Source organism: Lepidochelys kempii, chromosome 28, assembly GCF_965140285.1.
Source record: "Lepidochelys kempii isolate rLepKem1 chromosome 28, rLepKem1.hap1, whole genome shotgun sequence".
NCBI lineage: Eukaryota > Metazoa > Chordata > Testudines > Cheloniidae > Lepidochelys > Lepidochelys kempii.
This window is the reverse complement of record NC_136407.1, coordinates 8,024,411-8,095,599: the sequence shown is the minus strand read 5'-3', so window position 1 is coordinate 8,095,599 and position 71,189 is coordinate 8,024,411. Positions and strand designations below refer to the sequence as shown.

General features: G+C 47.9%; 2 protein-coding genes across 5 annotated transcripts; one reads left to right on the top strand and one right to left on the bottom strand.

Moving 5' to 3' along the window:
- The first annotated feature begins 17,800 nt into the window (after window positions 1-17,800).
- Window positions 17,801-32,310, top strand: LOC140904250 (uncharacterized). The gene is made up of 2 exons (XM_073326728.1): window positions 17,801-17,992; window positions 30,577-32,310. The coding sequence occupies exon 2, from the start codon at window positions 30,972-30,974 to the stop codon at window positions 31,761-31,763; it is 792 nt and encodes a 263-aa protein (XP_073182829.1). The 5' UTR covers window positions 17,801-17,992; window positions 30,577-30,971; the 3' UTR covers window positions 31,764-32,310.
- Window positions 32,311-39,822: 7,512 nt separating this feature from the next.
- On the bottom strand, window positions 39,823-64,866 carry LOC140904155 (uncharacterized). Of its 4 annotated transcripts, XR_013635111.1 has the most exons (4): window positions 54,118-54,238; window positions 46,394-46,507; window positions 44,616-46,023; window positions 39,823-42,832 (listed from the first exon to the last, which is right to left on the bottom strand). XR_013635111.1 is itself a non-coding variant. In XM_078850946.1 (3 exons), the coding sequence occupies exons 2-3, from the start codon at window positions 54,149-54,151 to the stop codon at window positions 44,723-44,725; spliced, it is 1,335 nt and encodes a 444-aa protein (XP_078707072.1). In that variant the 5' UTR covers window positions 54,152-54,244; window positions 64,753-64,866; the 3' UTR covers window positions 39,823-44,722. The 4 variants fall into 4 exon arrangements, 3 of the variants coding, with proteins under 3 accessions (XP_078707072.1, XP_078707070.1, XP_078707071.1); XM_078850946.1 differs by lacking the exon at window positions 46,394-46,507 and adding an exon at window positions 64,753-64,866 and having other exon boundaries at window positions 39,823-46,023; window positions 54,118-54,244; XM_078850944.1 differs by having other exon boundaries at window positions 39,823-46,023.
- Between the last annotated feature and the right edge of the window lie 6,323 nt (window positions 64,867-71,189).

Here is a 71,189-nt window from a genome sequence, read left to right as displayed (position 1 = left end):
TCTCTCCCACCCCCCCACCCCCGAGCCCAGCTGCAGGGTGCTCCCCCGTCCAGACACCTGCACCCCCCTCAGCCCATACACAAACACCCCCAACCCCAGAGCCCAGGGATCTAGAGGGAGAAACAGCCTGATGTTGGGTCCCAGGCTTGTATGGAGTTTCCTGCATGCTGCTTTCTTCCTTCAGAGCATTCTGAGACCTGCAGCTGCCAGGAACCCCCCGGCAGCGTCTTCTATTTGTGAGCTCAGTTCTGCCAGGCCAAGTGGCCCCTAGTGGGGGCCAGTAACTCTGCAGCCCATTTTGGTGGGGCAAAAAAGAAAATTCTGCATGCACAGCATTTCTGCGCAAATTCTGCATTGCACAGTGGCGCAGAATTCCCCCAGGAGTATATAATGCAACACCTCTTCCCTTTCTACCCTGCTGGTCCTTCCTGAACAACCTAGATTCGTCTGCAACAATATTCCAGTCATAAGACTTGTCCCACTAAGACTCTGGGATGCTAATTAAGTCATAATTTAGCTTATGTACTAATACTTCCAGTTCTTCCTCCTTCTTCCCCATACTCCTTGCATTTGTGTGTAGACATCCAAGATGTTGAGCAGCTTTCCCTTTGGTTGTTCCTTTGACCTTATTGTAAATTTTCCTCTCCATGAAGGGGCTTGTCTGAAAATTTAACAAGTGGGTGATAGAGGCTGGCATCACGAGCTGATCAGAAGTGTGAGATCGCACCTCAGTACTGAAAGAGAGATCATATGTAAGGTAGTAATAAGCCAGAAAGGGCCTTGACACTGAAGATAAGTGTTTTATGTTTGATATGATAGGAATGGTGGAGATAGTGGAGGGATTAAAAGAGATGGCTGTGAAATGGTTTTCAAGGGTCTTGGATGACTCTAGCCTTTATGCAGGGTCTCTTGGGTCTGCTCCGTTTAGGCTGTCAGCACTACACCAGGGAGCGAGCCTTTCAGCCTAGGTCCCCAAACTTGCAAGAGTGATGCTCAAGCTAGCACATTAAAAACAGCTGTGTAGACATTGCAGCTCAAGTGGAGCTCAGGCTCCTAAGCCCATCCCTGGTTTGAGAGACCTAGCTCTAGCCCAGGGGTCTCAAACATGTGGCCCGCAGGGCTATTTCCTGCAGCCCGCCAAGCAGCCTGGCCCCAGTACACGCCACTGCCACCCTGGAGCCCGCACCCCTCCTGCACCCCAACTCCCTGCCCTGAGCTCCCTGCCACACTGACCCCCTGCTGCACCCCAACCCCCTGTCCTGAGTCCCCTGCCACACCTCTCCTGCACCCCCTGGGGGGCAGGGAGGGGGCAGAATTGGGGTTGGGACTTCAGGGCAGAGGTTGGAATGGGGGCAGGGAAGGGGTGGGAAGAGGTGGGGGCAGGGCGGTGCCTCATGGAAGGGGTGGAGTGGGGGTGGGGCCGGAGGCAGTAAGGGTGGGGGTGTCAGTGATGTGGCCCTCGGACCAATGCACTCATCCTCATGTGGCCCTCGTGGTCATATGAGTTTGAGACCTCTGCTCTAGCCCAACCTCCAAACACCTAGACGGTTATATATAGCCCTCCAGAGTGAGTCTGTGGACCTAGGCTAGGAGGATCTCTCCCAGAGACAATGTAGACATATACATAACATGTTACTTCCTAGCCTTTGCTTTCTGCAAGGGTGACCCCCAGGTCTCCACTCCTCGGAGATAGGCACGTCTGGAGGCAGCACCCTTTGTGTCATGATGGCACTTCAGTGAGTTCAAATGATTTCAGACCCCTCATAAACATCACTTCTTTTGGGGTGCTGCAGCCAGTAGGTATTTGCAGCAACACAAGACAGCCTTTTCATAACAAGACCACACGGCTTAAGCAACTGCAATACAGATCCCTTGGTTAGTCCGGTAAAGCAATACTGAACTCTACATTCATTTTGGCAAAGTCATCTGCCCAGCTTTTCCAAAGCCTCCTCCATTTCATCTCTCTCTCTCCCCGTGTCTCAGTCTTTTTGTCCTGGATAGCAGCAAAGTTAAAGCCCAGTTGGTTTGAACCCTAGTTCCTACATCCCAAAATATACTGCAGTTGTGTTCTTGTGTTCTGTTTTCCTTAGACCCAGTCATTACACCTTCATGTCCAATCTTTGAGACTTCCTCTGTTCAGTGTGCCTCATTCATATATCAACAGTTCTTGAAAGTGTTACTTTAATAGCAATTACATCCACATCCCAGAAGAGGAATTAATTTCTTCACACCCAGTGGCTAGCAAAATAAATTGAGAGGGAAGCAGATCCATGTATATTTTTCATTAAAAGAAACTACTAAATAAATCCCCCATTCTCCAGAGAGAGACAAGGTCAAAGAAAAAGACTAGGACAATGAATCATAAAAATCACAGAAACACAGGGGTAAAAGGACCTCAAAATGTCAGCTAATCTATCCTGCAGCCCTAATGCAGGACCAAGTATATATAGAACATTAGACAAATATATGTCAGCAACCTGTTTGCAAAAACCTCCAGTGACTGGGATTCCACAACCTCTCTTGGTAACCTATTCCAGGATTTATTTATCCTCACAAGTTGGAAAGTTTCTTCTAATAGACAACCTAAACATCCCTTGCTGTAGATCAAGCCAATTACTACTTCTCCTACCCCAGTGCACATGGAGAACAATTGATCACCATCCTCTGCAAAGCAGCCTTTAACATATCTGAAGACGCTTATCAGGTCTCTCCCAATCTTCTTTTCTCAAGACTAAACACCACCAATTCTTTCAAACTTTCCTCAGAGGTCACATTTGAGGATAGTGAGCCAGCTTTGTGGATGTTTACTTCTGAATGGATATGAGCAGCACATGATTGCGTACATTAAGGAGGAGAGAAGAATGTTGCAATAAATTGAGACAGGAGAATATGAGAGCTTGGACAAAAGTTTTAGCTGTGTGGATGGGTAGGAAGGCTGTACCTTAGGGACATTATGCAGTAAGAAAATGCAAGATGTAGAAATAAGGTGCATGTGAGGACCTAGAGAGAGGCCTGTGTTGCGGCATATGCGCAGCGTACAGACATGAGAGACAGAATGCAGAAAAGGATGGTGGTGGTCTCTGCAGTGATACAGAAAGGAGGCTGGGGGATGGCTCAGGGGAAATATTAAGACGTGTGTTTTAGCCATTTAAGCTTTTGAGCTTGAGCTGATGACTAGACATCTATGAAGAAATATCAGAGAGACAGGCTGAGATTTCAGTTTGGAGAGAAAGAGACAGGTCTGGAGCAGATAATTAGATCTGTGAGTTATCAGCATAGAGACGGTAGCTGAATAACAGACTTAAAAGTGGCAATTCTTCAACAAAAAAAACTTCAAAAACAAACTCCAATGTGAAACTGCAGAACTGGAATTAATATGCAAACTGGACACCATCACATTAGGCCTGAATAAAGCCTGGGAGTGGTTGGGTCATTACAAAACCTAAATCTAATTTCCCCCATACTAATTTCCCCCTACTGTTCCTCACACCTTCTTGTCAACTGTTTGAAATGGGCCACTCTAATTACCACTACAAAAGTTATTTTTCCTCCCTTGGTATCCTACTGTTAATTGAATTGTCTTGTTAGACTGACCTCACACTTGGTAAGGCAACTCCCATCTTTTCATGTATTTATACCTGCTCCTATATTTTCCACTCCATGCATCTGATGAAGTGGGCTCTAGCCCACGAAAGCTCATGCCCAAATAAATTTGTTAGTCTCTAAGGTGCCACAAGGACTCCTTGTTGCTTTTGCTGACACAGACTAACACGGCTACCACTCAAAGCTGAATTTGTGTTTGTGAATGAAATTAACCAATGTAAGGTACAGAGGAAGAAGAGAAGTGAACCAAGGACAGAGCTTGTGTAAGCCCCGCAGAAAGCTGGAGTGGGGATCAGGATTGTCCAAGGACACACTGAAACAGAGCTCAAAGAAGTAGGAGAAGTGGGAGAGGATAAGGGAAGATCAGATTTCAAGAGGAGGAGCATGGTCGATGGATGAAAGGCAGCTGACAGGTCGAGGATCAGAATGAAGTAGTGGTTCTGAGCTTTGCCTAGGGAGAGGCCAGTAGAAACTTTTGCAAAAACAGTCCCAGTGCCCTGCTCAAAATCTCTCACTCTCTGAAACGGTCCCTTCCCACCCCACCAGGCCCTTCCTGCTTTCTAGAGCAACCACTCTCCAAGCCCTTTACTCCCCATGTCCCTCGGCTCCAAGTGTTCCCCACTCCCAGCTACTCATCACCTACTCAACTTTCCTTCAACAGCACCACCATTGCTGGGCCCTCCACCCCCTTTTCCCCATTCCTAGACCCCACTCTCCCAGCTCACACCATTACCAGTTCCCAGGAGCAACTCTCGCTGACTCCCTCCAGCCTCCTCCTTCTACTGTACCCAATCATCCCTGATTCCCTCTAATCCTAGTCCTCCACACACTCCTCCCCTCTGTTCCCTCTGATCTCAGGCCTCCCTGCCTTGTGGCACCTCACAAACACCAGTTCCCCATCATCTTCTCCCTTCCTCCTGCTCTCCCTTGTCTTAAAGCCTGAATGAGACCCTCAAACTGTCTCATGTCCACAGATGGGTGCACCTGATTGCCATGTCCTCCATGCATTTGGAAAGTTATCCTAGCAGACCACCAGCTCCACTGTATTTAGGGTTCAGCATTACTTTCTGTTTAAAAGCCAGCTATTCTAGTTTCTCTGCAGTTTACATGCTTACTCACATTGTCCTGAAATATACTGCTCACCATGTGGGTGCAGGGCAGGATTAGTGCTCTAAAGAGGGGGTTAATACCATCTTGCCCTTGCAACTTATTAATGTTTAAATTATCAATTTGTTCCAAAATGTCCTCTATCAACACCTTAATCTGGAACTTTTCCTCAGATTTGCCAGCTACAAAGAATGGCTCAGGTATAGAAAAGTCCCTCACATCCTCTGTAGTGAAGACTGATGCAAAGGATTCAGTTAGGGAATCAAGGGCATTGCAGAGCAACTGAGTGCTCATTTAGCATCCCAAGCACCCAGTAGCCCCACTGATTGTCTGGCAGGGTTCCTGATTCTGATGTACTTAGGATGGGCAGGAATGCTGTCCCTAACCTCTGTTTGCCAGAAGCTAGCAATGAGTGGCAGGGGATGGATCACTTGATGATTACTTGTTCTGTTAATTCCCTCTGGGGCACCTGATACTAGCCACTGTTGGAAGACAGGATACTGGGCTAGATGGACCTTTGGTCTGACCCAGTAGAGCCATTCTTATGATCATATGAAAAATTTACAACACACAGTGTTAGGGCTCTGACTCAAATGCATGATGTGAAAGACAGCATGCAGTGAAATATAGTAAAAAAAAATTAAATGAATCAAACTGTTCCACAGAATCTCTATTGATAAAAATTCCACGCTTGAATAATAACGGTATAGCAATAAGAATATACTACTGAACACCTTACCAGGATGATCTTGGTGATTATGGAATGCTCAGGGAGATTAGAGAGATTATAAAAATGGAAAAGTCAGTAATATATGGTCAGTGGAAATCCCCAAATGTTTACTGGGTACATGTCACCTCAGGATGGGATGCAGAGATAAAGTTTTTATTCACCGTTAATGACATCTTATTGGAGCAGCTAGTTCTGGAATCCACAAGGGGAGAGGCAAGTCTAGATTTACCCCTAAATGGCACACAGGATCTGGTTCAAGAGGTGAATACAGCTTAACCACTTTGTAATATAGAGCATAATGTAATTAAATTTAATATGCCTGTGAGGGGTAGAAGCCCACCACAGATGTATTTAAGAGCATGTTCTTGTCACAAGGTTTGTCAGCAGTCTGGTGGCATACATGCTAGTGGTCTCCAATGCTCAGGGTGGGTAAGTGAAGGCAATTACTCAGAAGGAATCCTCAGTGCAAGGGTAAAGAGGTGGTAACATTATGAAAGTCTGAGATGGATTGTGTGTAGTAGGCTCAATATCTAAGTGCAGGCCAGGTGTAGGTACCTTCTGTTCCCTACATGAAACCTAACCCCAAGTTTTGCCTTAGCAAAGAGAAGGTGTTAGACTTTGTGCTGTACTGGTCCTGTGCTCTGTTCCCAAACTGCTCTGTAGCGGGGAGGGTAGAGTGTCATTTGCCTGTTGAGGTGTTGCTGAAACAGGGCAGAGATGAGGTTGCATTGTGGGGTGTTGTGAAACTAAACTCTTCACTTCCCCTTCGAATAACCAAGGGGACAGGAATCCTTACCCAGTGAGGTCACATTCTCATAGTTCTCCTGCATGACATCTCTGTACAGAGCTCTCTGAGCGGGGTCCAGCAAAGCCCACTCTTCCTTGGTGAAATACACAACCACCTCCTCGAAGGTCACCGGCCCCTGAAAGAGAAAGAGCCCCCACTCAGTACCTGCTGCCTCTGACAATCCCACAATTCACAGGAGAGGAGCGCCAATTACATGGAAGCTCTGGGAGGCAGGCAGACAGCATTATCCCATACCTGCCCCATCGGAACAGGCAGGAAGCATTAGGGTGAGCGGAGAAAAAGAGAGCCCTTCACCCCTCTGAGCAGAGAGAGGGGGCAGGGGTCTTCACATTCATCACTCACGTACTAGCCAGAGGCTCATACAGGAGATAAGGCTCCCAGCAGAGTCCAGGGATAACACCATGGTGGGAATTGCAACACCCTCCCCATTGATAGCAGCTAGATGGGGGTGTCTTCCCTAGGCCTCCCTGAAGTGCTAAGTTCCCTCTAAGGTGAACGGCCGCACAGCTGCCTATTAAGCCCCGTGCAGGGACTCAGGGCTGCGGCAGGGAAAGGCACCCCTCCCTGTCGGCCCCGGTGCGGACCTGCTCCAGACTTGCCACGGTTGGGGAAAAGGCACCCCTCCCCCGGCCCCAAGCACAGACCTGCCCTGGACTTGCTGCTGCTGTGGGAGAGGAGCCTCTCCCTGAGGCACCTCTCCCCCTGCCCCAAGCTGCTGAGGTGAGAGAGGGCTGGGGGGAGTCCTCTCTCCCCACCGCAACCCCGGGGCAGCCTGTACCCCCAAACCCCTCATCCCCAGCCCCACCCCAGAGCCCACATAGTCCCACATCACCTCCATATTGGGGCACATAACAAAATTCATTCCGCACATGGACATAAAAAATTAGAGGAACACTGCTGATGGGTGCCCCTTTATATCTCACAGCAGCCTCTGGCTAGTAGGTTCAGGCTCTAGTATTGGACTCTGCTAAGTTTTCCCAGCCCACTCCAGGGGGGTTGTTTCCTGTTCCACAAATTAGGAAATTCCTACCCACAAACCCCAGGGGTCTGTTCCTAGCAAATCCCAGAACATTTTTCACACCTTGCCCCTCTCCCTTTCTCCAGCCTGTGTAATTCCTGACCCCTCCCACCTTCAGACCAACTCCCCTCCCCCACCCCCCCAAGTGCCCACCTCCTATGTATTTACTGCCCTTCTCGCTCTCTAACAGGAACCACTAGCAACTCCCTGATAAATCCTACCTCAACTGGCTCCACTGCAGCCATTTCCCTTCCCTGGAAGGATCTGGAGCAAAACAGGGATGTTACACTGCAGCCTGTTAGAGCAAAAAAGGGCAATTGCGGACATGTTAGAACAGGAAATAATTTCACATCAAAATTACCCCCCAGGCTCTTTCCGGGCACACTAGTGTTCTAGACTGTTGCGCAAATAACAGAGAAATTCAAAATACATTTTACTTACCCAGACCTCTGTTAGAAAAGGAATTGAAAAAAACCTGTAAGTTCTTGGAATGTACTAGGGACACCTGTTTGTTTCAGAGGATTGAAGTAGTAGTAACTGGAGGACAGCCTTTTAGACTTGATTCTGGCTAACAAGAAGGAATTAGTTAGGAAACTGAAGGTGGAAAGCAATATGGGTAAATGTGATCATGAAATGATGATTTCAAGATTCTGTGAGAAGGAAGGCATGAGAGTAACAGAATAAGGACAATGGACTTCAAAAAGGCAGACTTCAACAAACCCGGAGATCTGGTAGATGAGGTCCCATGGAATGAAATCTGAGCTGAAAATAAGAGTTCAGGAGAGATGGCGATTTCTCAGAGACAATATTAAAGGAGCAACAGCAAACTATCATAATGTGAAGGAAAGATAGGGCTATTTTGCCCACTTACTATTCTTTCTGTCAGGAGCTCTTTAATGATCAGAAAATAAAAAGGAATCCTACAAAAAGTGCTATCATGGACAAATTGCTATGGATGAGTACAAAAGAATAGCACAAGCATGTGGGGGGAAAAATCAGAAAGATTAACTCACAAAATGAGTTAGGCCTAGCAAGTTATAGAAATGGCACCAAGATAAGGGTTCTATAAATATATTGGGAGCAAGAAACGGGTGAAGGAATATGTAGGTACTCTACTTACCAGGGACGGAGAGTTCGTAACAGATGATATCAAGAAGACTTAAGGTGTTTAATGCCTTTTTATATTCACTAAAAAAGTTTAATTATGACCAGATACTAAAACAATTATTCTTAATCAAGAGTGGGAGGAACAGAAACCACAATGGGGAACTAACAGGCTAAAATATATTTAGATAAGTTAGATGTATTAAAGTCAGCAGGGCCTAATGAAGCTCATCCCAGGGTACTTGAGGAATTAGCTGAAGCAATCTTGGAACAGTTACCAATTATCTTTGACAACTCCTGGAGGATGGTGAGGTCCCACAGGACAGGAGAAGGGCAAACATAAAACCGGTCTTTAAAAAGGGGAACAATGAAGACCTGGGGGAATAAAAACCAGTCAAGCCTTAGATAACTGGAAAGAAAATTTTATTAAAACAATCAATTTATAAGTACCTAGAGAACAGTAAAGTGAAAAGTAATAGGCAGCATGGATTATCAAATACAAATCATGCCAAACCAATCTGATTTCCTGCTTTCACAGGGGTAATGCTTTTATGGATACGGGGGACACTGTAGACATCATGTATCTCTATTTTAGTAAGGCTTTTGACCCAGGCCACCATGGCATTCTCATAGGCAAACTAGGGAAATGTAGTGTACATGAAAGTACTATGAGTGCACAATTTCTTGAAAGGCTGCACTTAGAGAATACGTATTAATGGCTTGCTGTCAAACTGGGAGCATTTACCTAATGGGGTCCCACAGGAGCCAGTCCTGGAACTGGTACTATTTAATATTTTTATGAATGGCAAAGATAATGGAGTGGAGGGTATGCTTATAAAATTTGTAGATAACACCAAGCTGGGAAGAGTTGAAAGCACGTAGAAGAACTAGAATTTAAAATGACCTTTATAAATTAGAGAATTTATCTGAAAGAACAAGATGAAATTCAATGAAGAAAACTGCAAAGTACTACATTTTAAGCAAGGAAAATCCAATGCACAACTACAAAATGGAAACTAACTGGCTAGTACTACTGAAAAGGGTCTGGAGGTTATAGTGGATCACAAACTGAATCTGAGTCAGCCATGTGACAAAGTTGTGAAAAAGGCTAGTTAAGCACTGGAGTAGTTACCAAGGAAGGTTGTGGAATCGCCATCACTGGAGGTTTATAAGGACAGGTTGGACAAATGCCTCAGTGTAGGGGGCTGGACTAGATAACCTCTCAAGGTTCATTCCAGTCCTACATTTCCATAATTCTATTCTGAGGAAAAGTTTGGTCACTTTATTACAGCACTGATTCATCCCCTTCCATCAGCACTAAGCCACCAGGACATTTTAAAACTGTCCCAGTAACAAAGTCTGAGAAGCAATTGCAAGACAAGAGCAGAACAAAAGGAGTGACTTTGGGGGATTCCCCTCCCAACATTGTCCCCAGGGGAGCACACTCCCACAGCTAGTTGTATAGGAAATTGTTTTTTTTCCTCTCCCTGCACCTCACCTTGTCACAGGAAAGTGAATCTGCCCAGGGATGCTGCAATAAGTGTGAGTGGGCAGGTCAGAGATCTGGGAATCTCTCCCCAGTTACTTCCCCCCCCTACCCCTTTCAGTCTCTCTCTTTTTTTCCCCTTATGTCTTCCTTCCCCTGTCCCTCCCCCTCTGGCTGAGGGGCAGCCATTTCTAGGTGTTTGGTCTCCTATGACTGGATCAGCTCCTACAATTGCTAAGGGGAGGAAATACGTGGGATGAAGGGGAGGGCTGTTTGTGCACAAACATTTTCCCTGAAGTCTCTATTAATTACCTGGAGTTTCTGGCTCAGCTGTTGGTGTTGGCAAAGTCTAGGGCTGCCTTATGGGCTAATTACAGCTGGAGAAAGTCCTCACCTTGTCTGGGCACAGAGAAGACTTTACTTAAGGTCACACCCTAGCCTTGATTCCGCCAGGGGAACAGCAGCTGCTCAGTCTTGATTCCCAGATTGGAATGGAGGCAGTAGTGTCTGACCCAGGAAGCTCAACTCCAATATCCTGAGCAGAGAGACTGAGCAGTTTCCCCACCTTTAGTGATAACTGAAATACCCACTCCACAGGGAGGCATCCTGATCTCATTTGCCCACGTGTTAATCTGGCCCTCAAACTCCTGCCAGGGAGCGGGGTCTGGAAAATTAGAGAGAAAATGGGGCAAAATCTGAAAAGGAGACTAGAGAAACTGTCAATAATTGCTTGCTGCCTTTACACCTGAAAGGAGAGGTCCTTTCTCTGACTCCTGTCCATGGGGCGCATGGTAGGAAGGTGACCCATAGAAGCTGACTTGAGGCTGACGCAAGGTAAGCAAAGCCGAACCAGCCTCCTAGGGTACTGGCTTGGAAGTCGGTACGGCGGGTGGGCCTGGCCTCCCCGACATCAGTGGTTCTCAACCAGGGGTACAGGTACCCCTGGGGGTACAGGTACCCCTGGGGGTACACAGAGGTCTTCCAGAGGGTACATCAACTCATCTAGATATTTCCCTAGTTTTACAACAGGCAACATAAAAAGCACCAGTGACGTCAGTCCAAACTAAATTTTGCACAGTACGACATGTGTGCGCCGCCCTGTATACCACACACTGAAACGTAAGTACAATATTTACATTCCAGTGGGTTTATTTTATAATTATGTAACCCTTCTGCCAGGCCAAGTTGATAGCAGCAAGGGCCGGATTCAGTACACAGGGGTTCCCTCTCATCAAAGCAAATGCAAAAACTGGCTCGAGCCCTCACCCAGTGACCCGGGAAAATCTTACACACCCCCTGGGCGCCTCAAAGAGGCAATACTTCCCCTCTCGCAAGCACAGAGTTTTGGTGTAGTAGAGAATCTTTAATAACATGAGGTAAACAACATCAGCATTAAATTGGGGAAACACCACAACTAGTGTTCATTAACCAAACCATGAGCAAAGACCCACCCCAGCAAATTGGGCCACATCCTTTCCCTCGGGTTCTTGAGTCCCAGAACCCAAACGTCTCTTGAGTCCAGCAATCCACAAATCACCCAAAGTTCAAAAAGTCCAGCCCCAGAGTTCAAACTTCATCTGCAGAGTGTTACTCCCCAGTCTGGCTAAAATGTGCCTGTGTGTGGGGGAAAGAGGTAAGGGACACCTTACGTGTCCTGAAGCTGACTGCCCCACAGGGCTCTGCTCCGCTCCGCTGTCTCACGAACGGCTCCGCTCCACCACGACTGGCTCCGCTCTGCACAGCTTGCCGTCCCACGAACAGCTCTGCTCAGCTCGCCGTCTCATGAACGGCTCCACTCTGCACAGCTCACCTCGCCGTCTCACAAACACTCCGCCAGCCTATCCACGAACAGCACTACTGCACTCTAGTTCTGCCGGCTCCCCACTACTTGACACAGTGCTCAGTGATTTCAGCTCATAGTAGTGGGAGCCTTAATGCTGGTGCACCATGAGGCCAAAGTGAATTCAGCACAGTACCTGTAGCAAGACTCTTAATAGACCCAAAATTAGCTCTGACATTCTACAGTGGAGAGAGACAGAGGTGCAACTGGTGTTTCAGGCCCTCACAAAGAGGCCCACACCACCAGGTACAAATACCTGTCTCAATCCCCCCCCGCTCAATTCACAGAGTTTTGGAACCCATGTCCCTTGCCTAGCAAGTGCTACTTAATTGATGGTGAGTCCCTCCATCATAACAAAAGCCCAAGTACAGTTCCAAGCACAGTTCCCATAATCAGGGTAATAACAATTTATTCTTCCCGCCCCAATAACAGAGACACTGGGGATCCCACAGCAGCCAAAGTGACCATTTGGGCAGTTATGGCCTCATTCTAGGCAGGGTGGGTGTGCCTATGCAAATGAGATCAGCCCCTGAAGTTCTTTTCCACAACTTGCCACACCTCACCACCAGATGCCAGGGTGGAGCTCATCCTGACTCTGCTGACAATTATAGGGTCCACATGAGCAAGTCAGCCATGCCCAGTCCCGGGGGCTGCAACACGTGGGCATGTCTGTATCTGACACCTGGGGGACAGGAGACGCAGCCAACGCCTGGAAGGGGACAGTCACCTGCAAAGGGAGCCCCAGCCCCCAGCTACCCATCCCTGGCTCGGCCCCTCAGCCAGGAGACCCCGCCCCCAGCACGATCATAGAATCATAGAATCTCAGGGTTGGAAGGGACCCCTGAAGGTCATCTAGTCCAACCCCCGGCTCGAAGCAGGACCAATTCCCAGTTAAATCATCCCAGCCAGGGCTTTGTCAAGCCTGACCTTAAAAACCTCTAAGGAAGGAGATTCTACCACCTCCCTAGGTAACGCATTCCAGTGTTTCACCACCCTCTTAGTGAAAAAGTTTTTCCTAATATCCAATTTAAACCTCCCCCACTGCAACTTGAGACCATTACTCCTCGTTCTGTCATCTGCTACCATTGAGAACAGTCTAGAGCCATCCTCTTTGGAACCCCCTTTCAGGTAGTTGAAAGCAGCTATCAAATCCCCCCTCATTCTTCTCTTCTGCAGACTAAACAATCCCAGCTCCCTCAGCCTCTCCTCATAAGTCATGTGTTCCAGTCCCCTCATCATTTTTGTTGCCCTTCCCTGGACTCTCTCCAATTTATCCACATCCTTCTTATAGTGTGGGGCCCAAAACTGGACACAGTACTCCAGATGAGGCCTCCCCAATGTCGAATAGAGGGGGACGATCACGTCCCTCGATCTGCTCGCTATGCCCCTACTTATACATCCCAAAATGCCATTGGCCTTCTTGGCAACAAGGGCACACTGCTGACTCATATCCAGCTTCTCGTCCACTGTCACCCCTAGGTCCTTTTCCGCAGAACTGCTGCCGAGCCATTCGGTCCCTAGTCTGTAGCTGAGCATTACCTTACGATCCCTGGCCCCCGACTGCCACGAGCCGGGCGGGGCCGGTCGCTATCTCTGGAGCCCGGCCCTGGCCGCGGGGGGAGCCGGGGGGGGAGGGGGCGTTCCTAGGGCGCTGCCCGGACCCCGGGGAGCAGCAGGGCGGGGCCCGGAGACCCCGGGGCTGAGGCTCCCCACGGAGCGCAGCGGCCCCGCCCCCGGGACACCAGAGTTCGCGTTAGAAGCGGGAAGGCGCCGGGGGGCTCTGGGCGGGGCCACTGCTCCGGGAGGGGGCGGGTCTGAGAGGCGCCGGCTGGGGGAGGGGCACAGGGCCGGGGGCCGGGGGGGTGTCTCGGGGGGAGGGTCAGGCTGACCCCGGGGCCCTCCCTTACCTGGGCTCCAGAGAGCGGAAGTGCCGCGGGACAGGCTGAGAGCAGGAGTTCCGGATTGTCCTCGGAGCGGAAGTGAGGTTTGGTTGCCCCGGCAACCGCCACGCATCCCGCAGGAAGCGGAAGTGGCCTATCCCGGTGCGCACTGGGAAGCGTAGTTCTCTCGCGCGCCCTCACGCTCGGCTTTCGATTGGCGGAGGGGGCGTGGGCACCTCCCCGCTCCCTGATTGGAGGAGAGGGCGGGGTCAGCGCGGAGCGGGCCCGCCAAAGACTCCGCGTCAAGGCTGCGGGAGTCGTAGGGAGGTGGCGGCCCTGAGGGCCCCGTTCCCGGGCGGGGCCTGGGCAGCGGGGGGCTCGGGGGCGGCGCCGCCGCCGGGGGTTATGCCTTCTCATCGCACCCTGTCAGTTGCTTTGACCTGGGCTCCGGGGGTGGGGCCACACGCTGCAGGTGGCCATTTGGGCCCAGGCTGGAGACCCTCACCCCGCGTGGGGGCTCGGAGCCTGGGTCTAGCCCGTAGGTCTCCACTGTCACGGAATCATAGAACATCAGGGTGGGAAGGGACCTCAGCAGGTCATCTAGTCCAACCCCCTGCTTGAAGCAGGACCAATCCCCAATTTTTGCCCCAGAGCCCTAAATGGCCCCCTCAGGGATTGAACTCACAACCCTGGGTTTAGCAGGCCAATGCTCAAACCACCATGTTGCAGCCCCAGCCCCACAGGCCTGAGCCAGCTGCCCCGGGCCTTGAGACAGGTGCCCTGGGTGGTCTCATCGCAGTGTAGAATTAATGTGAGGGTATAGTCACACTGCAGTGAAACACCCACGCCTGGCTTTGGCAATGGGGCTATAATGTTGCCGTGTAGGCATCTCGCCTCAGGATTGATACTGGGCTCCGGGACCCCACAGGGTGGGGAGGGAGTTTAGCAGGTGTAAATGGTAAAAGCGCAGTGAAGTATTACCCTAAACCTCACGGCATTTCTCCATTGGTCTGTCTCCTTTGTGGCAGGGACAATAACATGTCCTGCTGCATTCGTTATTTAGAAAGGTGGTTTATGATTTTCATTCTCAAACATGGTGCACAAAACAGGACTGAAACCTCAGTGTAAATGAAAGAGCTGCCCACAGATTCTTGCAGCCACAATGTGCCGTTTGAGAGCTGAGATGTGCCCCTGTCCCACAGTGATGGGGTTGTCTGCTAGGGGACTGGAACACTAGCCTATCCACGTACAATTCCCACACTTTCAGCACCTTTATTATTTGTGCCTGGCAGTATAATTTAAGCCCTCCCACACCTAACTCCCTCCCAGCCCCCACCTGGGCCCAACAAGCTTCACTTGGGGCCAGGTCTATGCTACAAAATTAGGTTGGTATAATTACAGATTGTACAGGGGTGTAAGAAATCCACCCCCTTGAGCAATGCAGTTACACCAACCTAACCCCTGGGGTAGACAGCGCTCTGTCAACAGGAGGGCTTCTAACGTCAACATAGCTTGAGATGGTGGAGGGGAGAAGCCCTCACATCAACGTAGATAGAGTCTCCACTGAAGCGCTAGGATGGTGCAGCTGCACTGGTGCAGTGCTTATGTGTGGACCTGCACTTTGTGAGATGGAGGTAATGCGTGTGGGGCTGTCACTGAACTGAAGGAGAAAATGGTTGTTGGGGAGAGATGGGAGAAGGATAAAAGAGGCCAGTAAGGATTGCGCCACATTAGCAGCGCAGCCCATTGCTTTAAATACTCAGGCACCTTGCTGATGGGTTTGCTGTTACTTAATTGTTTCCGTGGTCTCTGCTGCCCATTACATTTTCCCCAGCTCCTTGGCTGGCTGAGGAGGGGAGGGTTTGGCTTTTTATAAAACTGTCTCTGTGTTACCCCTCAGACAGAGACAAACACCTACAAGATCTCTATCAAGCATTCTTACAACTACAATACCCACCTGCAGAAGTGAAGAAACAGATTGATAGAGCCAGAAGAGTTCCCAGAAGTCACCTACTACAGGACAGGCCTAACAAAGAAAATAACAGAACGCCACTAGCCGTCACCTTCAGCCCCCAACTAAAACCCCTCCAACATATTATTAAGGATCTACAACCTATCCTGAAGGATGACCCAACACTCTCATAAATCTTGGGAGACAGGCCAGTCCTTGCCTACAGACAGCCCCCCAACCTGAAGCAAATACTCACCAGCAACCACACACCACACAGCAGAACCACTAACCCAGGAACCTATCCTTGCAACAAAGCCCGTTGCCAACGGTGCCCACATATCTATTCAGGGGACACCATCGCAGGGCCTAATAACATCAGCCACACTATCAGAGGCTCGTTCACCTGCACATCCACCAATGTGATATATGCCATCATGTGCCAGCAATGCCCCTCTGCCATGTACATTGGTCAAACTGGACAGTCTCTACGCAAAAGAATAAATGGACACAGATCAGATGTCAAGAATTATAACATTCATAAACCAGTCGGAGAACACTTCAATCTCTCTGGTCACGCAATTACAGACATGAAGGTTGCTATCTTACAACAAAAAAACTTCAAATCCAGACTCCAGCGAGAAACTGCTGAATTGGAATTCATTTGCAAATTGGATACTATTAATTTAGGCTTAAATAGAGACTGGGAGTGGCTAAGTCATTATGCAAGGTAGCCTATTTCCCCTTGTTTTTTCCTTACCCCCCCCCCCAGACGTTCTGGTTAAACTTGGATTTATGCTGGAAATGGCCCACCTTGATTATCATACACATTGTAAGGAGAGTGGTCAGTTTGGATGAGCTATTGCCAGCAGGAGAGTGAGTTTGTGTGTGTGGGGGAGGGGGGTGAGAAAACCTGGATTTGTGCTGGAAATGGCCCACCTTGATTATCATACACATTGTAAAGAGAGTGGTCACTTTGGATGGGCTATTACCAGCAGGAGAGTGAGTTTGTGTGGGGGGGGGCGGAGGGTGAGAAAACCTGGATTTGTGCTGGAAATGGCCCAACTTGATTATCATACACATTGTAAGGAGAGTGATCACTTTAGATAAGCTATTACCAGCAGGAGAGTGGGGTGGGAGGAGGTATTGTTTCATGGTCTCTGTGTATATAATGTCTTCTGCAGTTTCCACAGTATGCATCCGATGAAGTGAGCTGTAGCTCACGAAAGCTTATGCTCAAATAAATTGGTTAGTCTCTAAGGTGCCACAAGTACTCCTTTTCTTTTTGCGAATACAGACTAACACGGCTGTTACTCTGAAACTAGGCAGAGAAGGTAACTAGGCAGAGTTCATGTAAATACAGTCTGGTCCTGAAGCCTTCCCCCAACCCCTGGCTCATCACTAGCTCTCAGGGGAAAGTTCATTCAGACCTAGCTTACAAATCATAATTTTAAATTATAAGGTTGGTCAACATTACGAAAACCAATGCACCAACATTGTCAGAAAAAACAACAGCTGTGTGAGGAAGCTAGTCTTCGTTCATACTTTTCAAACATGTTATATGTTTTCAGGTACAAGTATTTTATCATACACTGTATATGCTTTTAAAGTGTGTATTAATGTTTCAATTTCAATTCAAATTTCCAACCAATCACTAAATTGGCAACACTGCATGTAACTAGTTGACCACTTGGGGGGGGGGTTGGAGAAATTCAGGGGTGGAGAGGTGTAGGGAAGTCTCTGTTTCGCTGAATTAAGTCTCCTGCAGCCCCTCCATAGGTCACATCAGACAGAGTACCTGCAGTGACCAGGCATTGGGATGTCTGGGCCTTTAAGAACCTAGCCCTGGGAGGCCCATGCTGAGAGGTGCTGTCTGGGGGAGGGGAAATAAAAAAATCCCCTTGCCCTATTTTTGCAAACACAAGTGTCTCAGGCCCCTGGGGTAACCGTTATCCCCTCTGCCCCTGCCTGGGCCAGGGTTTTACCCTCTGGCAGCACCTCACCCCTGGGCTTAACCCCTGCTCCTCCACCCCCATCCCTGATTGAGTCCCTCTCCTAACCCTGCCTCCAGCTACTTGACCCCCCCGACCAGTCAATTTCCGCCCCCTGCTCCGATTTGCCCCCTTGGCCCCTTTTTAACCCCTGTAAAAAACTGACTCCAGACTCTGATGCCAAGGAAGGGCAGGGTCAAGGGCAGTGCCTTCAGCAGTTGACACTGCGCATGCTCAGTGCGGGCTGGGGCTCGCACTGCAGCCCGCGCGGGTGTTTGCAGGAGACCCGGGAAGGGGCTGGAGCAGCTGGGGGCGGAGGCAGGAAAATCCTGCGGCAGCTCCGGGCTGGGCAATGCAAGGCGCTGCTCCCCCCATGGGGTTTGTGCTGGGGGGTCATTAACCCCCCCCTGCCCGGCCGGGGGGGACGTTCCCCAGCTGGGACCAGCCCCCTGGGCAGCCCCGGGCCGCAGCCTGCAGGTAATTAACCAAGGGCCGGGGGGGGGAGACGCCTCTGCACAAGGGGGCCCCGGTCCCCCCGCCCCTGGGAACCGGCCCCCGGGTTGTTCCCGCACCTGGGGCGGGCCCCGAGCTGTGTTCACACCAGTGACCCTGCTGCCCCCCCCTGCCCCTGGCTCCAGATGGGGCAAGAGACCGGGCCCCAGTGGGGTTCCCCTTCGTGTGTCTGCGGCTGCAGGGGCCGGGAAGGGAGGGATGAAAAATGAGCCAGAGATGGAGGGAGGGGACAGACCGTGTGAACTGGGGGCAATTGAACTGTCTCTGGGCAGGTAGGAGATTGCAGGGGGGAGGGGAGTAAGGGCCTCCTGTCTGATTTTGCTGCTTTGCTCTCAAATATTGATAAAAAATGACCAAATGGGGTCTAAAATCCATGTTGTTTTGCCCACCTTTCTCTCCTCCTGAGATTTTATCCTGTCTTCTGTTCCATTCTCAAATATCAATTTAAAATCTCCTCAGTTTTGGGGTGTTTTCCCACCCATTTTATCGGCAGCAGTTTGTCCTTGTGTAGGTGACCAATTGTTGCCCTGAGTCATTCCCCAGATGGGGATCCGGTCAGTGGGTGCGTCGTGGGAGAGCTGAGACACGGCCGTCTCTGGGGTGGGGACGGGGCGGCCGCTCTCTGCCAGCAACAGGGCCTGGCAGGGGCAGAGCAGTGAAAGGCAGGAGCAAGTGTCACCAGCGGAGTGACCAGTCCCAGCTCTTGTCTTCCAATCTGCCCAGTGCAAGACCCACAAGCCACCAGCTGCCAGTCACCTGCCCATTTCCTGCTGCTGCCCCCTCCCCGGCAGCCTTCCCGATCCGTATTCCACCCGCTGAGGCCCCCCCTCGACATCCTTTAAAAACTTGGGGCAGGGGTCTTGGGCATAGGCATAGTTTGACTTCTCTTTGGGGTGGGGCAGGGGCCAGCACGGCTTGAGCCACCTCCGCATGGCAGGGTCCAGGGAGGGAGCGCCACCTCCACCCCTTGACTCACCTCAGCAGGCTACGCAGCCTGTCTGGGTTGGAGTGGGTCAGTGAGTACTCTCCCCCTCAGGTACTTGTTCGCATGCTCCGTGGTTGGGTTTAGCATGCAGGTGCCTGTGAGACAGAGGAAGTCAGACCAGATGATCTGGGGGCACCTTCTGGCTTTAAACTCTATGACTATGAACAGAAGTATCCCAAATCCCATGACGAATGGTCTCTGTGACGGACTTCCCCAGGGTGTAACTTGGAACTGGGATACTGCTGAGCCCTCTGACATACCCATCTGGGCCCCTTCTCACACTGTGAGGCTGAGACAAACTGCAGACTACTCACGCAGACCTTTACACAGGCAGGGACACACCCAGTTGCAATTACATGAAGGCTTCTCCTCAGCCACTCATGAACGAATGATAGAGAGGCTCCAGCCAGCTCTCCCCAGCTCCCTAGCCTAGGACGTTTCTCAAATGCAGACATCTGGGGCTTTTCCTGCAGCCATGACAACCTCAGGAACCTGGCCGGGTGGCCCCAAGCTCTGACCGCAGGGCAGCGGGTACTGACCGCCCCCTGGCTCTGGCCATGCGGCTCTGGCCATGCCGCTGTGGGGCTTCAGCCTCTGACCCCTGGTTCCAGCTGTGCGGCAGCAGGTGCTGGCTTCCACGTCCAGTCCCAGGCTCTGGCTGCGCAGTGGCAAATGCTGGCCACAGGCACCGATGGCCCCCGGCCACAGGCACAGATGGCCCCCGGCCACAGCTGCATGGCCATGGGCTCCAACCACAGGGCTTTGGGCGCCAACCCCTGGCTCTGGCTATGGAGCTTCCTTTGGCCTCTGGCACCCAGTTTTGGCCGTGCGGTGGCGGGTGCTGGCCTCGGTCTCTGGCCACGTGGCCCCACCCCCTGGTGCTGATCTCCTGCCCCAGCTGCATGGCAGCAAGCACCAACCCACAGCTCAGTTCCCGGGCTCCAGCCATGCGGTGGCGGGAGCTGGCCTTGGGTGCTGACCCCTGGCCCTGTCTGTGCAGCAGCGAGGCTCCAGCCTCACACCCCTGGACTCTGGTACCCAGCTCTGGGCACTGGCCGTGCGGTTGCAGGCACTGGCCCCGGGCTCTGACCCACAACACAGGCTCCGATTGCTGGCTCCAGCCACCCTGTTTCTGTCCCTGTCCCTGGGTCCAGGCTCTGGCTGCTGACACCAACCCCTGGTCCTGGCCACATGGCAGCAGACACCAGGCCCTGGCTCTGGCCATGCAATAGTGGGGCTCATCACCCACCCCCATCGCCTCTGGCTGCCACTGCCTCTCAGGGCCCCGTATCTACTGCATGCCCCCCACCCCGCCCCGGACCCTGCTGCTTTCCTGGCCTCACATCCATCCCACCATCACCTCTGGCCCCCTGCTGTCTCTCCTTCGTGTTCCCCCCTCACACCCCCCCTTCCAGGGCTTAATGGGTTCTGGGGCTGCCTGAGAAAAGTGATATTAACAAACATGCAAATATCACTTTTAACAGCAGACTTACTAGCTATCTGTGAAAAGTGATACTTGTATGTTTGTTAATATCACTTATCCCTTTTCATAGCCTCCCAGGTAACTAAAGGGTGCTGTAATATTAACAGATATCACTTTTCACAGCAAGCCCAAGGACCTATTTGAGTCCTGGATGGGGGTGCTGAAGGGGGAGGCAGCAAGTGAGCTGTAACTCACGAAAGCTTATGCTCAAATAAATTGGTTAGTCTCTAAGGTGCCACAAGTCCTCCTTTTCTTTTTGCGGATACAGACTAACACGGCTGCTACTCTGAAACCTGTCTTATGAAAGGAGACTCAAGGAGCTTGGCTTATTTAGCCTAACCAAAAGAAGGCTGAGAGGAGATATGATTGCTCTCTATAAATATATCAAAGGGATAAATACCAGGGAGGGAGAGGAATTGTTTAAGCTCAGTACCAATGTGGACACAAGAACAAATGGATATAAACTGGCCACCAGGAAGTTTAGACTTGAAATTAGCTAAAGGTTTCTAACTATCAGAGGAGTGAAGTTCTGGAACAGCGTTCCAAGGGGAGCAGTGGGGGCAAAAGACATATCTGGCTTCAAGACTAAGCTTGATAAGTTTATGGAGGGGATGGCATGATGGGATAACCTAATTTTGGTAATTAATTGATCTTTGACTATTAGTGGTAAATATGTCCAATGGCCTGTGATGGGATGTTAGGTGGGGTGGGATCTGAGTTACTACAGAGAATTCTTTCCTGGGTGTCTGGCTAGTGAGTCTTGCCCACATGCTCAGGGTTTAGCTGATCGCCATATTTGGGGTAGGGAAGGAATTTTCCTCCAGGGCAGATTGGCAGAGGCCCTGGGGGCTTTTCTCAAGACTGAACATGTCCAGTTTTTTAACTTTTCCTCATAGCTTAGGTTTTTTGAGCCTTTTATCACTTTTGTTGCTCTCCTCTGGACTCTCTCCAATTTGACCACATATTTTTGAAGTGTGGCACCCCGAACTGGACACAGTGCTCCAGCTGAGGCCTCACCAGTGCTAAATCAAATGGGACAGTTCTCTCTTATGCCTTACATACAACACTCATATTATACACTGCAGGATGATATTAGCTTTCTTTGCAACTGGATCATATATTTGACTCAGATTCAATTTGTGATTTTCTGCAACCGCAGAGCCTTTTCAGCAGAACTATGGGCAGTTACTTCCCATTGTGTACTTGTGCATTTGAGTTTGTCTTCCTAAGTGTAGTACACACAAACAGAAACCCTCCTCTCTGACACACTTTAATATCAGAATTTGTTTAGGTAATAAAGCTCCAATTTTCACAGGCCAAGAATGAAACCCAGGTTTCCTGCATGGCAGGTGCAAATTCTACCATTGAACCATCTTAGTGAAATGAAAATCTATCATTTCTACTCCTTCCCCGCATCCACTAGGTCAGTAAGACTGTCAAAGAAGGAAGTTAGTTGGTTTGGCACTATTTGTTCTTGAAAAATCCATGCTGACTATAACTTCTACCCCTATTTTCCTGTAGGTGCTTAGCAACTGATAGTTTAAGAATTTGTTTCAATATCTTTTCAGATATCAAATGTAGGCTGAGTGGTTTATAAATCCCCAGGTCCTTTTTGTTCCTCTGTTTAAAGATAGGTTTCAGAGTGGTAGCTGTGTTAGTCTGTATCAGCAAAAACAATGAGGAGTCCTTGTGGCACCTTTGAGACTAACAAATTTATTTGGGCATAAGCTTTCGACTCCTCATTGTTTTTGTTGAAAGATAGGTACTATGTTTGCCAGTGGGAGCCATGATTGGCTGAACCTGCGGACGCGGCAGGTAAACAAACCGGTCCGGCCCACCAGGCACTTTCCCTGAACAAGCGGCGGACCGGCTTTGAGAACCACTGCTCTAGGCCACTGGTGTTGCTGAAACCACTGCCTATCATAGTGACCAACGTTGTTTCCTTTTACTCCTCCCCGTGTCTGTCTGTATCCAGGAGTCGGTTGTCTTAGTTTTATGGTGTCAGCTCTTCGGGGCAGGGACTGTGCTTTTGTCCTCGGTTTGTAGATTGTGCAGCACATTGGGATCCCAGTCCATGACTGGGGTTACTAAATGCAACAGTGATTGAAATAATAAATAATGGGCAGGATGTGGTCAGCAGTCAGGCAATGTAGTAAAAATTGTGAGGTCCGTGGTAATGTTTAAAAAATTGAATGACCTAACCCCCCCAATGTCTGTCATTAAGTACAGTAATTTTGACAATTGTCTGTCATGCAATATGGTGGTGCCAACCCCCAGATGCGGGCAATGGAAGGGAAGGATTTGGAGAGCTGGGAGGCGATGGGTGATGGCAGGCGGTGGTGTGGAAGGTTTGGGACAAAAACCTTCTGTGAGCTGGGGGGACTGGGGAAGAGGGATTCCCTGGAGCAGGGTCTCTTGGAAGGTGGTTTACTATGCAGGGCTGAGAGCAATGGTAGGGTCTGGGTCAGGCTGGGTTGGTGGTGGGGGTGGAAGTAAAGGGAGGTGGGTGCCGGGCAGCGGGTGCTCCAGAAAGTGGGGGTGCTAACAATGGGAGGGAGGGAAGGGACACTTTTTGGCTGGAGCTGCTGGGAGTCAGGAACAAGGAACAGTGGGAGTGGGGGGGTAGAAGGTGGTTGGGGAACAGGAAATCTGGGGGTAGCGAGACGGGCTGTGGGCAGTGGGGGCTGGGGTAGAAAACACAAGGAGTGGGTGTGATCCTAGCACCCCTGTATTCACCTGCACACTACTGTAGTCAGATGTTTGGCTGCGTGTGTGTGTTCCCTCCATATGCCGTCCCAGCTCTGCAGAGACAGCTGGCACAGCAGATCTCAAGCAAACTGCTCAGTGACCACAAAATCTGGTAAGGTAAAAAGGCACCCAGGCAGGTTTATTGTCGAAAAAGCACCTGAGTCAAGAGAGATTAACTCTATCAAGGTATCTTAAAGTACAGCAGCAGCAGTGAGTTTAGCAAACTGAGCAAGGATATAAAGGAAAACTTAACCGGTATGTAAAAATAAAAAGAAGGTTATATTTTTAGCTCTGAGCGAAGAGTGTGGATCAGTTGGTTAAAGCAGTTGGGAACCCACATCCCGGATTTTTATCCTGGCTCTGAGAGGAGAGTGGGGGTCGTTACCTGCTCCGGCAAAACCTGAAGTTGTTCCCTCAGTGTATGTTGCTTTTGTGTGTATGCCAAATGAATTGCAGGAATGCCCTTTTTTGCTGCAGTTAACTGTTTTTGGGCAACTCCAAGTGTTAATGCATTAATTCTCGGTATTCACTGGCTCAGTTTTGGTTTTTCACTTTGAAATTCTTCTTTATTTACTCCCCTGCAATCAAGTTACAGCTCTTGTCTTCTAAAGTGCTCTATGAACTGTTCCATTTTTCCCCTTCATCTGATTTACCAATCCAGTGAAAGTATTGTTTGCTACTTCTCCCTCCTGTGCACTCCCACTCTGATAGGCACCAGTCTAGGTCTTTGCTTAAGTTTTTCTGGAAACTGGCTTTTACCATATGGTGGTGGTTATTATGCAGTGATTCCTTTTTTAATTTTGCTATGGCCACCTTTTTCCATTTCTGTCCCCATTCTTCAGGCACAGGGTAGCTACCTGAAGCCTGCTGTTGGCCACCAATATTTATAACAGGGGACAGCACGTCTCTTTTTTTGTAGGTTTTTTACCTCTGTTTCCAGTGTTTTATTTTGTTCCCATGCTTGCTGTCTCTGGACTGCTTGCCACCCTGCTAGGAGAGCAGGAGTGTTCCAGAGCTCTGTGGCTTCTCCTGCTTTTTTTAACTCTTTCTTTGTTTCTGTTATTTGCCCCACCAATTTTGTGGCATGTTATCTTAGCCATTTAACAGCCATGGTTATAGTTTGCAATTTTCTACCTTTCAAGGCTACAGTCTGCCCTAGTCTTACAAATTCCATTGCATGTTTCTTCCCCACTATATTTTTTTAAATTCATATGGACCTCTTTTGCTAGCAACCCAGCACATCCATGCCTTCTAAAACTTTGTGGGGATTTTCCAGGAGAGGTTAGGGGGGTTCCCTAACACATATCAGATCAGCGATTGGGGTCACCAGTGTGGCTGCATGTGTATTTTGTATTTTGTATGTTTGGCTGCATGTGTATTTTTTCCCTGTGTGGTGCCCCAGCTCTGTGCAGACAGCTGGCACAGCGGATCTTGAGTGAACCACCCAATGACCACAAAATCTGTTCAGGTGTGAAGGCACTTGGTCAGGTTTATTGTCAGTGAAGCACGATCCTAGCTCCCCAGATCAATGTCTATGGTTATACCCGTGTAAATGGATGCAGTTCAGTCAGTGGCAGGACTTTCGATTCCCCCTCGGCTGGCCGAAGACACTCCCTCTGAGATAAACATTTATACACCAGTACAAACAATTTACGTGTTGCCCTTGACATATCTGGGTGCCACCCATTGCCTAGTACCTGTTGGTTTGATCAAAACCTCTCTATCCATCATGCTGTCATCCTGACCTTATCCTTAAGATGGGTCAGCATGTTTCTGTTATCTCTGGTGAATGTGCTGGTATCGGGGTGTGCTGGTACCACCTTTCTGGAATGTGTTTGTGTGTATATTCTTGTGCCTGCTACTACTTAGGAATATGTGTTTCTGCAATATCAACCCTGTTCTTGCCATATTCTGTGAGCAGGACCTGCCTCTTGCTCACACCTTAACTTTACTTTATATCAGCAAAGTTTTGACTACTACGTTAGTTCAGGCCTCTAATACAAGGGCTTAAGTCTCACGTTCTCTTTCTACTACAATTACTGCAATATTGTTTGTATAAAATATGCCCGTGAGGTATCATGTGGAAGCTAACAACACGCTGGTTATTAATATCACTGTAAAATGCATGTGCTAACCTTAGATGTGACATTCTGAATTTCCTCTGTATGCTGTCACTAGAACATGTTTAACACAAAGACAGCCTCCCTAGGGAACAGTGACGCACAGGTGTGTCCTAGACAAAGGAATGGGGGGTTGCTTCCACTTACCTAAAGCTTCAAGCTAGACCAACAGGGGTTCTCCTGAGCCTGAACTCAGGAGACGGAGAACTAACATGGCTCCTGCACCCAGAGAGATACAGGAGACTGAATCTTCAGGTGGCTTTGCTGACTTCAGACGCAGAGATCCCTCTGGGGAAGGAACAGAGAGAGACTATGTTTATCCTTGACCTTACCGAGTCGAAGAAAGCAGGCACTCTGATCCCTCGCCAGCCTGGCCCATAAAAGGCTAGGAAGGAGATGAAGCAGGGTGCATGGAGTGTGGAGAGGGTGAAAGAAACCATCTTGCATAAAGACTGTATTTTGCTAGATTAAGTTTTAGATGTGTGTTTTCATTGTTTTTGTAACTATAAAATCATAGGACTGGAAGGGACCTCAAGAGGTCATCTAGTCCAGTCCCCTGCACGCATGGCAGGACTAAGTATTTTAAAGACCATCCCTGAAAGGTGTTTGTCTAACCTGCTCTTAAAAAATTTCCAATGATAGAGATTCCACAACCTCCCTTGGCAATTTATTACAGTGCTTAGCCACCCTGACAGTTAGGAAGTTTTTCCTAATGTCCAATCTAAACCTCCCTTGCTGCAATTTAAGCCCATTGCTTCTTGTCCTATCCTCAGAGGTTAAGAAGAACAATTTTTCTCCTTCTTCCTTGTATGTACTTCAAAACTGTTCTCATGTCCCCTCTCAGTCTTCTCTTTTCCAGACTAAACAAACCCAATTTTTTCATTCTTCCCTCATAGGTCATGTTTTCTAGACCTTTAATCATTTTTGTTGCTCTTCTCTGGACTTTCTCCAATTTGTCCACATCTTTCCTGAAATGTGGTGCCCAGAACTGGACAGAATACTCCAGATGAGGCCTTATCAGTGTGGAGTAGAGTGGAAGAATTACTTCTCGTGTCTTGCTTACAGAACTGCTAATACATCCCAAATGATGTTTGCTTTTTTTGCAACAGTGTTACACTGTTGACTCATATTTAGCTTGTGGTCCACTCTGACCCCCAGATCCCTTTCTGTGGTACTCCTTCCTAGGTAGTCATTGCCCATTTTGTATGGGTCTACCTCTCCCTTTTACATGGGATCACTTAATTAATGCTCTTCTGTTAATAAATTTGTTTTTAGAGAGACTAGATGGGTGAGGTAATGTCTTTTATTGGACCAACTTCTGTTGATCATAAACCAATTCAGTGCTGTGCTTGAAGGGATGGGTGTATTTATCCCAGTTACACTGACTCTTTCACAGAGTAGTCTGAGGATGAGCCATGGTAGGAGCTGTGCGCTGCAGAGAAACATCTCTCAGAGTTCACTGGTTGTTACTTGCTAGTTTGCTAGTGAGGAAGACAGGCTGGTGTAGCAGGAAGCTGGCACAGTCTAGTCCAGTGGTTCTCAAACTTTTGTACTGGTGACCCCTTTCACACAGCAAGCCTCTGAATGCGACCCCCCCTTATAAAGTAAAACCACTTTTTTCTATATTTAACACCATTATAAATGCTGGAGGCAAAGTGGGGTTTGGGGTGGAGGCTGACAGCTCGCGACCCCCCCATGTAATAACCTCGCGACCCCCAGTTTGAGAACCCCTGGTCGAGTCACTCTTGCTGAGGTAGGGAGGTAACAGTGGCTCAGAGCTCTGGGTAGCCCCTGCAGTGAGTTCCAGCAGGTGCTCATCAGGTCCCAGGAGGTGGTGAGGGAGAGGCGCATGTGTCATAATGAAAGACGGGGCTCACTGCAACTCCTTCCCTTTCCTTTATGTCTGAGTGCCCCCTCCCCTCCCCGCCCCAGCAGCCAGACCTTGTGCTTTTGCCTCTCCTGGAATGAAATTCTGAAATTCTCCCATTCCTAGACCCTGGGCGACAATACCCTGTGTGAACAACTTTCCCTTCTGGAGTAGGGAGTCCCTTTGTAAACTGCTCCAGTCCTGCTCATCTAACCCAGTTCTGCAAGCTGGCTACTGCCAGCCAGTAGAATATCCAAAGTTCAGGCATTATCTCTTAAGAACCATTCATTATTTTTGCCAAGGGTGGCTCGTCTTGAGACATTCTTCTTCTTATCCTGCTTGTTTTCCTCACAGATCTCCTATGAAACGAATCCAAATGATTCAGACAGTAAATATTGCAAGAACCAGGGCAACATACAGCATTCATCAGTATTACGGAGCAGCTCCGTCTCCGTCACAGGGGTTTGGAGAAATATGACTACAGGATACCTGGGAAGTGGAGAGGGTGGGAGGAAGGGGCTGTGGGAGCTTTGAGGGATGTTGAACTGTGGAGGATCCCAGCCCATTCACACACAATTCCTGCCCAGACCCCGCTGAGTAAGCACCTGCATTCCATTCTTCCTCTAGCCCAGTTTCACTCTATTTTCCTTACTTTTCTCAAATATTTGTACTCTTCCCTTCTTGCCACTGCACAATGCTTACCTCACCGCCCACCATACACGCCCCTGTTCCGTATCCATGTGGACCCCAGCCACTGTTCCTGAGTCCTTACATTCTTTCTAGTCACAAGACAACCCCTTTCTTGGGACAAATGTGTACTATCTGAGAGATGTCATAGGTCAGTAGTAAAATTTCTGCAGGTTCATAGGGTCTTGCTTTCCCTTCCCCTTATGCAGCAGCCACAATCTCTCTTTCCTGCTGTTACCCGCTTAATTTAGGGCACCCCGCCTATATTTTACCGAGGGCTGAAGGCCTGACCTGGTTAATTTAGGACACCCCTGCTTATATCCTATTGACGGCTTAAGGCGTGACCCAATTCATTTCGGCATCTTTTTTGAAGGCTTAGGCACCTATTTTTACCCCTGGGGCTTAGGAAGAAACTTGGTTAATTTAAGTATTTGCTGGGGGGGGGGGCTTTACGGGTTTGCAAAACCTTTTTTTAGTGAAAGAGCTTTACACAGCTGTTTTAAATATTTATTTATTAGTAATATATACAGAATATATATGAAGCAAATTTTTTATGCTTACCATTTTTATTATACACACACATTTTGCTTGGTGGCTAGTTAGGATTTATTTATTTAGGGTTTTTTTGGCGATGCCTTTGCACATCATGGTCGGGCAGAGGGGTTAAAGTTTCAGCAGCGGGATGTTGAACTGCAGTTCAGAAATGGTTTTTAAAGAGCATTGTTTTTTATTTATATTATATAGGTGAAACTAGCTTTTTTTAAAAATTATTAAATTATATTTTATACTTTTAAATAACAAAAATTTTAATTACGCGCTGGTTCTTGTGTGGGGTTTTTTTTTTGTTTTGTTTGTTTAAGTTTTTTACATTGTATTAAATCTCAAGCCTATACTGAAGGCTCCTTTGATTTTTTGAGTCAGCCCCTACCAAGATCAAATTGTACAAGTAATATTTTTCACATTCGCCTTTTGCAGAGGAATTAGTCTTTTGATCTTGAATTATAGCATCTAATTCCCCATCAGTCTCCACATACCGGGGGATTTTCATACTCCCTCCACCTACATCAGACTTGCTAGATAACCTAATTCCTCAAAATGTGCTTTCCTGATATCTAATAACTCTGGCGTACTGCATTCAGTGATATTCCTGCCCCTTCTTATTCCTTGCAATGCTGAGTTCATGCTTACCTGTCCCACCTTCCCTAGGACTCTCTCATTGTCTTTGGGTCTCTCTCTGTCTGTAAGAAGCAGTTCCAGAGGGATTTTTGTTAGGGCTGGAGACTTCATTTTCTGGGAGGTGGAGTTACTGTGGCCTACCAGGGTACAATCTAGGCTAATGAGCAGCTGTCACCCCTGCGCTGTATCTGTGGGTGCCTTACAATGTCCTGCAGAAGTAGCTCCCTCTGGGCTGCTCACAAACAGCCTGCCAGCATGCAAACCACATCCTGAGTGTGTGTAATTGCAACCAGCCAGCCACCTTTGGGTTACAGTCTGGCTCTCACCAGTCTTGGTTATACTGCCGGGTGACTCCAACACACCCCCAGTCTCAGATTTCCCTCCAGAAATATACGCCCTCTCCTGGACAATACAAGTTATATTAGGTCCATTATTTCTTTAAAAGAATAATGTGCACACAACTTGTCACCCTAAATGGAGTTTCCCAGACACTTCAGTTTAAACACACTGGATTAGGTAAAACAATAAAGAAGTTTATTAATTACAAAGAGCTAGATTTTAAGTGAGTACAAGTCATGAGGTATAAAAGCCAGAAATGGTTATAAGACATATAAAGATACACCAGTGGTGAATTACCTAACAAACTATGTTAAATTCAAAGCAAAGTTTTCTCACTATATGCTTTCAACAGTCTGCCTGACCAAACTTCTTAGGTCTCTTGTCCCAGAGGCCAACGAAGGCTTCCTTTGTCTCTTCACGTGCAGTGAATGCGATGGGAAGTGAGAGAAAGAGGGGTGTTTCAGGGGTGTCTTTCCCTTCTTTTTATAGTCCCATTCCCCCTTTGAGAAGTCTTTCCAGCAGGGAGCAAGGCGACAGGCAGTCTGTGTGGAAGGGAACTCCATGTTGCTTCTTTGCTAAGATGTAAATTTTTTCCCCCTGTTCCCTTTTCTGCCAAAGAATGGCTGCTTAGCAGGTAATGGTCTATCAGCTCTGCTTTCACCTGGCTGAGACAGCCTCTTACCCTTTGTCTCTGAGGAATTGGTTTGGCCACTCCCCAGAGTTGTCTGGAAAACAGACTTTTAGTCGTGTTCTCAGCTTGTGTTTATAACTTCATATACAATGCTGCTATGTGCATTTTGCCAGGATATTAACTGAGATTTTAAATGATACCTTACAAGGCACACTTTTTACAAAGGTTATTAGGGTGTAAGGTATGAATACAGTTGTATATTCTGTCAGTTACCTACTCTATTTTTTGGAGCCCTTTTGATGAAGAATGCCTAGCTTTGTGCATTTTCAGCAGAAATGTGGATAGTTACATCCCTCATAAGCACAGTGTGTGTGGCATATTTGAGCATCCTGGGAGCTGGCCCCAGGACTTTATTGCTTTAAAATGGGCTGGGGTTAAAATAATGGAACATTCTGTGTGACAGATATCTCATGAATTCACCCAATATTCCATGTTTTCTTTCCCCTGAGCAGGGTTTCCAAATCTGATGTGATCTTCCAGCTACAAAGCTACAATGAGGGGAGGAGCTGTGGGTCAGAGATCTCAGGACCCAGAAGAAAGACAGTTCATGAAATTTGCCTGCATACGTGAGGAATCATTAATCCAAGTTAAAAACTGTCAGTGCCTGAAGGAACAGCTGGGATTCCCTACAAAGATCTTGAGAGCTCTCTTTTCCATTCCTGTTTCTGAGGTTTCCCTTTCTATCCCAGCAGATGTTGGGATGGTGATTCAGAATGAGAACCGGAATCCTCAGCAGAAGGATGCTAAGCAAGTGGAAACACATGTAACATTATTGCAAGGATCCAAAGGGAATGTGTTCATGAGTCATGAGTAGGAAAACGCCAGTGAGCGTCAGCACAAGCCAGAGATGCAGCAGGAAAACCAACCAGGTGAGAGAGTGGGTAAATCCATCAGTCGCTGGGAAGCTCAAAAAGACATCCATGAAACCCCAGCCCAGCAGAGAAACCTCATGGAAGAGAGAAAAAATTCATGTATTGAGTGTGGAAAAAACTTCAGTGACCGTTCAGACCTTATTAATCATGAGAGAATCCACACAGGGGAGAGACTTTATGAATGTGATGAGTGCGGGAAAAGCTTCAGTCAGAGCTCACACCTTATAAGACATCAGAGAATGCATACGGGAGAGCGACCGCATGAATGCAGTGAGTGCGGGAAAACCTTCAGTAATCGCTCAGATCTTATTAGACATCAGAGAATCCACACAGGAGAGCGACCGTATGAATGCTGTGAGTGTGGGAAAACCTTCAGTAATCGCTCAGATCTTATTACACATCAGAGAATGCACACGGGAGAGAGACCCTATGAATGCTGTGAGTGCGGGAAAACCTTCACACAGAGTTCACACCGCATTCGACATCAGAGAATCCACACAGGAGAGAAACCCTATAAATGCTGTGAGTGCGGCAAAAGGTTTGCTGACAGTTCAGCCCTTACTAATCATCAGAGAATTCACACAGGAGAGAGACCCTATGAATGCTTTGAGTGTGGGAAAAACTTCATTGATGGCTCAGCCTTTACGAAACATCAGAGAATGCACACTAACGAGAGACCCTATGAATGCTGCGAGTGCGGGAAAAACTTCAGTGTGAGCTCGGCCCTTATTAGACATCAAAGGATCCACACAGAAGAGAGACCGTAGAGATGTTCTGAATGTGGGAAAGGCTTCCATCAGCGCTCAGCCCTTATTTATCATCAGAGAATCTGCAAGGGGGATAAACACCATCTAAACCTTGTCTAGGGCTTAAAAAAAAATGTTTTCTTTAATCATTTTCCTAATTCCCACATAGTGAATTTTAAGGCTGTTGGCACCGTTTGATTCACTGTAGTCCCTCAGTGAGTTGTGTGCCTAGTATCAGGAATCCCCACCAACCCCAGCTGGGAGAGAGACGGGTGACCTTGACTAGCCACATCAAGTTAAAATGTATCTGGGCCTCATCTCTACTAGGATTTTCCATGGCGTTAGCTCAGTTGGGTTAGCTGTCCTGATGTAAAACCACAACTAGTCTTGCAGTAAAGATATAGCCCCATATATAGTGCCCAGCAGTATGTAGCATATTTCCTCATGACCTGACCTAACTTCCATCATTTTTCCTAGTCTAAACAGACCTGGAGCACATATTTCTACTCTTCTTCCCACTGCAAAGCAGTCTATTAAAGTTCCCAGGTTCCCCTTTTGGGCAAAAATTGTCTCATTCTCAGTTGTCCTCATGTTGCCCTGTTGGCTGCTGAACAGCTGTCATTTTTAGTACCATTTCCCTCCTTCCCCATCACCCCAACAGTGTTACCTTCTGTCTGAGCAGGTCCTCAAAGAATCAATCCTGAAGCACTTACATGAAAGGAAAGTGATCAGGAACAGTCAGCATGGATTCACCAAGGGAAGGTCATGCCTGACTAATCTAATCGCCTTCTATGATGAGATTACTGGTTCTGTGGATGAAGGGAAAGCAGTGGATGTATTGTTTCTTTACTTTAGCAAAGCTTTTGACACTGTCTCCCACAGTATTCTTGTCAGCAAGTTAAGGAAGTATGGGCTGGATGAATGCACTATAAGGTGGGTAGAAAGCTGGCTAGATTGTCGGGCTCAACGGGTAGTGATCAATGGCTCCATGTCTAGTTGGCAGCCGGTGTCAAGTGGAGTGCCCCAGGGGTTGGTCCTGGGGCCGGTTTTGTTCAATATCTTCATAAATGATCTGGAGGATGGTGTGGATTGCACTCTCAGCAAATTTGCGGATGATACTAAACTAGGAGGAGTGGTAGATACGCTGGAGGGCAGGGATAGGATACAGAGGGACCTAGACAAATTGGAGGATTGGGCCAAAAGAAATCTGATGAGGTTCAATAAGGATAAGTGCAGGGTCCTGCACTTAGGACGGAAGAACCCAATGCAGCGCTACAGACTAGGAACCAAATAGCTAGGCAGCAGTTCTGCGGAAAAGGACCTAGGGGTGACAGTGGACGAGAAGCTGGGTCTGAGTCAGCAGTGTGCCCTTGTTGCCAAGAAGGCCAATGGCATTTTGGGATGTATAAGTAGGGGCATAGCGAGCAGATCGAGGGACGTGATTGTCCCCCTCTATTTGACATTGGTGAGGCCTCATCTGGAGTACTGTGTCCAGTTTTGGGCCCCACACTACAAGAAGGATGTAGATAAATTGGAGAGAGTCCAGCGAAGGGCAACAAAAATGATTAGGGGTCTGGAACACATGAGTTATGAGGAGAGGCTGAGGGAACTGGGATTGTTTAGTCTGCAGAAGAGAAGAATGAGGGGGGATTTGATAACTGCTTTCAACTACCTGAGAGGTGGTTCCAGAGAGGATGGTTCTAGACTTTTCTCAGTGGTAGAAGAGGACAGGACAAGGAGTAATGGTCTCAAGTTGCAGTGGGGGAGGTTTAGGTTGGATATTAGGAAAAACTTTTCACTAGGAGGGTGGTGAAACACTGGAATGCGTTACCTAGGGAGGTGGTAGAATCTCCTTTCTTAGAAGTTTTTAAGGTCAGGCTTGACAAAGCCCTGGCTGGGATGATTTAATTGGGGATTGGTCCTGCTTTGAGCAGGGGGTTGGACTAGATGACCTCCTGAGGTCCCTTCCAACCCTGATATTCTATGATCTCAGCTCTTTCAGCACCAGCTTTCTTTGCTGTTGAGGATGTGCCGATGTGCCACTCTCTCTCCAGGATTCCCCGCGCCCCCCTGGTGAGGAGCACAGGGTGGGATTTTCAAAAGCACCAAGCTCATTTAGGAGCACAAAGCCCACATGCCTTTCAGGGGAGTGGAACTTATCCAGGGCAGTGAGCAGGATTCAAACCTACCCAGGAGAACCCTACTGCACTTCACAGCCACCTCCTCCACCACTCAGCCAGGCCTAACCAAAGTCTCCATTCAGACAGAGAATTTGGGGACACCAAGGACTGAACGCAGGATCCCCTATGTGCAAAGCTCACACGGAACCACTGGGCTATAGCCACAGACCTGTTACATAGAGGCAGGCCACTCAGCTGGTGTTAAGCCCGACAGTCCCGCATTTCTAGAGTTTGTCCCTCATCCACTACTTGGCTGGTGGACGTCACTGGACAACATTTGAAGAGCACCCTCACACACAAGGTCATGCCGGCAGGGGCACTCTCCAAAATGATGCCCCTGTGCTGCGTGCTCTTAAAAATGGCTGCAGCAGTGTGACATCATACACACCATGTGTGAGGTCATGATGGCGGGGAAGGGATCCCGCCATCCCCAGAAGTACCAGTTGCTCCACAGTGTTCTGGGTATGTGACAGTGGCTCCCAGAGCCCTGCTTTTCCCTGAGCATCCTCTGGCCTCAGAGCCACATGGAAAGCAGATTCCCTCCCCCTCCCTGGGAGCCCATCTATCTCTGCTGGGGGGCTTGTGGCTCAAAGAGCGGGAGGAGAGTTCTTCCAGCAAGCACTAGGCCATGCTGGCTCAGAGACAAGGGCTGTTTGGGGGCAGGCTGGTTTATTGAGGGCTTTCCCTTCATTTCTGTTTAGCGCTAATCGGATCATTTCAAGTGGAGTGTGAAGGGGCAGCCCCAGAGCAGGGCTCTTGGTGCGGGAGAGTGATGGAGCATGCTTCAATCTCAGGGCTGCAGGGGCTGAGCAGGACTTTCCCGCCAGTCCCTCCTCCTGGCAGCTGGCGTTAGCTATGGCATCAACCCATCAGCACTAAGAGCAGGGGGTCTCTGTCACTGATACTCTCCTTGGTCCTACTGCTGGTGCCAGGCAAGGTGGACACAGAGGAGGAAGCAGCCTGATCCCAATGCAAAGGGATGAGGAACAGAGAGGCCCAAGAGACATGATCTGCTGAGGGGGGCAGGGAGTTGGGGGGGGGGGTGCAAGGAAGGGAACTCTGAGATGTGATGGGGCAAAGTGGGAGATGGCTCGTGCAGTCTCTACATTCCTCAGCAAATAGCTGTGCAGCTCCCTGGCCAAATGTGGGTCACATCTCTGACTAGTGGCTGGGCCGCCTACAGGTTAACAGCCTACTACTACCAGCCCCTTGGAGAACTCAAGTGGCAGAGGTCTGCAGGGTGGGCATAGAGGTCCAGGCTTCCTGACAACACAAGGGGGGTTCATACAGCTCGCCAGGCTGGAATTTCTCTTTGTTCAATTCGTCTTCTTAAAAAAAAATGTAGGAAATGACACATAAAAATGTCAGTTCCCTTTTCTGTGGGCGTGTCGGGTTATGAGAAGAGGGGCTTTATCTCCTAAGAAGATCCAGCAGCGCTGTGGGTTGCTGCTGCGCATGCAATGAGGATGACCGCTCTGGCACAGCTTCTCCTCTGCAATAATCTCTCTGCCTTTCTCTTGCCACATCCTGCTAGCCCCAGATTAGGTTGTCTCAGACACAGACTGTTTGGTACCTGACAAACCCCCAGCATGGAGTGGCCCCTAAGGTCAGGAAACCCCAAAAGAAGAGAAAAATCAGCAGGAAGTTTTTGGAAAGCGTAGGGGACAATTTCCTGGCGCAAGTGCTAGAGGAGCCAACTAGGGGGGGCGCTTTTCTTGACCTGCTGCTCACAAACCAGGTAGAATTAGTGGGGGAAGCAAAAGTGGATGGGAATCTGGGAGGCAGTGACCATGAGTTGGTTGAGTTCAGGATCCTGACGCAGGGAAGAAAGGTAAGCAGCAGGATAAGGACCCTGGACTTCAGGAAAGCAGACTTCGACTCCCTCAGGGAACAGATGGCCAGGATCCCCTGGGGGACTAACTTGAAGGGGAAAGGAGTCCAGGAGAGCTGGCTGTATTTCAAGGAATCCCTGTTGAGGTTACAGGGACAAACCATCCCGATGAGTCGAAAGAATAGTAAATATGGCAGGCGACCAGCTTGGCTTAATGGTGAAATCCTAGCGGATCTTAAACATAAAAAAGAAGCTTACAAGAAGTGGAAGGTTGGACATATGACCAGGGAAGAGTATAAAAATATTGCTCGGGCATGTAGGAATGTTATCAGGAGGGCCAAATCGCACCTGGAGCTGCAGCTAGCGAGAGATGTCAAGAGTAACAAGAAAGGTTTCTTCAGGTATGTTGGCAACAAGAAGAAAGCCAAGGAATGTGTGGGCCCCTTACTGAATGAGGGAGGCAACCTAGTGACAGAGGATGTGGAAAAAGCTAATGTACTCAATGCTTTTTTTGCCTCTGTTTTCACTAACAAGGTCAGCTCTCAGACTGCTGCGCTGGGCATCACAAAATGCGGAAGAGATGGCCAGCCCTCTGTGCAGATAGAGGCGGTTAGGGACTATTTAGAAAAGCTGGACGTGCACAAGTCCATGGGGCCGGACGAGTTGCATCCGAGAGTGCTGAAGGAATTGGCGGCTGTGATTGCAGAGCCACTGGCCATTATCTTTGAAAACTCGTGGCGAACCGGGGAAGTCCCGGATGACTGGAAAAAGGCTAATGTAGTGCCAATCTTTAAAAAAGGGAAGAAGGAAGATCCTGGGAACTACAGGCCAGTCAGCCTCACCTCAGTCCCTGGAAAAATCATGGAGCAGGTCCTCAAAGAATCAATCCTGAAGCACTTGCATGAGAGGAAAGTGATCAGGAACAGCCAGCATGGATTCACCAAGGGAAGGTCATGCCTGACTAATCTAATCGCCTTTTATGATGAGATTACTGGTTCTGTGGATGAAGGGAAAGCAGTGGATGTATTGTTTCTTGACTTTAGCAAAGCTTTTGACACGGTCTCCCATAGTATTCTTGTCACCAAGTTAAGGAAGTATGGGCTGGATGAATGCACTATAAGGTGGGTAGAAAGCTGGCTAGATTGTCGGGCTCAACGGGTAGTGATCAATGGCTCCATGTCTAGTTGGCAGCCGGTATCAAGTGGAGTGCCCCAAGGGTCGGTCCTGGGGCCGGTTTTATTCAATATCTTCATAAATGATCTGGAGGATGGTGTGGATTGCACTCTCAGCAAATTTGCGGATGATACTAAACTGGGAGGAGTGGTAGATACGCTGGAGGGGAGGGATAGGATACAGAAGGACCTAGACCAATTGGAAGATTGGGCCAAAAGGAATCTGATGAGGTTCAATAAGGATAAGTGCAGGGTCCTGCACTTAGGACGGAAGAACCCAATGCACAGCTACAGACTAGGGACCGAATGGCTAGGCAGCAGTTCTGCGGAAAAGGACCTAGGGGTGACAGTGGACGAGAAGCTGGGTCTGAGTCAGCAGTGTGCCCTTGTTGCCAAGAAGGCCAATGGCATTTTGGGATGTATAAGTAGGGGCATAGCGAGCAGATCGAGGGACGTGATCGTTCCCCTCTATTCGACATTGGTGAGGCCTCATCTGGAGTACTGTGTCCAGTTTTGGGCCCCACACTTCAAGAAGGATGTGGATAAATTGGAGAGAGTCCAGCGAAGGGCAACAAAAATTATTAGGGGACTGGAACACATGAGTTATGAGGAGAGGCTGAGGGAGCTGGGATTGTTTAGCCTGCAGAAGAGAAGAATGAGGGGGGATTTGATAGCTGCTTTCAACTACCTGAAAGGGGGTTCCAAAGAGGATGGTTCTAGACTGTTCTCAATGGTAGCAGATGACAGAACGAGGAGTAATGGTCTCAAGTTGCAGTGGGGGAGGTTTAGATTGGATATTAGGAAAAACTTTTTCACTAAGAGGGTAGTGAAACACTGGAATGCGTTACCTAGGGAGGTGGTAGAATCTCCTTCCTTAGAGGTTTTTAAGGTCAGGCTTGACAAAGCCCTGGCTGGGATTATTTAACTGGGAATTGGTCCTGCTTTGAGCAGGGGGTTGGACTAGATGACCTTCTGGGGTCCCTTCCAACCCTGATATTCTATGATTCTATGATAGGACTTGGGGAGGTGACTCCTCTCTCAAAGGGCCTGGCAGACTCAAGCCAGGCCCCCCTGAAGCTAGTCCCCTAGGGACAGGGTTTCATTATCTATTTACCTGGTTGCCTGGAGAACCCACAGTCCTTTTGTGATGTCAGGTTGGGGAGGGTTCTGAGCCCATCTGAGCTGCAGAAGAAGAGGGAAGAAGAGGAGCTGGGCACTGTCTGGGTCTTCCTGGGTTCTTCAAACTGGTTCTTTAAAAATGGATTCTCCATAGATCTTGGCACTAGCCATTCCCCACTGTGAAGGAATCTGAGGAGATCAGCTGCGGAAAGACAGATAGATACGGATGGACAGACTCATGGGAAGGGCCCCTGTTCTGGACAGCTCTCTCTTTGGTATCTGAGCTAGGTTGAAGGGGAAATGAATAACCTTTGCTCATCAGATGGGGAGCCATTAAATATAAAGCAATGGAACACATCCAATTTGCAAATTGGATACTATTAATTTAGGCTTAAATAGAGACTGGGAGTGGCTAAGTCATTATGCAAGGTAGCCTATTTCCTCTTGTTTTTTCCTACCCCCCCCCCCAGATGTTCTGGTTTAACTTGGATTTAAACTTGGAGAGTGGTCAGTTTGGATGAGCTATTACCAGCAGGAGAGTGAGTTTGTGTGTGTATGGGGGTGGGGGGGATGTGAGAAAACCTGGATTTGTGCTGGAAATGGCCCACCTTAATTATGCACATTGTAGGAAGAATGGTCACTTTGGATGAGCTATTACCAGCAGGATAGTGAGTTTGTGTGTGTGGTTTTTGGGAGGGGGGTGAGGGGGTGAGAGAACCTGGATTTGTGCAGGAAATGGCCCAACTTTATTATCATGCACATTGTGTAAAGAGTTGTCACTTTGGATGGGCTATCACCAGCAGGAGAGTGAATTTGTGTGGGGGGGTGGAGGGTGAGAAAACCTGGATTTGTGCTGGAAATGGCCCACCTGATGATCAATTTAGATAAGCTATTACCAGCAGGACAGTGGGGTGGGAGGAGGTATTTTTTCATATTCTCTGTGTATAAATAAAGTCTGCTGCAGTTTCCACGGCATGCATCCAATGAAGTGAGCTGTAGCTCACGAAAGCTCATGCTCAAATAAATTGATTAGTCTCTAAGGTGCCACAAGTACTCCTTTTCTTTTTATGAAGAACAGGGTTTGTTCTCTATGGCTTGGGAGGTGGAAGAAATCTGCTAACTTCTTGCTGAGAATTCAATTCACTTTGTTAACAGAGTTAAGGTTGCCTGGTGGGATGTCGTCCCCTGGCAGAACCTCAACTTCAGCACAGCTCAAACTTCAGAAAACAAAGAAACACAGACTTAAGGTATCCCACACGCCCTTATCTCTGTCCTCTTAGCAACGCCCCACTTGGCCCCTTTAACACACATACTTTTACTTTGCCAGCGCCACGTCCATTTCCAACCCTGAAGACCAGACCCCCCCAACCTCATCCAGTCCTGACTAGGCACAACCCCAGGGCAAGCCAGATGGGGGCGCAGGGTGGGCCTTCCCATGATAGCGAGAAGCAGAGCAAGAAACACCCCCACCTTACTGACACCTCCTCACTCAGTCACATTGACCTCCATTCCCTGCTCCCACAAGCCTAGGTGGGGGAGCTCATTTTCCCTTGCAATGCTTCGAATCCCCTGAGGAGCAACTGGAGTGGAGATCAATGCCCCCCTCAGCTGCTCTCCTGTGAGAACCAAAGGGTTAATTGACAGGTTGCTGATTCAGCTCCTAGGTGGGCCTCCTTATCTCCACCCAGATTCTCGCCTAGGTTGATTTTTGACAAAAACATGACTCAGCATCCCTTTGAGTCATTTTATTACAATGAACAAAAAAAAAAAATCAACATCATACATCACAAAGGCGAAACTAGGATAAACATAACTCAACATTATGGATTGAACACACAGTTATCAAGTTCAAGTTGAACCAATAAATCAAGGCATGAACAATGATATTGCTTTGGAATCAAGTCATCAGTTTAATCTAATCATCAGATTAATACAACAGATAAACAACTCATCTGTTTTAGAAGAATAATCCAGTGAGAAGGCTGTCCATTTAGTCATAAACCCCAGTCAGAGAACTTCACCCTGGCAGCTCAAGCCACACTGAAACCAATGAATATTTCAATACTGAAATCAAATGATTGTTCATGTTTAAGCTACAACCTCAAAGCCAATTAAAGCTTCCGCCTCAGATTTCACTGTCATGTGACTAAATCCTTCTCCTTCTCACCCCAACACAGATACTGCCTTTATCAAGGCTGTCGTCAGTAGAAATGTAACAACTGCCACACAAAGGATGTGGGGAACTATTCCTTCTGGCATCTTCCCACTGTGGATTTTACAGGTGATCAACACAGATGTATTCAATGAACCACCCAGTCACACCCTAACATGATAGAAAGGCGGGGGCATACCCCAGATTATACAAAAAAATAAAATAAAAAAGGAATAATAAACCACTAAAACAGGAGAGCTGGAGCGCTCCAGCTCTCTTACTCTGTCGATTCATGTGTCGTAGGAGCTATAGCTGCAGTTGAGGAACCAGATGATTGAGTAGCTTGTCCAGCACTCCATGCTCACAGACTTTCCCAGGGGCAGGAAGACTAATCGATGTTGGCACAGGCTGTCACTGATGTCATGATTTCCCTCCCCAGAGGGGATCAGTCTCTCTCATATATCTTGTTGACCTGAAAGTCGAAGGACTTCAGCCTTTATCTTGATCTTTATGGTTGATGATTCTTCTTTACAGTGCCTCCCCAAGATCTCGGGGCAAATCAGGTGTGAAGTAAGCCTCAGATACCAACAATGTGGACAATCTGGTTGGAATGAGGCAGATCTTGGGCTAGCATCAGTTTGGGAAAGTTTCCTTTAATCCAGCCTTTTTCTCAAGATATCTATTGTGGCAAACCACATTCAGAGTGGATGTGCAAACCCAAGGCCCGTTTTTTGAAGGTTTCCATACATTGGCCGCAGGGTTCAATGGGTCTGAGCACCCATAAAAATACCTATTTGGGAAAGTTTTTTTAAAATCAAAGATACTCATTGCATCATGCATCCATCACCAAGCTTAAAAATAAATGTGGATATATCATGAGAGATGTCATATCTTTCCTTTGCAAACAAGGGAAGTGGGGAATTCAGTGACCCTCACAATCTCAGTGAGTAAAAAGGTTAAAGTAAAACTTATCTCTTTAAGTAGTTTTCCTCTTAATAGAAATGTACTTTAAAGTTTATCAAAATAAATTTCATTTGAAATAGAAATAACTGAAGTCTATACCAGGTCTTTATTCTCATATACATCTCTCACATATTCCACAACCCCAATCTTTAGAGTGACATTATAATTCACAACTTTTTAGTCCAAAGGGGATAAATTACATCAAATAAGCTTTTCAGGATTAGCCACCATTTCTTATATTTCTAAAAAGAAAAAATATATATAATTTCCAGTATAATTTGAATTGTCACATAATTAGTCTCTTACTCTAACTAATAATTAACTGTATGTTTAATTTCATTTTCATTGCTAACAACAACATATTCAAAGATTACAAAATCCTATTACAGGTCTTACTTTCTTTTCACCCCCCATTTCCACCCAGTGAACCCTTGAGTAAAGCTGTGGTTCACCCCAACATTAGTGCCTCTAACTTGTGTGAGTTCATTTACCCGGCGATCACCTGCCGTAAGGGTTGGTGGAAGATGTCTCACACTAGGTGGGCAGGTCTGCATCATAAGGAAAAACACCTGTACTCTATTTTCACACTTTTTAATCTTTCAGAGTAGCAGGAGATGGTGGAGAAGTGATGCAAATGCGTAAGAAACAAGATCAAAAGACCAAACCATAGAAACAGAACACAACATTTGTGCATGCTGCACTCTGAACTTGGAAGCTGACAAAGTCATTCCCTCGATGGATACAATCACTGGCACAGCACAAAAATCCTTGCTTCCCAACCAGGAAAAGAGATGGGGATCTACAGGAAAGGAGTGTTCTCTGAAGGTATCAACAGTTTTTCTCTTTAGCTTATGACACTTTGGATCCAAATAGTAAAGGGCAATAGTTCCAAATTTATCCATGGCATCCTTTGGAACTGTAATCAGTGACACTGAAGTAGTGAAGGGTGTTCTAAAAGCAATTTTACCTGGATCATAGTTCATCATAGCTTTCTTTTTGGGGGTGAAATCTGACCATCGGGTACCTGCTATACCTACCTGAGTTCTTGCCAAATCCTTGGCCTTGTTTGGGGTAAATTTATACTTCTCTGGAGTAGAATTCTTCACCAAACCATGCAATATTTCATCAGTGTTAGTGAGGATGGCATCTCCAAACATGACAAATGTATTTCTTTAAACTGGTGGCACATGTCTAAATTATCTCAGAGTCTCTGTAAACTAGGAGAGGTGGGATTTCTATTAAAAATAGATACTTTTCTGCAACTATCTCGCATTCAAAACTGATTTACTTTTATACACATTTACAGCACCTACAAAGGGTGAGTTCAAAAAACCCACCACCTTTATTTCCTCTGTATCTGCATAGTTAGGGATAATATCTCCCATGTTATTTGATTATGCAGGAGATATCTTCATAAGTAATCTCCTGTAAGGCCTGGGTCACAGCTGTTTCAAGTCACTTACTGTGAAATTCTCACTCCAGATCATCTGAGACTATACTGACCTAAACTATTGAATATTACTGTGATCACATGCAGTTACTTCAGATAGTTGCATCCTTTGCCTAGTCTGATGTTGTTCACCATTTCAGAGTGGAGATTTAAAAATGCTACGGTTTCTTTGTTAGCATGTCCAGTAGCTTGGGGTATGGTCTCCAGGTGACTGGAACTTTCCCTATATCATCATGGAGGGGTAGGGAAAAAGGAAAAATAAAGTAAGAACATAAGAATATAAGTACAGCCATACTGGGTCAGAGCAAAGGTCCATTTAGCCCAGTATCCTGTCTTCTGACAGTGGCCAATGCCAGGTGCCCCAGAGGGAATGAACAGAACAGGTAAACATCAAGCGATCCATTCCCTATCTCCCATTCCCAGCTTGTGGCAAACAGAGGCTAAGGACACCATCCCTGCCTATTTTAGCAAATCATCATTTATCTCAAAGTCCCCAAAAATAAATCTGAGAAAGAAAAACCCACATCCCAAGGAGGTATACAACAATTTAAATTTCATACAAAGTGAAATTCCAGAGCAGGCTATATCTGATGACTCAGAATCAGGACAAGAGATTCTCCCCATCCTGTTTTCCGCTGATCTGTTCAAAGCTACTTCACCCAGTGCAGTTTCATTATTATTAGTCATGTTATTTACTAAAGGTCATTACATCATTGTAATAGGGAAAACAACCCAAATTTCCTCCTGCGAACAATCCTAACTCAGCAGGAAGAACCTCAGGAGTAGCTTTGCCCATAGATGGAAAATGGGATTTCAATGCTGACTCATCACACTGTGTTTGGAATCCATTCAGATTCCCCTTCCAGGTTGGTGACACTTTCATCTCTACCGCTAATGAGTCTGATTTAGGATCAAAGAAATCAAAGGACAATTCCCAACCACAAAGGACTACTAGGATGATTGGAGGCATGGAGAACTACCTTACAAATGGAGACTTAGGTCTGGTCTACACTACAGCCCTGTATTGGTATAACTACGTTGATTGGGGTGTAAATCCACACCCCTGAGCAACATACTAACCCTCTTCCTCCCCTGTGTAGACAGTGCTATATCAGCGGGAGGGCTACCGCCTCTCAGGGAGGTGGATTAACTAACTTTCCAGCAGTTATGGGCCTATTACAGGAGAGGGTGGGTGGGTTTCTCTGGCCTTCAACGTGCAGGAGGTCAGACAAGATGGTCTTGATGGTCCCTTCTGGAATTAAAGTTTGTGAAACTATGAAAGCTGAAGACACTGCATCACATGACACTTTGGGAGTGGAGGGCTAAAATCTGAAGAACAAACTCTACATACCTCAGACAGAAGGTAAGAGTGTTGGAGTGATGGGGAAGCGTGGAATCCCTCCATCTTTTTCACATGTCCCAGAGCCTGAAATGACACTTCCGTCTTCCCCCCACCCACTCCTGCTTCTGCTCTTTGTTATATTTAAATCTATTTTATATGAGAAAAAGGGTACCAAAACAATTCTGGTTCAGCACGCCCCAGGGAAATGTGTGGACAACTAGGAATTAGACAAATCTGTGCCAAAGGGTGAACGCGGAGCCTCGAACAATCATTTTGCAGTGGAAGGAAGAGTATAAATTTGATCCTTCCTCCAGGTTTGCTTTGACTAGAAAAAGGACGTTAGGTCAGGACATGAAGATAACCTGGAGACTGTACGTGGGTTATGTCCTTACTGCAAGACTAGTTAGGTTTTTACATCATGATAGCGAACTCAAGCTAGCCAACTCCATGGAAAATCCTAGTGGAGATGAAACCAAGTAGATTTTACTTTGATATAGCTAGATGACGTCACCTGTATATCTCCCTGACCTGGAGATGATGAACATTCCTTGTAGGAGGTTCCAGAAACTCCCATGATGCATAGGAGACTATGGAGTTGACAGAAAGGACCATGGGATTCACCCCAAAAAGGTGGAGCTGCAGAAGGCAAAAACAGACAACTCACCTGGGGCAGCTGAGGTACCACAGTGAAGGAAATGGTGCAAGTAGCTTTAAAGTTCACTATGTGGGAATGAGCAAAAATATTAAAGATAAAAAAATCTTTTGTCGGCTCTAGACAAGGTTTTTATGGTGTTCTTCTCCCTTGTGGATTCTCTGATGATAAAGAAGGGCTGAGCTCCGAGTGAAGCTTTTCCCACACTCACAGCATTCGTAGGGTCTCTCTCCGCTGTGGATTCTCTGATGCGTAATAAGGGCTGAGCTCTGAGTGAAGCTTTTCCCGCACTCACTGCATTCATACGGTCTCTCTCCACTGTGGATTCTCTGATGTGTAATAAGGGTTGAGGTGTCAGTGAAACTTTTTCCACACTCATAGCATATGTAGGGTCTCTCGCCTATGTGGATTCTCTGATGTGTAATAAGCGTTGAGCGCTGAGTGAAGCTTTTCCCGCACTCACAGCATTCATAGGGTCTCTCCCCAGTATGGATTCTCTGGTGTGTAACAAGGGTTGAGCTGGCAGTGAAGCTTTTCCCACACTGATGGCATTCATAAGGTCTCTCTCCTGTGTGGATTCTCTGGTGTGTAACAAGGGTTGAGCTGTCAGTGAAGGTTTTCCCACACTCACAGCATTCATAGGGTCTTTCTCCTGTGTGGATTCGCTGATGATAAATAAGTGCTGAGCAATTACTAAAGTTTTTCCGGCACTCACAGCATTCATAGGGTCTCTCTCCTGTGTGAAGTCGCTGGTGTGTAATAAGGGTTGAGCGCTGAGTGAAGTTTTTCCCACACTCAAAGCATTTATAGGGTCTCTCTCCCGTGTGGATTCTCTGATGTTGATTCAGGGCTGAGCTGTCAGTGAAGCTTTTCCCACATTCACTGCATTTATATGGTCTCTCCCCTGTGTGGATTCTCTGATGCTGAATAAGGGTTGATCTGTCAGAGAAGTTTTTCCCACATTCACAGCATTCATAGGGTCTGTCCCCTGTATGGATTCTCTGATGCCTAGTAAGGGCTGAACTTTGAGTGAAGGTTTTCCCACACTGACTACATTCATAGGGTCTCTCTCCTGTGTGGATTCTCTCATGATTAATAAGGTCTGCACGTCTACGGAAGTTTTTCCCGCACTCAGCGCATGTGTTTTTTCTCTCTCCTGTGAGGATTCTGTGCTGGCCTGTGGTTCCCTTGAGGTCCTTATGAGTTCCCTGACTATTAATGGATTTAGCCACTTTCTCTTCTGGCGGGTTTCCCTGCTGCCTCTCTGGCCTGTGCTGACTCTCACAACTTTTTTGCTGCTCATCACTCCTGGACACATTCCGTTTGGATCTTTGCAACAATACCCCGTGCAGGTCCACATGCTCAGCCTCCTTCTGTGCAGGATTCTGCTCCTCATTCTCACTCACCATCCCACCACCTGCTGGGATAGAGAGAGAAAAACCTCAGACATAGGAATGGGAAAGAGGAGAGGAAACCAAAATAAGTGCTGGAGAAATAGGGGAAAAAATCAGGAAGTGATTCCCCCAAACTCTTCCCCATAAGGGAAAGAGGAGGGGATCAATTCTGTTTCCACATCCTATCCAAACACTGAGGATGAAGGGAGGCCAGGGAAGGAGCTACTGCCAGGTGTCAGCCAGGATAGGTAGGAAGCCATGAGAGATCTCTGCCCAGAGGATATTGCACCTGCTGGGGACAATCCTGGACTGAGAGCGTTCACAAGGTCCTTGTAGGGAATCCCAGCTCTTTCCTTCATACACTGACAGTTTTAACTAGGTTTAATGATTCTTCACCTGTGAAGGCACCTCTCAGGATCTCTTGTTCATCTGAGCCCTGGAGGTCTGGGACCCACGGCTCATCCCCTTGTTCCAGCTGGGAGATCATATCAGGTTTGGAAACTGGAAACTCTGCTCAGGGGAAGAAAACAAGTGAGATCAGATGAATTCATGGGACATTTGTCACAAAGAAATATGATATTATTTTAAACCCAGCCCATTTTAAGGCAGTAAAAAACCAGAGCCAGCTCCCCAGATGAGCTAGACTCCCTGCTTCTGAGGGACTTAACTAACCCCATCTGTGGGAACATACACAGCCAGACAGTCAACATCAAAGGGGCTCCTAAAACCCAGGTAAGGTAACTCCCTGTCCCTGACAGTGCTGACTCCAGAAAGAGAGGAAATCCCCCTAGAAATGCTTCTTATTGGTGGAGAAAGAACCAGAGACAATAAAAGTCACAAGAAGCTAGAACTGGTGAGCATGGGTTTGTGGGGTTTAGCACAGTAAGGAACAGCAGGGAGTAGGCATGTCCCAGAATGCAGTATGTCAGGGGTATTATTAAGGCTAAGATTTTGTCACCGAGGTCATGGAATCCGTCAATTTCAGAGACCTCCATAACATTTTCTGCTTCAGCCCAGGTGTGATGGGGCAGGAGCTGTCAGCTGTTGGAGGGACCCCCACAGCTCCCAGCCACCAGGGGTGGCAAGGGGGACCCCAGCACTCTCAGCCACCACTGTTCAAAACTAATCCCCTTGTGCCAAATTGCAGTCCCGCTGGGTTCCCATGTTCTGGGAACTCCCCTTGGCTCTCAAGCATTATGAATCAATTTCCAGTCCTTGGGTCTCCCATTGTCTCTCCAGGGCACTCCATGTAGGGACAGTTCTTGATAGTGTATCCATGCCAAACTGCATAGACTTCCATTACTCCATTACTTCCATGGGACAAACCATCCCGATGAGTCGAAAGAATAGTAAATATGGCAGGCGACCAGCTTGGCTTAATGCTGAAATCCTAGCGGATCTTAAACATAAAAAAGAAGCTTACAAGAAGTGGAAGGTTGGACATATGACCAGGGAAGAGTATAAAAATATTGCTCGGGCATGTAGGAATGATATCAGGAGGGCCAAATCGCACCTGGAGCTGCAGCTAGCAAGAGATGTCAAGAGTAACAAGAAGGGTTTCTTCAGGTATGTTGGCAACAAGAAGAAAGCCAAGGAAAGTGTGGGCCCCTTACTGAATGAGGGAGACAACCTAGTGACAGAGGAGGTGGAAAAAGCTAATGTACTCAATGCTTTTTTTGCCTCTGTCTTCACTAACAAGGTCAGCTCCCAGACTGCTGCGCTGGGCATCACAAAATGGGGAAGAGATGGCCAGCCCTCTGTGCAGATAGAGGTGGTTAGGGACTATTTAGAAAAGCTGGACGTGCACAAGTCCATGGGGCCGGACGAGTTGCATCCGAGAGTGCTGAAGGAATTGGCGGCTGTGATTGCAGAGCCATTGGCCATTATCTTTGAAAACTCGTGGCGAACGGGGGAAGTCCCGGATGACTGGAAAAAGGCTAATGTAGTGCCAATCTTTAAAAAAGGGAAGAAGGAGGATCCAGGGAACTACAGGCCAGTCAGCCTCACCTCAGTCCCTGGAAAAATCATGGCGCAGGTCCTCAAAGAATCAATCCTGAAGCACTTGCATGAGAGGAAAGTGATCAGGAACAGCCAGCATGGATTCACCAAGGGAAGGTCATGCCTGACTAATCTAATTGCCTTTTATGATGAGATTACTGGTTCTGTGGATGAAGGGAAAGCAGTGGATGTATTGTATCTTGACTTTAGCAAAGCTTTTGACACGGTCTCCCACAGTATTCTTGTCAGCAAGTTAAGGAAGTATGGGCTGGATGAATGCACTATAAGGTGGGTAGAAAGCTGGCTAGATTGTCGGGCTCAACGGGTAGTGATCAATGGCTCCATGTCTAGTTGGCAGCCGGTATCAAGTGGAGTGCCCCAAGGGTCGGTCCTGGGGCCGGTTTTGTTCAATATCTTCATAAATGATCTGGAGGATGGTGTGGATTGCACTCTCAGCAAATTTGCGGATGATACTAAACTGGGAGGAGTGGTAGATATGCTGGAGGGGAGGGATAGGATACAGAAGGACCTAGACAAATTGGAGGATCGGGCCAAAAGAAATCTGATGAGGTTAAATAAGGATAAGTGCAGGGTCCTGCACTTAGGATGGAAGAATCCAATGCACCGCTACAGACTAGGGACCGAATGGCTAGGCAGCAGTTCTGCGGAAAAGGACCTAGGGGTGACAGTGGACGAGAAGCTGGATATGAGTCAGCAGTGTGCCCTTGTTGCCAAGAAGGCCAATGGCATTTTGGGATGTATAAGTAGGGGCATAGCGAGCAGATCGAGGGATGTGATCGTTCCCCTCTATTCGACATTGGTGAGGCCTCATCTGGAGTACTGTGTCCAGTTTTGGGCCCCACACTACAAGAAGGATGTGGATAAATTGGAGAGAGTCTAGCGAAGGGCAACAAAAATGATTAGGGGTCTAGAACACATGACTTATGAGGAGAGGCTGAGGGAGCTGGGATTGTTTAGCCTGCAGAAGAGAAGAATGAGGGGGGATTTGATAGCTGCTTTCAACTACCTGAAAGGGGGTTCCAAAGAGGATGGCTCTAGACTGTTCTCAATGGTAGCAGATGACAGAACGAGGAGTAATGGTCTCAAGTTGCAGTGGGGGAGGTTTAGATTGGATATTAGGAAAAACTTTTTCACTAAGAGGGTGGTGAAACACTGGAATGCGTTACCTAGGGAGGTGGTAGAATCTCCTTCCTTAGAGGTTTTTAAGGTCAGGCTTGACAAAGCCCTGGCTGGGATGATTTAACTGGGAATTGGTCCTGCTTTGAGCAGGGGTTTGGACTAGATGACCTTCAGGGGTCCCTTCCAATCCTGATATTCTATGATTCTATGATACTCCGACAGCCATTACTTCCCCAGTAGAGCTGGATGTATTTTAAAGAATCTTTATTGAGGTTACAGGGACAAACCATCCCGATGTGTAGAAAGAATAGTAAATATGGCAGACAACCAGCTTGGCTTAACAGTGAAATCCTTGCTGATCTTAAACACAAAAAAGAAGCTTACAAGAAGTGGAAGACTGGACAAGTGACCAGGGAGGAGGATAAAAGTATTGCTCAGGCATGCAGGAGGGAAATCAGGAAAGCCAAATCACACTTGGAGTTGCACCTAGCAAGGGATGTTCAGAGTAACAAGAAGGGTTTCTTCAGGTACGTTAGCAACAAGAAGGTGGTCCGGGAAAGTGTGGGCCCCTTACTGAATGAGGGAGGCAACCTAGTAACAGAGGATGTGGAAAAAGCTAATGTACTTAATACTTTTTTTGCCTCTGTCTTCACGAACAAGGTCAGCTCCCAGACTACTCCACTGGGTAGCACAGAATGGGGAGGAGGTGACCTCTGTAGAGAAAGAAGTGGTTCAGGACTATTTAGAAAAGCTGGACGAGCACAAGTCCAAAGGTGCTAAAGGAGTTGGCTGATGTGATTGCAGAGCCATTGGCCATTATCTTTGAAAACTCATGGTGATCGGGGGAGGTCCTGGACAACTGGAAAAAGGCTAATGTAGTGCCCATCTTTAAAAAAGGGAAGGAGGATCTGGGGAACTACAGGTCAGCAACCGCACCTCAGTCCCTGGAAAACTCATGGAGCAGGTCCTCAAGGAATTAATTCTGAAGCACTTAGAGGAGAGGAAAGTGATCAGGAACAGTCAGCATGGATTCACCAAAGGCAAGTCATGCCTGACTAACCTAATTGCCTTCTATGATGAGTTAACTGGCTCTGTGGATGAGAGGAAAGCAGTGGATGTGTTATTCTTTGACTTTAGCAAAGCTTTTGATATGGTCTCCCACAGTATTCTTGTCAGCAAGTTAAAGAAGCATGGGCTGGATGAATGGACTATAAGGTGGATAGAAAGCTGGCTAGATCATCGGGCTCAACGGGTAGTGATCAATGGCCCCATGGCTAGCTGGCAGCAAGTATCAAGCGGAGTGCCCCAAGAGTCGGTCCTGGGGCCAGTTTTGTTCAATATCTTCATTAATGATCTGGAGGATGCTGTGGATTGCACCCTCAGCAAGTTTGCAGATGACACTAAACTGGGAGGAGTGGTAGATATGCTGGAGGCTAGGGATAGGATACAGATGGCCCTGGACAAATTAGAGGATTGGGCCAAAAGAAATCTGAGGAGGTTCAACAAGGACAAGTGCAGAGTCCTGCACTTAGGACGGAAGAATCCCATTCACTGCTACAGACTAGGGACAGAGTGGCTAGGCAGCAGTTCTGCAGAAAAGGACCTAGAGGTTACAGTGGACGAGAAGCTGGATCTGAGTCAGCAGTGTGCCCTTGTTGCCAAGAAGGCTAATTGCATTTTGAGCTGTTTAAGTAGGAGCATTGCCAGCAGATCGGGGGACATGATCGTTCCCCTCTATTTGGCATTGGTGAGGCCTCATCTGGTGTACTATATCCAGTTTTGGGCTACACACTACAAGAAGGATGTGGAAAAATTGGAAAGAGTCCAGGGGAGAGCAACAAAAATGATTAGGGGGCTGGAACAAATGACTTTTGAGGAGAGGCTGAGGGAACTGGGGTTATTTAGTCTGCAGAAGAGAAGAATGAGGGGGGATTTGATAGCTGCTTTCAGCTACCTGAAAGGGGGTTCCAAAGAGGATGGATCTAGACTGTTCTCAGTGGTAGCAGATGACAGAACAAGGAGCAATGGTCTAGAGTTGCAGTGGGGGAGGTTTAGGTTGGATATTAGGAAAAACTTTTTCACTAGGAGGGTGGTGAAGCACTGGAATGAGTTACCTAGGGAGGTGGTGGAATCTCCTTTCTTAGAGGTTTTTAAGGTCAGGCTTGGCAAATCCCTGGCTGGGATGATTTAGTTGGGGATTGGTCCTGCTTTGAGCAGGGGGTTGGACTAAATGACCTCCTGAGGTCCCTTCCAACTCTGATATTCTTTGATTCTAAAAAGAAAAGGAGTACTTGTGGCACCTTAGAGACTAAGAAATTTATTTGAGCATAAGCTTTTGTGAGCTACAGCTCACTTCATCGGATGCATGCAGTGGAAAATTCAGTGGGAAGATTTATATACATAGAGAACATGAAACAATGGGTGTTACCATACGCACTGTAACCAGAGTGATCACTTAAGGTGAGCTATTACCAGCAGGAGAGTGGGGGGGGGGGAGTGGAACCTTTTGTAGTGATAATCAAGGTGGGCCATTTCCAGCAGTTGACAAGAACGTCTGAGGAACAGTGGAGGGTGGAGGGGAGGAATAAACATGGGGAAATAGTTTTACTTTGTGTAATGACCCATCCACTCCCAGTCTCTATTCAAGCCTAAATTAATCGTATCCAGTTTGCAAATTAAATTTCAATTCAGGAGTCTCTCGTTGGAGTCTGTTTTTGAAGTTTTTTTGTTGAAGAATTGCAACTTTTAGGTCTGTAATTGAGTGACCAGAGAGATTGAAGTGTTCTCCAACTGGTTTTTGAATTTGCCAATTTGCTGATCTTTTTTATATGTTTGTATCATCTTTGTAGTATGAGTTATAAATATGTAGGGTATGTCTGTATTCCAAAACTTATGCTGTGTTTCTGGGTGACACCCCCAGACAGATTGGCATCAGCAGTGCTCAGCCTGTTCAATGGTCCATCAAGGGTCACCAGTTGTGAAATAAACCCATTGAAAGGAACCAGGGAAGACACCTTGTGAGTCAGCAAGGCATGTGGTATGCCTGTGGACAGAGAAGTCTAAGGCTTTTCCATGCCATGTGCTGTGAAGCTTGTGTTTGGGACAAAGAAAGTACAAGCCACATGGCAAAAGGAATACAAAATGGAGATGATGCAGCTGCCCTTTGTCTTCGATCCCATTTCCTACCCCTGGAGAAACTTCTCTACACACTGAAGCATTGAATAAAGGACTGAATGACCCATCCAAGCTGTAGATGTGTTCCCCAGCAAACTCACCAACACTGCTAAGAACCTGATATATGACTTTGAAGTCTGTTCTCAATGGTAGCAGATGACAGAACGAGGAGTAATGGTCTCAAGTTGCAGTGGGGGAGGTTTAGATTGGATATTAGGAAAAACTTTTTCACTAAGAGGGTGGTGAAACACTGGAATGCGTTACCTAGGGGGGTGGTAGAATCTCCTTCCTTAGAGGTTTTTAAGGTCAGGCTTGACAAAGCCCTGGCTGGGATGATTTAACTGGGAATTGGTCCTGCTTCGAGCAGGGGGTTGGACTAGATGACCTTCTGGGGTCCCTTCCAACCCTGATATTCTATGATTCTATGATTCTTATGTATGTAATTGATTGCTTTACTATTTAACAACTCTCTTCTTGTTCTTTCTTTTCTCTTTATAATAAACCTTTAGTTTTAGATACTGAAGATACTGGCTGGTAGCATGGTAGTTTGTGTAAGATCCAACTTAATATTGTCCTGGCAATATGGCTGGCCCTTTAGGGTTCAGAAGAACATTTTGTATAGTGAGCAGAGCTTTTAAATAACTTATCACTGTACTGGACCTAGGTGCTGATTGGGAGCCAGAGAACTGGAATGCAACAAAGGGGGATGTGTGATTTGTTTTTGTGGGGGATCAGGAGTACAGTTTGTGACTGGTTGGTGAGTCTAACTTCAGTGTTGACCATCAGTTCTGGGAGAATATGCTCTTCTTTTTGCAGCCTGCCCTGACCTTGGTATTTTCAGTGAGGGCTACGCTAGGCACCCCGGGTCACACCGGCATTTATCAGCATGCACTCCAGCTACGTGCATTTTATCAGCTGTAGCTGTAAATGAACGGTGAGGGATTAACTGGAGAAGCTTGGCAGAGCTGTGAGTGTGGTATGAAGAGAGGTGCATGTGAAGCCTGAGGGACCTAGTCTGCCCCATTTCAGTGCTGAGTGTTGTAAGTTGTGTCAGTAAATGTATACAAAGGTGTGTTCTTGCCATGGGGATCGTTAGCAGTCTGGTGGCACATAATGCTCGTGGTCTCCGGGGCTTAGGCAGGGGTAAGCGAAGGCGATGACTCAGAAGGAATCCTCAGGTTGAGGGTAAGGGGTGCTAACATTTTGCAGTCGGAGATGGTTTATGTGGAATAGGCTCAGTGCAGACTAGGCAGCTTCTGTTCACTACATCTGACCTAAACCCAAGTTTTGCCTTCGCAAAGAGAAGTGTTAGACTCTGTGCTGGGGGTAGGCAACTATGGCACGCGAGCTGCTTGCCAGTGGCACTCACACTGCCCGGGTCCTGGCCACCGGTCCGGGGGGGCTCTGCATTTTAATTTAATTTTAAGTGAAGCTTCTTAAACATGTTAAAAACCGTATTTACTTTACATACCGCAATAGTTTAGTTATAGATTATAGACTTATAGAAAGAGACCTTCTAAAAAATGTTAACATGTATGACTGGCGCGCGGAACCTTAAATTAGAGTGAATAAATGAAGACTCGCCACACCACTTCTGAAAGGTTGCCGACCCCTAGCCTGTGCTATACTGCTCCTGTGCTCTGTTCCCAGAGGGTTGTGTAGCAGGGGAGGGCACAGGGCTGGGGTGTGTGTCCCTGGCAGGTCGGGGTGATGCTGAAACAGGACAGAGCTGAGTTTGCATTGTGGGGTGATGTGAAACTTAACTCTTCATTTCTCATTACAATAAGCTAGGGGACAGGAATCCTTACCCAGCGAGGTCACAGTCTCATAGTTCTCCTGCATGACGTCTCTGTAGAGGGCTCTCTGAGCAGGGTCCAGCAGAGCCCACTCTTCCTTCGTAAAATACACAGCCACCTCCTCGAAGGTCACCGGCCCCTGAAAGAGCAAGAGTCCAACCCTCAGTAACTGCTGCCCCACTGACAACCCCACTATTCATGGGGCAGCAGGGCCAGTCACATGGAAGCTCTGGGAGGCTCACAGTCAGCACAGTCCCACCCCCACCCCACACAGAGCAGCCAACAGGCATCAAGATGAGGAGAGAAAGAGCCCCTCGTGTCCCCTAAAAGACACAGGGGTAGGTGTCTTCACATCCGTCACACACCTACTAGCCAGAAGCTGATACAGAAGATGGAGCCCAGGGCCCAGGGCCAATTCCTGGGTGGGAATACCAACCCCCTCCTCATTCCCAGCAACTGGATGTGAGGGACAGGACATCACACAAACCTTCTTGAGCGTGCCCCCTCAAATGTCATTGCAGCCCCTCATTCAGGCTCCAGCACTGGGAGTCTGGCAAGTTTTCCCAACCAGTCCGGGGATTTGTTTCCTGTTCCACAAACCAGGGGATTTTTCATCCCCAGCTTTATGGGTCTGTTCCTAGAGTCTAGGCCAAGTCCCAAAAGGTTTGTCACACCCTGCCTCCCTCCTTTCTCAAACATCAGCACTTCGTTCCCCCTCCCATCTCCAGACCACATTCCCCAGAAGCTCCCACTGCCTATTCACCCACGAAAGCTCATGCTCCAATATGTCTGTTAGTCTATACGGTGCCACAGGACTCTTTGCCGCTTTTATATATTTACTGTTCCTCTCCCGGCAGCAACTACTCAATAATCCCTCCCTGAATTGGTTTGCTGACTGCCATTTCCATCTTTTGTCTCATGGGAGGGTTTGGAGTAAAATATGGATATTATTCTGTATTCTTTCACATCAAGAAGGGCAACTGGGAAGATTTCAGAGCAGCCTTCAATTTAATTTCACGTCAAAATTGCCCCAGGCGCTTTCCCTGCAGAGAGACACTCCAGATTCTGCCACACTGGGAAAACGCTTGATCACTTTATTACAGTGCAGACCTGGCCCCTCCCGCCAGGACTAAACCCACCAGAGACATTTTTCAATCCTCCCAGTGACAAACTTTCTGAACCAAATGGTAGAACAGAAGAGAACCAAAGGAGTCACTTTGGGGGATTCCCCCAGACTTGGTCCCCAGGGCAGCATACTCCCAGGCAGGGGGAATAGGGAGACTCAGGAACTTGCTTTTCCTCCTTCTGCTCCTCCCCTTGTTCACAGGCAAGGGAATCTGTCCCGCGATGTTGCAATAAGCATGTCTGGGCAGGTCAGAGATCTGGGAATTTCTCTCCCCACTTATTTCTCCCACTGCCCCTGTCAGTCTCTCTCCTCTTTCCCTTTCAATCTCCTTTCCCCTCTCCCTGCCCCTCCGGTTTGGACAGTCCCATTCCTGGGTCATTTTCTTCCCCATGGCTGGATCAGCTCCTGCAACTACTACTGAGAGGAGAGATGAGCAATGAGGAGGGGTTGTTTGTGCCAAATCACTTTGCTGCCCGTCCTCGGCACCTTCCTTGAGGTCTCTGGCTCAGGAACTGATGTTGGCAGAGCGTAAGTCTGCCTTAGGGGACTTGTTCCAACTGGAGAAATTCTTCACCTTGGCTCAGCACAGAAGAAATTTTAAATAAAGTCACTCTCCAGCACAGATCCCACTGGGACAGAAGGAGCAGCTCAACTTGGGCTTCCAGATAACAGTGGAGGAAACAGCAGCATCTCAGCCAGGAAGCTCAATTCAAGACTCCTCAATAGAGAGAGAGAGAGTTTGTCTTTTAAAAGACTTTAAATAAACTCAGAATAGGAAGCAATAGTAAAAATCAAGAAAAAAATACAAATTCATAAAACAACTGCCCATCCCTAAAACTATTAAGTGCATTTCCAGCAGCCCACCCCTGAATAATGTGATCCAAATTATGTATGAGTAGAATATCTAAATTCCAAATGAAGGCAGAAATCCACTAAAAAATAAATTAAAAAATGAAGCCCATTGGCAATGCCAGTACCAGATACTTTGCATTGTCTGTTTTTCAAAATGGCTGTCTTTGCTTGACTCAAAATGACGTTCACACGGCATATTACAGATCTATTTGTGAATCCATACTTAATGGTAAAAGGAAATACACTATGAGAAAAATCAAGGGACTATAACCAAAAGATACCTTGAAATACAACAAATAATGGGTGTAACCTGGAACAAGTAAGAAACAGATGAGAAACAGTCTCCCCCATGTCACAGGGCACACATGGACACGTTCAGAGTCAAATGATGCACACATTCGAGGCCATACCCCTGTGAAGAATTCTCCATTGGAGATCACCCATATGCTTCGCAATCACAGGATTGCATAGAGACCACCAGGCTGGATAGATGGAGTCTGCCGCCAGAAACTGTCTTCTCCACACTGAACCAGGATAATCAATAAGCATTTGAAAATGCTGAATCTTTACCATAATCATATACAGGTATAATGCTTTGGGGCCTAAGCTATTAAAAGTACATTTTTAAAACTCACTGAAGGTAAGCAAATCGCCATGCCTATCAATGTCCCAATCCACAGCAGGAGCAACAGGCAAGGAAATAGAACTGTGAGTATAATCGGGGACGGCTTGTTCAAAGGGACATTTGTCCAGATCAGCAACACTGTGTCTCCAATAAAAAAAAAAGAAACCAGCAAACAGAATGAAAACCAAGCTTAGCAGCAATGGCCTCTGCTGAGACCCATGCAGAATTAGAAAAAAAATCAATTGAACTCATTTTCTTCCACCTGCTGCAATAAGTGCACCCTGAACTTTGCTATCCAACAGGTCCCACAAGCACAGGTGTTTTTAAAATATTTTTCAAGCTGTCCTACAACCCAGCATCATTATTGCCATGAAAGGCTTTTTTAAGTTCTGCAACACCCGGCTCTAACTGCTCCATTCTCTGGCAGAGGCCCAGAGTTGTCTGCTGTATATACATTGACTTTGCCACCTCCCACCATTGCCTCAAGGAAGGAAAGGCGTCCTTTGGAGGCAACCAGGTGCCGCAAAAAATATTTAAAAGAGTCCCCAAAATGAACATCCTGTACAAGGCAAGTGTTAAAATGCTAGTATGGGTGACAGTCTCCCACAGAGAGAAGAGAACACAAATGAGACCGAACACGATCTGAAATCCCAGCTGGGACAATGCAACTAGAAAGCAAATGATGAATAAACACATAAAAAGCCCTGCCCAAGTGGGTCCTAGACAAAGAGCTGGTACCGGTACTCAACGAGCTGTACAGCTGGGCATAAGGTTGGAAATGCTGTCGCAACACTGACAGACCCTGGTCATCAGCAGGCAGGATCAAACCTGGGACTTCTGGAGCTCAGTGGTCTCGGTGCCACTAGATGGGCCAGAACACGACACCCAGGGGGCGTGTAGGTTATACTATCCCACATCAGTCCAGTCAGCAGCCTGTCAAAGAGCTGAAAGTCACTGAGCAGACAGTGGATGAGGTTCCAGATGATTCCTATCCAATCTGTTGTTAAGAGTACAATTGAAATTGCTCCCCCCCACCCCAAATTAAAATATCACCTGTCAAAAAAACAATTTGCCAAAAGAGCACCCAAGTGCTGGGAAGAAAAAAAGAAAAAGTTCCCTGTATTTCCCTCCAGGAGGATTTTACACATTAACCAAAAAAAGATGATATTGCTCAAAAGTAGCTTGACCCATCAATAAACGTCCTGGAACAACGGCCTGCAGGGCCAGCCCATCTGCAAAGAGAAAGGCAACTCCCACACTCCCCGTGGAACCAGGACTCAGAAAAACCTCCCCTCTCCAATCAGAAAGCCAATTGGTTTGGTGCCTGCATCTCTGCAAGAGTCCTGCAGGAATGAAACGTCCACTTTCTTCTGAGACAGGCCCTCAAAAAGAGCCTGCAGGAGGTACACAGTCACAGAGAGCGCTGCCTAGTGGGGAGGGGAGGTTTTTGGCAGGGTGTCTCCCTGTTGCAAGCACAGCCCGGTCCTTCAGTGTCCCTGCCACAGGGGTTTCCCGTTCTCCCCATGAGCATAGAAGCTCTACTAGGCTGGGCCCTTGGACAGTCCACGCCTTCCCCAGCTGGGGACTCCTGGTAAAAGTAATACCCGGCAGCGACCCAGGCCCCCTGAGCAGTGTGTTCCCTGACTGCACTGGCCAAACCAGCCTGCTTCACAGCGCCCTCAGAAACTGGGGCCCCCTCCACCATCCATGGCCATTTTTTAAAAGGGGGCTTTCCCCACAAGCCAGAGTCCCCAGCGAAGGCCACGGATTCCACAGCAACAGGCTCTGCCTCCATTTCATAGTCAGGAGTCCCAGAACCAGTCATGCCATCTTCCCCCAGCTTGTAAAGGGCATTACCCACGGTAAACATCTGATGAAGTGAGCTGTAGCTCACGAAAGCTCATGCTCAAATAAATTGGTTAGTCTCTAAGGTGCCACAAGTCCTCCTTTTCTTTCCTCAGAGAAACACCCATGTTTCCAGGCCCAGGGTCACAGCTCCCTGGGGCAGCCCGCCTCTTTCTCGGCCACTGATTGACTAAACGTGTCAGACTCCCGCCAGGCCCTTGCTAGCCACACACACTCCCCAGTCCTATATTTTAGGGACATGTTTGGAACCATTGTTTAAAATCATAAAAATCTGCCTATGGAAGAAGCAGACATGCCAAAACTCCAGGGCTTTACAGCCCCGGGGAATCCTCACAAGAGGGCTGGTGATTTCACCATAGCTTGCCAGGTCTCACGCCAGCTGCTCATTTCTTTACAAAGGAGGGACATTAGAGACAGTGACTTTAACAGATGATGTTGAGAGGGCAACAAGGACAGAAACACCAACAAGGACAAAAACAGCCCAGTCCTTCAGCTGGTTGGCTAAGACCCTGGATAAAATCTTATAAACAGAGCAGAGAGAGGGGAAATCGGTCTCCAATTCCATAAATCACAGAGGTCCCCCTTTTTGAGAAGCACAGTGATCGCTGCCCAGTGGCAGGACCTGGATATACTTCAGCACTCCTAGAAAACAGTCAATAAGATGCCAGAAATCTTTGCAGAATTGGGATGGCAGCCCACTGATCCCTGAGGCCTTGCCTGTAGAGAGCTGCGGAACTGCAACAGAGGGCTCCAGCAATGACAGCGGGGCAGCCAGACACCGTTGCAGCTCTCTGGGCAGACAGGATAATCCCTGATGCAGCTCGGCCATTACCATGTCTCTTACCATGTCACAGGCTTTGGGAACACACAGAGAGCTGTAAAAGGAAACAGCTGCTTTCCGGATCTCAGCAGGGTCAGTCATCAGACGACCATCCGACAGCTAGAGAGAAGAAATCTGCTGATGGTCCATAGTCTTTTTCTCCATCCCCAGCCCCACAAGACAGCTTGGAGAAGCACCAATGTCAAGTGGGTGGGTCAAACAGGCCCAACCTGGGCCCCGTGCCCCTTCTCTTCCAACAAGCACCTCAGGCATTAATACTTCTCCGTTAGAGATTGGGGAATCTGCACTGGCTCCCCATACAGCTGGATCTGGAGTTTCCTGACAGCCCACCCCTAACACTCCCAAACCACTGTGGATAGTGGGGTGAAATCTGAGCCCTTCAGTAGTATTAAAGCACTAGTGGGAAGCCCAGGCAGAAAGAGGAAGATACACTTACAGAGTCCCAATGATGTTCAGACAAATGAGTGGGGGACATGGAAGAGCAAACAGGTAAGGCTGTCATGAATTGGTAATGACAGAAACCCCCCTTGGTGAGGTTTGAAGGACTGACTCTTGCCAGGCAACTGGTGGAGTGTGTGTGTGTGGGAGGGGGAGGGTATCTCTGGTAAGCTTTTAGCAAGTGTGTATGTTCTTTTATTTATCTTTAAATATGTTCTCTCTGTAATGTTTTCCCCTTAAGAATAAGTGTTTGCTCAGAAAGCTTTGTGTGGCATCATATAACTGCAGGCCGTGGTGCTGTTCACAGCAGCTGGAGAAAAAGCCGGGTACACAGGCTGGCCTGTTCGGGTAGTCTGGCTTGCTGGGAATATCACTGTATAAGCAGGGAGCTGTGCGGCCAGGAAACACCCCGTCCGGAGGGAGAAAGCAGCGGGTCTCTGCCCAAGCGAGGTGACTGCGAGGAGCCAGAAGCCTAAGCATGGGCCAGGAGGGGGAACACAGGTGCAGTTCCCTGAGCTGTGACACAGATTCGATATTAGAACCTGCACCCCCTGCCAGCCATTCACACAGGCAGAGGGAGCCCTGCGCGATGCTTTCACCGGAGGATGGAGGGCACGGAGGAGCCACAACAGTTAAGAAACTTCCAGCCCTGTCCCTGACCAATAATGGCCACTGACCCACCTCAGAGGTGGCTGCATCTCAGGGCTGGAGGAAGGAACCCTTCGTGGAGACCATTTGTTATGGGGTTTGGGGATACTCTGGTCAGAGTCACTGAGCCATAGTCACAGGGTTTAAGGCCAGAAGGGACCCCCTGGTCTTCTGGCCTGACCTCCTGTATGTCACACACCATCAGCACCAACCAGCATCGCACACTAAACCCAACAACTGACCTGAGACCAAAGTCTCAGAGCCCATAGGAACCTAAACTATTCTGTGCTACGGGAAGAGGAGTAGAGGGACACAGTTGCACCAGTGCCAGAGGGCCCAGCAATGGCAGGGAAATGAGTCAGCCAGATACATCCAGATAATCCTGGCAAGTGACCCGGCACCCCACACTCTAGAGGAAGGGGGAAAATACTCAAGGTCACTGCCAATCTGACCTAGGCAGACTCCACTGTGGTGATCAATTAGACCCTGGGCATGTGAGCAAGAACCCACCAGCCAAACAGCTGCGAGAGGGAATGTTCGGTCCCACCCAGTGTCTTGTCTCCAGCCATGGCAGTCTCTGAGGCTTCAGAGGAAGAAGACAAAATAAATAAATAAATAAAAACCCAGAATACGTGGGGTGAGAGAATCCCATCCTGACCCCAGCAGGGGGCTGGCTCAAGCTCTGAAGCATCAGCTTTTAGCAACATAAGAAATAAACTGGAACCCAAGGCTGCTCAGCCCAACCCCCACTATCACAAGCAATGCCGTCATACGATCCCGTTCATAATCAGTTGAAGGAGGGAGAGGAAAAATTGAAGTTGTTTGCCCCCAGGGGAGTGACCCCCTCATCCTGCCCCATCTGGGGAAAAGGTAAGGGTCCAGCCAACTGTCCGGTTAGCAGCTGGGAAACACTCATCCCCCAAATATGGGGAAGCCTCTGGCTTTGATGTCTACTAAATATGGGAGACGTCACTTTCATCAGCCAACATTTTAATGGAGATAAATGAGGACACAGATGATTCTCAAATGAGAGGGGAAAGTTGGTTTTTAGGATATCAGACCTACCCCCTGCAGCTTCCAATCTGGGGAATGACTCAGGAAAACAGGTTCCCTCCAAACAGGAGTTGCTACAATGAAATAAACATGGGGAAGACCTCTAAAACGGAGAGGGTTTTTTAATTCGTTTTTGATAACTACACAGAAAATAGCAAAATCGGAGAAGTGATCTCAATGTTCAGTAATTAAAGAGAAAAGGGAGGAAATCTGAGGAATTTGGGGTCAGTTTTCACAAATTAGAGAACAAAGTAGGAAAATGTGAGGATTTTAGACAGGGTGTATAAAAATTGGTGATTTTTATTTAATTTTTTCATGTTATTTAAATCAGATTCTTTTGATTTTATTATTTAAATTAGTATGAGTTTTTCTTTTAAAAAAACCTGTTTAAAATGAATTTTGAATTTAATACACAATATTTGAAGACCTAGCCTTATTATAATCTCTTAAAATATTTAAATAACAAATAAATATGATGAATCCGGGAGCCTCTATCAAACACTTGACATTAAAGGCTGCTTTTCTATGTAAAGAAAGAATCAGGGGGAAAGAATCTAACTTTTGAGGTCAAGATTTATAAATACAGCACAGTAGATCGTTAAGGGCTTCATCCTGTGGGCATCAGGGGCTGTGCCACTGGGTGCCTCAGACTGGCAAAGTCATCACAGGTGTTGGGACAAAGCCACTGACTCAAAGAGACACCAACAAGGAATGTAAGCTGAAGTCTCTTTCAGGTATATTGGAACATTTTCCCAGGCTGACCTGAAATAATCAGTTTAATTCACTAACTAGAGTTATTTTCTCTGTTTAATAAATCACTTAGTTGTAAATGTGAAACATGTTTTGATAAAAGAAGTTTATGTATCCAAGACATTTCAGATGATTTAGTTTCATAAAAATACATTTTATATGCTGCTTTGTGTGTTTAATTAAATTCTAGTTACCATCCTAATGCAGCATAACACAGAATCACTAGCAAAAAGTTAATTTTCTATTAAATAAGCAATATATCATTCACCATTTTCTAATGTACTAAAAATGTACAATTAATAAAAATATGAAAATGTTAAGCTATATAATGTATCTAGTTATAGTGTATCCTCCTTGGTAGCAAAAAGATGTACCTAATCTCAGTGGTGTTGGAACTAGGAGGGCTGGGGGTGGCTGCCGCACCCCCGGGCTTGAAGTAGTAATAGCAAACACCAAATACATAGTTTCAATGGTTTCCATCATCAGCACCCCCCACTATAAAAATTGTTCCAGCACCTCTGCCTAATCTAGTGTAAAGTGTCTATTTAGTTTTAAATCAACATGTTGTAATCGTTGTGTCAACCAAAGGGAATGCACCTTTCTTTAGACAAAAAACCAACAACAACTACAAGTGGAAAAGTTTACTAAACTTCAGTGCTTTATATCAAGGCTTCCCACTGGGTTATTTAAATTATTATTTGAATTGCTGATTTAAATTGCCTTGTTTTAAATCAATCCACCCTGATTTTATATCAATGATCAATAATAGCTAAAGAGGCAAAATGAGTGATTTATCAATATTTTATCAACAGAAAGGAAAAGAGCAACAGTAGCAATAATTTTATTGTAATATTCAAGAATTTGAGAAAAGGACAAAATCTAATGAGATTTTTACGTTAATATTCTATATTTAGATTGGCAGGAAGAAATCTCAAGAGCATATTACCTTAGTAACATAACTACAGAGAAAGTGGGGCAATTTGGGGGGGGGGGGTATTTTATATCGATGTTTAGGAATTAGGGAGAAAAAATGGATCAAAAATCATATTTGACAATAGGAGAGAAAAACACCAAGATCTGAGGGCAATTCAATAATTACAGGGGAAAAGGGGGAAAGTTTGAGGGGATTCAACAGGAATGTTCAATAAAGGATCAGAAAGTGATGGTTCCCTCCACCCCCACCATTCACATGCAGAGCAGGGAGCCCTTTGTGTCACTCATGCAAGGGAGGAGGTGTAGAGCAGGAGATGGGCAGGCGGCTGAGTTGGGGGGGGGGGGGAAACAGCAGCTGAGAGTGGATCCTCCAGGGGGGACATTGGCTCCCCCTTCCCCTCCTGTGCCCCTTCCAGGCCCTGTTGCTGGCAGAGACTGGCCACCCCACCATCCCCACCCCAGATTCAGCCGTGTTTCAGGCCTCTCCCAAACAGCACCCACTAACCCCCCATCCCATTTGGGCAACAATTTCCCACCTAAAGAAGGACAAACTGCTGCAGATGGAATGGGCAGGGGAACCCACATATCTGAGGAGATTTTAGATTGAGATTTGAGAAATAGAAAGAAAATGGTTTAATATCTGGGAGGGTAAAAGGTGAATCCTCTGAGAGAAAAGTCGGGTGCGGGGAACCAGGTGGATTTGACAGGTTTCGGAGTAGCAGCCCTGTTCGTCTGTATCCGCAAAAAGGACAGGAGGATTTGTGGCACCTTAGCGACTAACATATTTATTAGAGCATAAGCTTTCCTGAGCTGCAGCTCACTTCATGGGGTGGATTTGATAGTCATATTTGATCATTAGAGAGAAAGGAGGAAGAAGTGGAGAGAATTTTTTTCAACATTTGAGGGGAAAGTGACAAAACCAGAGAAGATGCATTTAACTCTCCCCCCCCCCACACACACACATACACTTAAGCCCCCCCCCCCACACACACACACCTACCTCTTCCCCTGGTCTTCTCCCCCTGAAATCTCCTGCCTTCCCAGAGACAGTTCAGACTCCCCCGGGTCACACTTGCCTGGTGTCAGGTATCAGAGGGGAAGCCGCGTTAGTCTGTATCCACAAAAACAAGCATGCATCTGAAGCAGTGGGGTTCTTTTACCCACAAAAGCTTAGACCCAAATAAAGCTGTTAGTCTTTACTTGGTGCCACCGGACTCCTCCTTGTTCCAGCTCGCAGGGTCTGTCCCGTCCCGCCACCTCTGGCTCATTGTTCATCCCTCCCTTCCCCACCCCTCCGCCCCCACACAGGCAAGCGGGGGGACCAGCTCTGGGGCCTCTTTCCCCACCTGCAGCCCCCGGGGCTTTGCCTGTCCAGCCGGTCCTGCCCAGAGCTGCAGCAGGCAGCTCCGACCCTCGCCGGGCCCTTGACCGGGGCTGCGAGACCCGAGAACCCCTGGGGCAGAGAGTCACTTTCCTGCCCGTCCCCAGCACTTCCCAGGGGAGCTTCTCACTCACCTGCAGTCTGCAGCCCGGGGGGCTGGTCCCCGCTGGAGAAAGTCCCCCGCGGCTGGGCAGGGAGGGGTTAATGAGGGGCTCCCCCCAGCCCAGACCCCCATTGGGGTGCGGGGAGTCAGCAGCTGCTCAGCCCGGGCTCCCGGGTCAAAATGGAGGGAGCAGCGCCTGGGATTTTAGGAGCATCCGCGCCCAGGTGTCTGGTCTCGGGGCTTTGTTCTGCCTGCTGCCCGCCTCCTTCCTCCCAGCACCCAACGCTCAGCGCTGCAGCAGCCCCTTCCTGTGTCAGCAGCCCCGGGCCTGTCTCCGGCTGCTGGCTGGAGCCTCCCCTCTGTCTTTGCCGGGCGCGGAGCGCTGCCCTGAGCGCCCGCTGCAGGCAGGCTCTTGGGACCAGCTCCTGGCCGCCGCTGCAGGGGCCGAGCCGGAGAGAGGGAATGCCCTGGGGACAGGAACGTGACTCAGTCTCCCTGCCGGAGAGGAGGGGAAGGGGTGAGACAGGGAAAGAGGAGAAAGAAAGGAGCAGACGGAAAATCAGTGGGTGGGGGAGGGGGCTCCCAGTAAGAAGTAGCAAATGACAGCTGAGGCCTCTGAGAAAGTACCTAGATAAAATATCACATAGCCGCAATTATTAACACCAAAACACTTTCGGACAACTGCGGTAAGTTTCGAAATTGTTTTGAGTGTACAAAGAGTATTAACTTCGGTTTTGTCAAATAGAAGGATTGCAGGCCTAGATGCAGATAGATAGGTAAACCTATTCAAAACTTCCCAGCCTTAGTGTGGCTTGTTTAGTATCCCTATCAGAGTTTGAAAGAAAATGACACGTGAACGCTGGAGCTTAGCCTTATGAGTCAAGCCCCCTAACCTTGGCATTTTCAGTGTGGGCTCCCCAAGGCACAGCGGAAAGGGGTGCAGGTTCCTGGGGTGATGGGACTACAGGGGGTCATTGTGGCCATGGGAGTGTCACTGTGAGGGGCAGGGTCCATGAGGGTGTGACTGTGACGGGAGGGCTGTAATGGGGGAGCTATGGGGTGTCTCTGTGACGGGGAGGGGCTGTAAGGCTATGGTCACTTCCAGGCACCCCCTGACATGGGTGTTGAACTGCCCCCTCCTTCTGCGGGTGCTACGTGAATAATGTAACTGAAGTCAACGTACTTAGATCTACTCACCGTGGCGTCTTCACGGCGGTGAGTTGACTGCTGCCGCTCCCCCGTCAACTCCACCTGTGCCTCTCGCGGCGGTGGAGTACAGGAGTCGACGGGAGAGCGCTCATGGGTACATTTATCGCATCTAGACAAAACACGATAAATCAACCCCCGCTGTATTGAACGCTACCTGCCGATTCGGCGGGTAGTATACGCATACCCTAGGTCTCGGTTTAAGTTTTTCTGGAATCTGGATTTTACCATATGGTGGTGGTTATTATGCAGTGATTCCTGTTCCATTTTTTAATTTTGCTATGGCTACCTTTTTCCATTTCTGTCCCCATTCTTCAGGCACAGGGTAGCTACCTGAAGCTTGCTGTTGGCCACCAATATTTATAACAGGGGACAGCACGTCTCTTTTTTTGTAGGTTTTTTACCTCTGTTTCCAGTGTTTTATTTTGTTCCCATGCTTGCTGTCTCTGGACTGCTTGCCACCCTGCTAGGAGAGCGGGAGTGTTCCAGAGCTCTGTGGCTTCTCCTGCTTCTTTTAACTCTTTCTTTGTTTCTGTTACTTGCAACACCAATTTTGTGGCATGTTATCTTAGCCATTTAACAGCCATGGTTATAGTTTGCAATTTTCTACATTTCAAGGCTACAGTCTGCCCTAGCCTTACAAATTCCATTGCATGTTTCTTCCCCACTATATTTTTTTAATTCATATGGACCTCTTTTGCTAGCAACCCAGCATATCCATGCCTTCTAAAACTTTGTGGGGATTTTCAGGGAGAGGATAAGCGGGTTCCCTAATACATAATTTTCTACCACGTTAGATTGTGATTCCTACAGAGGGCAGCTTGCTTACTTACCAGATCAGCGGTTGGTGTCACCAGTGTGGTCAGATGTTTGGCTGCTTGTGTGTGTTCTCCCTGTGTGGTGCTCCAGCTCTGCCCAGACAGCTGGCACAGCAGATCTCGAGCGAACCGCCCAATGACCACAAAATCTGTTCAGGTGTGAAGGCACTTGGTCAGGTTTATTGCCAACGAAGCATGGTCCTAGCTCCCCAGATCGATGTCTACAGTTATACCCATGAAAATGGACGCAGCTCAGTCAGTGGCCAGACTTCCGATTGCCCCCTTGGCTGGCCAAAGATGCTCCTTCTGAGATCCATCTTTATACGCCAATACAAACAAGTTATGTGTTGCCCCTGACATATCAGAATCATAGAATCATAGAAGATCAGGGTTGGAAGGGACCTCAGGAGGTCATCTAGTCCAACCCCCTGCTCAAAGCAGGACCAATCCCCAATTAAATCATCCCAGCCAGGGCTTTGTCAAGCCTGACCTTAAAAACTTCCAAGGAAGGAGATTCCACCACCTCCCTAGGTAACGCATTCCAGTGTTTCACCACCCTCCTAGTGAAAAAGTTTTTCCTAATATCCAACCTAAATCTCCCCCACTGCAGCTTGAGACCATTACTGCATCCTCTGGGGTGGAGGGTGCCATCCTCTGACGTATCTGGATGCCACCCATTGCCTTATACCTGTTGGTTTGATCAAAACCTATCTATCCATCATGCTGTTATCCTGACCTTATCCTTAAGATGGGTCGGCGTGTTTCTGTTATCTCTGGTGAATGTGCTGGTATCGGGGTGTGCTGGTACCACCTTTCTGGAATGGGTTTGCGTGTGTATTCTTGTGCCTAGCACTACCTAGGAACGTGTGTTTCTGCAATATCAGCCCTGGTCTTGCCAGATTCTGTGAGCAGGACCTGCCTCTGGCTCACACCTTAACTTTGCTTTATATCAGCAAAGTTTTGACCACTACGTTAGTTCAGGCCTCTAATACAAGGGCTTAAGTCTCACGTTCTCTTTCTACTACAATTACTGCAATAACGTTTGTATAAAATATGCCCATGAGGTATCATGTGGAAGCTAACAACACGCTGGTTATTAATGTCACTGTAAAATGCATGTGCTAACCTTAGATGTGACATTCTGAATTTCCTCTGTATGCTGTCACTAGAACATGTTTAACACAAAGACAGCCTCCCTAGGGAACAGTGACGCACAGGTGTGTCCTAGACAAAGGAATGGGGGGTTGCTTCCACTTACCTAAAGCTTCAAGCTAGACCAGCAGGGGTTCTCCTGAGCCTGAACTCAGGAGACGGAGAACTAACAAGGCTCCTGCACACAGAGAGACACAGGAGACTGAATCTCCAGGTGGCTTTGCTGACAGGATGGGTGTATTTATCCCAGTTATATTAACAAGCAGTGACGCATTGAGTCCTTCACAGAGCAGTCTGAGGATGAGCCATGGTAGGAGCTGTGCGCTGCAGAGAAACATCTCTCAGAGTTCACTCATAGAATCATAGAATATCAGGGTTGGAAGGGACCCCAGAAGCTCATCTAGTCCAACCCCCTGCTCAAAGCAGGACCAATTCCCAGTTAAATCATCCCAGCCAGGGCTTTGTCAAGCCTGACCTTAAAAACCTCTAAGGAAGGAGATTCTACCACCTCCCTAGGTAACGCATTCCAGTGTTTCCCCACCCTCTTAGTGAAAAAGTTTTTCCTAATATCCAATCTAAACCTCCCCCAAACTGGTAACTGGTTGTTACTTGCTAGTTTGCTAGTGAGGAAGACAGGCTGGTGTAGCAGGAAGCTGGCACAGTCTAGTCCAGTGGTTCTCAAACTTTTGTACTGGTGACCCCTTTCACACAGCAAGCTTCTGAGTGCGACCCCCCTTATAAATTAAAATCATTTTTTTCTATATTTAACACCATTATAAATGCTGGAGACAAAGCAGGGTTTGGGGTGGAGGCTGACAGCTCGCGACCCCCCCCCCGTAATAACCTCGCAACCCCCTGAGGAGTCCCGACCCCTAGTTTGAGAACCCCTGGTCAAATCACTCTTGCTGAGGTAGGGAGGTAACAGTGGCTCAGAGCTCTGGGTAGCCCCTGCAGTGAGTTCCAGCAGGTGCTCATCAGGTCCCGGGAGGTGGTGAGGGAGAGGCGCATGTGTCATAATGAAAGACGGGGCTCACTGCAACTCCTTCCCTTTCCTTTATGTCTGAGTGCCCCCCCCTCTCCCCGCCCCAGCAGCCAGACCTTGTGCTTTTGCCTCTCCTGGAATGAAATTCTGAAATTCTCCCATTCCTAGACCTTGGGCGACAATACCCTGTGTGAACAACTATCCCCTCTGGAGTAGGGAGTCCCTTTGTAAACTGCTCCAGTCCTGCTCATCTAACCCAGTTCTGCAAGCTGGCTACTGCCAGCCAGTAGAATATCCAAAGTTAAGAACCATTCATTATTTTTGCCAAGGGTGGCTCATCTTGAGACTTTCTTCTTATCCTGCTTGTTTTCCTCACAGATCTCCTATGAAACGAATCCAAATGATTCAGACAGTAAATATTGCAGGAACCAGGGCAACATACAGCATTCATCAGTATTATGGAGCAGCTCCGTCTCCGTCACAGGGGTTTGGAGAAATATGACTACGGGATACCTGGGAAGTGGAGAGGGTGGGAGGAAGGGGCTGTGGGAGTTTTGAGGGATGTGGAGCTGTGGGGGATCCCAGCCCATTCACACACAATTCCTGCCCAGACCCCACTGAGTTAGAGCCTGAGCTCCATGAGCTCTGGCATTCCTCTAGCCCAGTTTCATTTTATTTTCCTTACTTTTCTCAAATATTATTATTCATACTCTTCCCTTCTTGCCACTGCATAATGCCTACCTCACCGCCCACCACACACACCCCTGTTCCCTATCCATGTGGACCCCAGCCACTGTTCCTGATTCGTTACATTCTTCCCAGTCACAAGACAATCCCTTTCCTAGGACAAATGTATACTATCTTGGAGACGTCGTAGGTTGGTAGTGAAACTTCTGCAGATTCATAGGGTCTTGCTTTCCCTTCCCCTTATGCAACAATCACAATCTCTCTTTCCTGCTGTTACCCACTTAATTTAGAGCATCCTGCCTATATTTTACCAAGGGCTGAAGGCGTGATCTGGTTAATTTATGACACCCCTGCTTATATCCTATTGAGGGCTTAAGGCATGACCCAATTACCTGGCAGGAACCTAATAAACCCCCCTGCTTCTGGCAGTCAGGGAGAAGGAGGAAGGAGAGAGGACTGGAGCTTGGAGGTGTGTTGTGAGACTTGAAAGACCAGAGAACTGAAGTAAGGGAGACCCTGCCCTGGCAGGGCAGGGAGACTCCCTCCCCCAGCGTCTAAGGACCGAAGGTACCCCACCCAAGGTGGAAGAGGGTAAGAACCCACAGGGGTTGAGAGGGGCTGTGACTCAGAGTGAGGAGCAAACGCAGACCCCTCCCCGACTTCCCTCCTTTACCACCGTCCCGGGCCACTAGCGGGGGCCCTTGGAGCCCAACAGCAGGGGCAAAGGGTGGTATATTAGCCCCCCACCAAGAAAAGCGCAGGACCCACCATACAAACATCGGCCACCTTGTCACACAGGGTATAAAGATATATCTCAGGGGGAGTGTCTTTGTCCAGTCGAGGGAGGACTGGAAAGTTCCACCATTCACTGAACTGCGGCCATTGTCATGGACATACATGTCTTAGTATCCTCGTAGAGTCTGCCAGGGGCTATTACCATGCTTCGTTGACAATAAACCTGGCCAGGTACCTTCAGACCTTAACGGATCAATGGTCATTGGTCGGTTCTCTCACGGTCCGCTGTGCCAGCTGTCTGCACAGAGCTGGGGCAGCAGGACACAGGAAGAACACACACACACACAGCCAAACATCTAACCACAGCATGTATGCCGCTAACCTGGCTACTGTAAAGGAACCTGCAAAGTTATCGCCACCTGGCAGAGGAAGGAATAAGGCTGCTGTCCTTAACTTCTGGGAGAGGATTGCTGAGTGCTTCCATGGAAGTTACATTGAGATCGCTCAGGAAGATTCAAGGGACATCCCTGTGCACATAAACCAACTGCTCCAGGTGCCCCCTCCTCCCCCAACTCTAGAGGGGAATGAAAAGCAGACAGCAACGCTACCTCTCTCTGTTGTACCGCTACCTCCTGTCGTACGAGTAGATGAATGAAAAGTCGAAAGCTCTGCACTGCTAATTTTGCGGGTGCCCTCCCTGTGATGGAAATTTTATTTCCCATACACAGCTGCTGAGAGTGACTGGATTGTGCTGGTGTCAAAACCAGGTCCCAGCATGCAGCACCCCTGGGCACCTGTCCCCTATAGTCCTCCTCCTCCTCGCTGTTCATGACAAAGACCTGTGACGTGGGCCCCTCAGCAGGAACCACTGTGGGGTGCTGGTGGGGT

Excerpts from the sequence above, each read along its gene's own strand:
- LOC140904250 (XM_073326728.1), top strand. The coding sequence starts at position 30,972 with ATGCAGCAGGAAAACCAACCAGGTGAGAGAGTGGGTAAATCCATCAGT.
- LOC140904155 (XM_078850944.1), bottom strand. The coding sequence starts at position 54,151 with ATGCAGGAGAACTATGAGACTGTGACCTCGCTGG. Across the intron at positions 46,508-54,117 it reads TGAGACTGTGACCTCGCTGG|AGTTTCCAGTTTCCAAACCT; the intron begins GTAAGGATTCCT and ends TCCCCTGAGCAG. Across the intron at positions 46,024-46,393 it reads CCTGAGAGGTGCCTTCACAG|CAGGTGGTGGGATGGTGAGT; the intron begins GTGAAGAATCAT and ends TCTCTATCCCAG.